Here is a 72,089-nt window from a genome sequence, read left to right on the forward strand (position 1 = left end):
CGGGGAGCCAAACGGCTGTGGCAGAGCAGCGGGAGCAGGCGGGGGAGGAGCGGAGCAGGGCGGTAGCTGAGCAGCGGGATCAAGCAGCGGGGGGGGTGAGTCCCGCGGCCATTCCCGACCCTCCGATGGCCGAGAGTGTCCCCCGGAAGTCGCCCGCCGACCCCCAGCAGGATGCAGGAGACTACGCAGCACTTCCCAGCAAGGCAGTGGAGGAACCGAGTCCTGCTGCCGTTCCGAACCCCGCAGCGTCCGAGAATATTCCCTGGAAGTCACCCGACGAGCCCCAGCAGGATGCAGGAGACCACACAGCATTTCCCAGCAAGGCAGAGAAGGAAGATCCGGACTCGGGAGAAGAGAAGCTGATACTGGGAGAGCTGGCAAGCAGGGCAGCTACATCAGCCCCAGTGACAAGTGCAGCAGCATCATCTGAGAGTTCTGATGGTTTTGAATGGCTTTTGGGTGCCCTTGGGACCTGCCTGCTGATTGTAATGGTGATCGGCATGTTGCCACACACACAGAGTGTGTTCTACCCACGGCCATTTTGTCTGATCCCAAAAGTTAAGCAGAGTCAGGTTTGGGTCTTGTCTAGGGTTAGACAAGGATATAGGAGCACCAGGAGACTGTCCCCAAGGCTGGACAGTCATGAGTGGCAGGGCATGTGGGACAGTATGGCCAGGTATCTGATCCACTGGGCCCCTCCAGTGCTTTGGAAGCATTGGAAGTGGAAGGCAGCTGTATGGAGTCCCCAGCAGCAAGCTGTAAAACTGCTGAAGGGGACAGTGAATGATTTTGAGCCTGGTGGGCCCAGATACTTCAGGCCATCATTCCAGAGATGCAACATAGAGATGTCTCATGATCGAGGGGTGGACTTAAGAGTGATGGTGTATTGAAAATGTGGGATCTGGGCATGACGTGAATGGTATGGAATAAGGGGTGGATAATGTCATGGTTTGAGCATGTTTTGAGGGTGTTTTTTGTTCAAGGTTTTTTCCAGGCAGGTGGAGGAGGGGAGTCCGGGAGGAAGGAGAGACAGGACACCTGACCCAGGCTAGCCAATGAGGTGTTCCATACCATAGCACGTGATGCCCAGGATGCATACTGGGAAAGAGAAGGCTGGAGGTGGGGGGCTCTGGAGGAAAATGGAGGAGGGAGCACATGGTGGTCGGCCAGGCAGGGTGGAGTGAGTTATGGGTCGGTGGCTGGTGGGGTGTTGTATTCTTTTCACTTGCTGTTTGCTGTATCATTATTATCTGTAGTAGTAAATGGCAGTAGGGGTTTTGTGTTACGCCTTAGCAATTAAACCGTTCTTATCTCAATCCATGGGGGCTAGATTCTTTGGATTCTCCTTCCTAACTCTCCGGGAGTTGGGGGACCTGGTTTAAACTACGACACTCTGTTACTTGCAGAAGGAAGTTGTCTTCCACACAATCGAGAAACCTCCTGGATTGCTTGTGACGGGCCATACTGTGCCTCCGATAGATATCAGAGTGGTTGAAGTCCCCCATGAGGACAAGGGCCTGTGAGGATGATGTTGTTCCTATCTGTCTATAGAGCACTTCATCCACAGAGTCCTCTTGATCAGGCTGTTTGTAACAGATCCCCACAATAATTTCCCCCATCGCTGTTCTCCCTTTGACCCAGACCCACAAACTTTCTGTTGACTGATCACCTGTCCCCAGACAGAGTTTCATAGTGTCCAGCCTATCACTGACATAAATAGCAACTCAGCCTCCCTCTCTGCCAGGCCTGTTCTGCTTCCCCTCAGCTTCCCTGACATCTTTCAACCTATTGACATCATTCCGCAGCTCAGCCCCTGCTGCAGGAGGACCTCCACCAGAGAGCACCGGCTGCAGCCCTGCCCATTGTGCACCTTTCCCCCACCAGACCAGGGCAGGCACTCTCTACACTGTGAGCTCTGCGCTGCAGCCTCCCCTCTCATCGGCTCTCTCTGCTGGCGACGATGTCACCGCCAGGGCAGCCAGAGCAGAGCTCCAGGACCGTGCTGTGTCCCTGAGGCGAGCATTTACTGCACCTCTCGCCCTGCCTGCGTGAACTGCCACACCAGTCCGCGTTCACCGCACTCCATGGGGCGGGTGCTACACTCTCGGGGCGGGGCCGTCCCTCCTGGCACTGCCCCCTTTGAGTCCCTGCTCGCCTCGGTGGAGCTGCCGGCTCCTGGGTAAGCCTCAGTGAGTACGCTGTGATTCTACCATCTCCAGTCTTGAAGGCGTCGCTTCTGGAGCTAGTTACCTCAGCAATTCATCAGCCAACGGCTCAATGTCAGTTGGAGACCAGTGGTGTCCCTCAGGGTCGGTATTAGACCACTCTTGTTCAACATCTTGACACGGTCAGTGGGATTGAGTGCACCCTCAGCAACATTGCTGATGACACCAAGCTGTGTGTGATATAAGGAAGAAGGTCTTTATTGTGAGGGTGGTGAGACACCGGAATGGGTTGCCCAAGGAAGCTGTGAATGCTCCATCCCTTGTGGTGTTCAAGGTCAGGCTGGACAGAGCCTTGGGTGACATGGTTTAGTGTGAGGTGTCCCTGCCCGTGGCAGGGGTTTGGAACTAGATGATTTTAAGGACTTTTCCAACCCTAACTATTCTATGATTCTGTGATTCTATGAATTATGTATGTTCATGTTCCTCAGGGAGTCTCAACCTTTATTTTCTCTTACAGTGTGAAGGATTTTGCTCCCCTTGTCCCTGTCTTGAGGTTCATCCACCCAAGATGTGTAAGAGGAGAGGTTGTCAGTGAAGACCCAGGAAAAAGCATTGTAGAGTTTCTCAGCCTTCTCCTCATCTGTTGTTTGCATTTTGCCAGTTGTGTTTGCTGGACGGGTGATACACTTTCCTTGACCTTCCTTTTCTGGCTCACATGCCTACAGAAGCCCTTCTTGTTACTGTTCATACTCAGTCTCAGGAGTTTGCTCTTACACTATGTATCTAAAAATCTTAGGTGCCTAAGTCAGTAAGTTTTGTCCTTGCAAAACTGTCCATGTTGGTAGAAAAATCAGTAAATCACTTTTTGTGTCCACTTGCTGCTCTCTGTTAATGCTGTTAGAGGCTAAAGATTTGGGGCTTCTTTCATACCTAAGAAGAAATTTCCTCAAAAATTAAGGAAATTACTAGCAGCCGCTTACCAGCCAAATTAAGAGACAAAAATGATACCGAAAGAAAGTTTCCAACATATTCCCATCCCTCCCGCTCTGACATTTTTTGCAGAACTGGAATTAGCCAGCAGCAGACTGCTCTTCCCTAGGGCATCCCTGAAGTGCGTCATTGTCCTCAGACAGGTTTCTCACTGCCACCTGTTGTCCTTTAGATGGTGTAGTATCTTCTATGACTGCGGCCCAAGGCTTGCGCTAGGCACTATGAAACAGCCTTGAAGCATCATCAGTCACCATCTCCTTTGAGTTGCCAAGTGCTCTGCGTCTATGCACGCAACGGGCAAAGAGCTGGGAAGTGATCTGCTGCATCTCCCCTGGTCACTTTGCACCTTCACTCACACTTCGAAGTGGTTTAATCCATATTAGCAGGCCATGCAGGCCTGCATGGGCTAAAAACATAAACAAGTTTGAGGGTTACTAGGTTTCATAAGCTGCAATTTTGCCCTGGCATCTGAAGTTAAGGTAGAGTTAAGACAGCATTGTTTCATAACCTGACTCAGGTATTGCTTTGGGGTCCCTTCTACAAGCTCACTGAGAGACTTGAAGCAGAAGGATTTTCCTTCTTCCCCTGTCTTGCTTCAAAACCATGTGAAAGGAGCTAATATTTGCCATGTGTAAATGAAATACCTGTTCAAATCCACCTGCTTTTCCTTTTCCATCTAGGGGTCCAAGTCTGGGTGTTAAATGTGGTTGCATCAACCTGCATACTTGCTATATCAAATGTAAACAAACCTTCACATTGTCATAAATTGATTGTAAGCCTACAAGATCTGTTTGGTGCACCTTTAGGATGAGGGCTTGTCTCTGCATTACCCCTCCTACTGGTGGAGTCTGAAAAAAGGAACAGCTCCTGCTACAGTTTCCTTGGTTTCCTTATAAAACAACTGTAAGGACAGCTCCAAAATTCCCTTCAAAGAAAGAATGGAGAAGCAAGTAAGTGTGAAGAGCTGTGTAGGGTCTGGTATTTTCAGCACAATGGCAAACAGTTGTATGAGTGTGTGAGTTTTGGAGGTATGATGGCTCCAAGTCTTTCAGAATTCCCTTGTTTCCACTTTTATCACTGACCTTTGTTTCAGGTCTCTAGGGTTTTCTTGTTGGCCACTGTCTAGAGGAAGACAATAGAGGCTTGGGAGCTTGTATTTCATGACAGGCCATTCATTTGCTATTGAGTTCTACAGGTACCAGTTGTAGGGGCTGGAAGATGTTATTTGAGTCCTTCTGAAATAATTGCTCATTTCACAATTATTGCATTTGAAGGAGATGATATTTAGTGATCCAGATAATCCTTGGTTTTGTCTTCTGATGTTCCTAGGAGTTCTGTGGAAGTGGATGACTCTGTGTGCCATGAAAAGCATAGATCCTCTTGAAGGATCAAGGCCCAAAGAGGAGGCACTTCCACATAGCCCAAGTAGCACGCTAGCCCCACACTCCTGGGGTTTTCATTATAACTTTAGAAGTAATTTTAGTCTAAGCTTATTGGGAATTTGGGCTATAGCTGTATGCACCATAGGTGTCCCAAGGATGAAAGGTTTTATCATGATGGATATTTTAGTACGGCAAAACTTTTCTGGGCATTCTCTATATGAACTTTCCAAGTGTGTGAGAGTATCAAGTAATAGTTTGTATTCACTGAAGAAGAATCTCTTCACTACTACAATTCAGTGGTTTTATTTTTTCAGTAAATGGAAATTACAGGAAGAAATAATGGTTCTTGCTGTGGTTTCAGGCTGTAGAAATTTTCACATTATAGAAAGAATCCTAATTTGAGCATTTCTGAATACCTCCTAAGGCAGAAGCCCACATGTGGGCATTGTTTTTCATTATGTAACAGTTAACAAGTTTTGTTACCAATGTGTTTATTAACACTCACTGCTCTGAATCAGTCCTCCTCACCTATATGAAACATTGCTGGTGTGACTTTCACAACCTGAATATCTCTATCTAATTTTCTTAATTAATTTGCACTAGTGTCGGATTTATAGCAAGAAACTTTAGTCCTACAAAGATAAACTGAAGGTATGTGATACTGTGTCTGTCTCAGCGTTCTCCAGTTGTATTGATTTACATTTGCAGACATGTGCCATTGATCCTATTTCTTTAGCTCTCTACTGTCAATACTTCTTTCACACTCTTGTCCAAGCAAGTTTATCAGTAAGATCAATTCTTACAGCCAAGTGCTCAGAAGCAATCCTATTTCACAGCTGTTCTGTATGCTCATAAAGTCATGAGAAAATGTTACAGAAAAGAAATAGGTGTCCCAGGCCCAACCCTACAGTATGCTACGGATTTCCAGGAAATAAATAAATGTTTTAATTTGCTGTTGACTGCAGTGGGTGTAGGACTTCTGGCTGCATAGACTCTCATTCAGCTATTGGGGTTTTACAGTGCAACTAAGGGGAATTGTTTTGATTCTGTTTTGATTATTCTTATGTGTAAGTATAATATTCTGTAGAATGTGTTTTAACAAAGGAAATTCTAGCAAAATAAAACTTCATTTCAGTATATTGTGTCAGACATCTCATCATGTATTCTGTTACAGTGTATTGTAAAGTAATAACAGTTTATAACAGACACTAAATTGCAGTATTGACTGACACATACATGCATTTAATGAAAACATTATTTTCCAGTTCTTTTCAAATATGAGGATTGTATTTTGAAATGCAGCATATTTCTTTTTAAGGTGGAATTTGCAAGAGGGTGGAAGTACTCTTTGCCATATAATTCCACTTGAGGTGAAATCCACCAAGGGCTTGGCCCAGGGATTTGCAAAAGTGAGGAAATGACCCTTATTTTCTGCTTTGTGAGTTTTTAGATTTGGGGGGTTATGTTCTACAGAAAAGAAAAAGTGGTCTGGTATTAAGTCAGTCCTATAATGTCTTATGTATCTCTGACTGTAAGTGAAAAGGACATGCAGAATTGATGAACAGCTGACTATTTTACATCAGTTTAAGGCAAGCAGTGACACTGAGAGCTGCAGTCATTCTGGGTTTCTATCAGTAGGATTAAAGGCCAGTTTTATATGAGACAGAGTATTTCACAGGTCACAGCACCTCCTGGTTGTTAATACACTGTATACTTCATATTCCCTTTTCTTTTCTGTAACAGCCTACAGTTCTTCCAACCTCCACCCAGCCTTAGACAAATGTTTCTTCTAATTTCCTATGAGGCAAAATTTCCATTGAATTTTTAGTTACAGATATACTTATTAGAGAGAGTGGGTTCATGTGTGGATTACAGCTGCCTTTTCCTGACTGAGCTACAGACCATGTTTGGAAGCAGCAGCCACGAAAGGCCACCCGTACCCCAGGAAAGGGAGCACCTCTTGTCCATGGGGAGCAAGCTGGGCACTCTGCAAGCCTCCCAAAACCAGCATACAGGCTCCTCTTTCTGCTCTGTCCTCCCTTCCTTCTTTCCTGCCTTCTCTCCTTCAGTCCTTTCCTCTTTCTCTTTCTTCCTCCCTCATTTTTCCTGTTTTTCTTGCCCCCTCTTTCTTCTGCCTGTTTTTCCCATTCTTTCTGTCCCCACTAAGACACTTCCATCCAGTGGTATTGTGTTGTCTGAACACCAGAGCAAAAGGGAGTGCTTCGCCCAAAAACCTCTTGTCTAGTACATTAACATTTCCCTAAGGTTTGATTTCTTTAAAAAATCTCATCAGTTCTTGATATCCTGTATATCAAAAATGTCAACACACTGGGCAGGGCCAGTAGCAGTGGTGGGAGATTTAAACATGATATAACCAAAACTAGCACTCTGTTGCTGAGACAATCTGCTCCGATATTTCCACGACCTGTACTGGAGTGCTGCAGTGCAATGTACTGGGGTGTTCCAGAGTTTGAAGATTCCAGGTTGAGAGACAGATGAGACACAATGGATAAAAAAAATAGTTTATTATCAGAGGGAAAGAGGGCGGGGGAGAGCTAGGGAGGAAAAGGAGGGAGGGTTAAAGAAACAGTGATGGATCTTGTTAGCAAGTGTTTATCTTATCAATTCCAGAGACTATGTGGTGATGCTTAGGAAACCAGCTCTGAGAGACATCATGGCAATATGAGGTGGCAGGCTCAACTGTTGACCTGGGTGGTATGAGGGTCTGCCTCCCCACACTGCATGAGGTTCGGGCTTTTATGCTAGTGAAAGGGCACATTCATTCTGACATGGAGGCCAGCCTACATTGGAAGGAGTGGCCAGTTGTGGCTATTTGCTACCACTGCACAGTTAGTACGAAAGGGTCTCTGTTAGGGGATTTTCAAAGTGGACTGAGGGACTTTGAGGGGATATTCAGGGAGGAGCTACCATGGACCATTATCTCACATGTCCTGCAACTGGTGTAAGACTCCCTTTTGCTAACAGCAGTGTTAACTCCCCTATTTTCAAGGTTATGTTCCCACAACTTGTGCAAACAGTTCTGTTCTATTTTTGTGTGTTTCACCATGTACCTTTATCATCACTGACACATAGGGACTCTCCTGAACCAGGGGAACTCCGAGAAGCTGAGAAACCTACCAGGAGCCCTCATTGCTTGTAACAGCAGATGACAAGACCTGAGCAGGGCCGGGAGCAATGGTAGGCAAGCCCCTCACCTATAAAACAACCCACAGGGCAGCACTAGCAAGCAGGAACACTGCAAGCCGTGCATGTGAATTGAACAGAGCTTGGCAATTTGCGCAGGATGGTTGTAGCTCTTTCGGCTTGGCCAGGGAGCAATGGCTCTATCTGAAGTAGCCTGTATCCCCTCTAAACTCTGCACCCACCACAAATGATGCGTTCTCCCACACAGAGCTCAGTGGGAACATGCTGTCACCTAGATTGCGGGCTGCAGGCTGTGCCCTGCTCCTACACCAGCCAGTGTTGTAGAGCGACTCCTGCTTTGTAACAGAGCTCCAGGAGGAGGGGAGGAGGTTGAGAAGTAGCAGAGAGTCTGAGGAGATTGACTACTTGAACCACACCCCATCATCACTGGGACAGGCCTGTCAGGCAAAAAACGACATGATACAGATATCCGCTCTCCATCCAGCAGAATGCAGTTACTGAAGTGGTAAAGGGCAATTATGGTAAGTTCCTGCCCAGCACAGTAGGTGCATCTCCTCGTGACTGCCTCATCTTCCCAGGTGCCCTGGTAGAAGATGTAAAAGGCTCTGCAAGTGGAACCAAACAATTATGAGGATGATGGTCCATCTAGGTTTGAGGTGTCACAAAGTGGATAACAGATAACCCCTAAGTTGATTGTAACAAGATCTCAACAAAAGATTATTCATATACAGAAAAACCAGCAAGGCAGCTGGCACCATTTAAGAAAATACTATGAAAACTGAAGTGCTTCAAAATCTATATCCAGTAAAGCCTTCAGTCCAGCTATGACCAATACATGAGCTACCTGAGCTCTCCTAAAGAGGTCTAACACAAACCCAAGTTAACTGATTTTCCTGCCCGTCACCAAGAATTTTGTAACAGTTCAAAGAGCAGTGGCTGTCAAATTTGGTGGTCTCCTGGGTTCAGCTGTAGCAGGTTTTTTTCTCTTAGTACCTGGTGCAGTGCTGTGTTCTGAGAACAACGCTAGTAGCACACCGGTGTTTTTAATTGTTCCTAAGTAATGCTTACTCTAATCAAGGACTTTTAGTCTCATGTTCTACCCTTGAGGAGGGTCATTGGAAACTGGGAGGAAGCAGACAGGACACCTGACCCAAACTAGCCAAAGGGACATTCCAAACCACAGCACAGCAAGCCCAGTGTATAAACTGGGGGATTATCCAGAAGGCCCAGACCACTGCTCAGGGCAGCAATTTCTTGTCGTAGGTAAAATTCCAGCTGAAACAGTCTGTTAAGTTCTCAGCTTCCAGTCACTGTTACCTTGGTATGCATTACATAAATGCTTGGGTTTCAGCCTTATTCATGCTGAAGAGCTAGTAAGTAGCAGCAGTGAACAGTTAGGCACTGGCTCTTGCAGTATTGTACCATGTGAGTCATTGTCCAGAACAAAACCCCATTACAGAAAGATCATGCAAGACTTTGCAAAACAAAGGCTTTCATTCCCACCCACAGCCAGAATACTTGCTGTAGCACTGCCCAACAAGCCTTTAGAGCCTTGCTGACCTGTTTTAAGATGCTTTGATGCACTTCATTGTCACAGAGACTAACAAAGACACATTTACCCTTACTAACTCCTATACGTTTCCCTGTGTACCACCAAAACCCACAATTCAGATGCACTTCTGAGCTCTGGATGTATATGGATGTGTAGTACATGAAAAGTGTATTTTAACAGCTTCACCACCACTTGCAGACTGTATCAGAAGGACCAGTTGAAAGCAGAGTGCTTTGTGTGTTTGCTACCTGTAACCAGGGCAGCAGGGAAAAGATCTTTGTTTAGAAACAGCCCAAGTAGATAAAGCATCCAAAAGCATTAACTGTATTGGATTTAAAAATGCAATAAAGTGCTGCCAGGTGCACTCCAGTTTCACACCTGGCTGAAAATTGCATGAGGCACCAGTCCATCAGTTTGGAAATCCCCAGAGGACTTGCTTCTGGATCATGCTACCTACCTTTTACTGTCTACACCCAGCATAGTTAATACTATGTGCATCTCTTTGTGCATCAGCTTATCTCACTGACCTCCCCAGACCGTCTTGGCACCTTCTGTCCAAATTACAGCAGATCCTCAACCCCTTTGTGTTGGGTAGTATGTGTGCTCCAGATGAATGCATTTTCAGGAATCTTACATTTCACTAAAGTAAAATATAAAAGTTGACAGATTTTCTGTATAAGACCATTTATTTTAACAAACAAATGAGTCTTTATGATGAACTGGAAGCTGCAACAGCTGCTCTCTTGGGCTTCGGGGTGGTTCCCTCACGGAATCCATTCCTGCAAGTAGAAATATGGTTACTACATTTTGAAAGGATAATTACTGCTCCAAGGTATTTTCTTACAAACAGTGTTTTGTATCGAGTTCACCAGCTTTTTTTCAGGGATGCACTGAAATCACTGTGGAATTCCTATGTTCATTTTAGTAAGAAACACCTTATTAATAGATGTTTGGAATAAGCAATACATTTTTCACTCCCTTCTGCTGAGGTAAATCTGATTTCTTCAAATAGCAAGATTTCAGTAGCTGAGTGAATACTGCAAGACTACATCAGATACAGCACACCTTACTTCACGTTCCTACTAAGGAACTCAGCAAAAAATTTCATGTTTGTGAAGTGCAAGCCAACTTCTTACCGTAATACTCTATTTCTGCAACCAGGCATTAGGACAGGCATGACAAAAAGCAGCCTCAGCTCTAAGCTCTGTCTTGGATACATTTGTATGTCACTAATGCCCACTGGAATGCAGGCTACAGCTGCACACTGTAACATGCTTTCCAGCTGCTGATGGGCAAGCCTAGGTTCACCAGCACAGATGAACTGATCTCTCAACTACACCCACATCTCAGACTTAAAGGACTCCTACTTTTCACTACTAAAGCCAGTCTACATTTTCACAACAAGACTCTCAAACTGGTGTTTTCCACCCAGCTTTCTAAAGTATTAGGCTGTAAGCTACAGGTCTCAGTTTTATAACATGGAGGTCATACAAAAGAATTTCTCAGTGAACTTAACTGTACAGTATCTATCTCTACCATTACCTCAAAAGTACAACTCAAAGCTTTGTAACAAGTTTCAGAAACCTGTAAATCAGAGCCTGATACTTTAACTACTTCCTTGCTAACTTGAAATAAGAGAGTAATTACTGAAGTTATTTCAGTCCTGAACTTTTTTTGTGGGCAAAAAAGAACTGGAATGCATTTCTGACTTGTGACTTAGGAAACCTCCGCACTTCAGTGCAACCGGCATACTGTCCCACAAACAGAGGTAGTACTATGTAAAACATTTATTTTAAAATGTGGTCATTTAAATACAATAATCTGTGTTCTGTAGTATCTACACTTAATAGAAACATCAGCTTATTATACACTGTATGCCTTAACAGGGAACAAGGTTTTTATCCTCAAAGGAATATGCAATTATATAAAGCATCATTTATTTAATGATAAAGAACACATGATATCAAATGTGCTAATAAAAAATTTTAACGTTGATTAATGACTTTTATCATTATGTGGTATTTATGCAGAATTTCACACCATGAAATGTTGTAATAAAACATCATACCTGAACCGACGGTAGACCTTCTTCAGGTGCCTCATGCGACCAGTACCAGTGGTGTTACGTCTTTTAGCCTTTGCACTCCAGTTATCTAAAACATAGAAGCTACTGTCACTCTTTTGCACCCATTAAGCTGCACATTACATTTGTGTAACACAATTATCCTTATCTGTCAGAAAAAGAGTAATTATAAAGTCAATTTCTGTGCAGTAATACTGCACGTTAACTAAAATACAAGTAATCAGCATTAGTTTAATAAACTCCAAACACTGAGGGATGATACAGTATTCCTCCTGATCAGGAGAAACCCAGACTACTGAGAAAGCCACGTAAGTGCAAATTTCTAAATTAAAGTCAGCGTGCTACTTACACTTTCTCTTACGCTTAGCAGGGTAACCACATTTTCCACAAGTAGATTTCTGCAGATGGTATGCCTTGGACCCACATCGGCGACACAAGGTGTGAGTCTTATTTCGCCGCTTACCAAATGACGATGTACCCTTCGTCTGAAAAGCATTTCAAGACATGGCATGTTGCAAATACCACCAGCAGTCATGCATCTACACAAGCTCTTCTAAAAACCAGAGTGCAATAATCACGTCAGCAGCACACTGAACTCTGAAGCACCAGCTCAGTTTCGCCTATAGGTAGCCTCCATTTCTAGAAATCTCTTCCTTATGCCTCCCGCTGCCATTCATTATGCCCTCCCCTCGGCCGCCCATATTCTGAAGTAACACTGAGCTGTTATTTCCAGCTGCCTTCCTGTCACCCCCAAGCTCATCACTAGCGAGCAAGAAACTGTTTTTCCTTGAAGAACGGCGATCTCCCCCTGCAGACCCGCCGCACACTCACAAGAGGCTCTGCCCACCGAACCCCCTCGTTACGATACCGAGCAGCATGCACCCAGATTCCGCAGGAGACCCCAGCGGCGCTCGGGCGGCTGCAGGGCCCCGCCACCGCCTTCCCGCCCGAATGAGCCGCCCCGCTCCCCAGCAGCAGTGGCACCGCGGCCCGCTGCCAGGCTCTCAGGCCCCGGCTCCGCCAAGCCCGCCCCCTCTCAGCGCTCCGCCGCCAAACCCCGCCGCAGCAAACCGCAAGGGCGGCCCGAACATCAGAGGCCGCCCGCAGCCCCGCGAGGCCCGACAAAGAGGCGATGGCAACGGATGCTCGGCGCCCGCGCCATAACGCTCACCATCTTGCCTGGCCACCAGCACCAAAGAGACCAAACCCCCTTCGCTTCCGCTAGAGTCCGATTACTGCTTCCGGAGGCGGGGCGGTTGCGCGCGGCTGTGTTAGTGTTGCTGCGGCCTGGCTGTGGGCGGGCTTCATCTCCCTGGTACCCGCGTGGGCCTGGCTAGGCCTCATGACGGGGACTGATCCCCGTCACGATCGTTGCACGCCTTAGTGTCGCGGTGAGGCCTGGGCGGCTCGGGAGCGGAAGCTCCTTTGCGGTGTGCGAGGCCATGGGCCTCGTAGTAGTAGCCGAGAGGGTCTGTGTAAATATATATCTGCCTGGTAAAGAGAAGGTCAAATGCACCCAAGCTGCCATACCGGCATATTGTTTTTAAGTAACGCTGCTGCTCTGCCCCGGTGCTGTTCAGACGTGGCTGCTGCTCTGCTTCATTCTGCAGAGTGCTGACACTGGTTACACTCTCAGAGAAAATTATTTTAGTAAATGAAATTCAGGGGCAGAGCGTTTTTCTCTAATAACAGAATTTCAAACTAAGCTGTCTCAGCAGGGATCAGAGGGTTGCAGTACCTCTCCTGTGAGGGAAAGCTGATAGAGCTGGGCTTGTTCAGCCTGGAGAAGGCTAAGGAGACACTTTTTTTTTTTTTGTGGCATTTCAGTTCTTAGAAGAAGCCTTTGAGAAAGTTGAGAGGCTTTTTAGCAGGGCCTGTTACATTAGGATGTGGGATAAGGGTTTTAAACTAAAAAGAGGAGAAATTCCAGCATGATGTGAAGCAAAAAATCCTTATATTGAGAGTGGTGCAATACTGGCACAGGTTGCCTGGAGTGGTGGTGAATGCGCCATTCCTGGAGACACTCCAGGCCAGGCTGGATGTGTTTCTGGGCAACCAGGTGTAGTTGAAGATGTGCCTGCTCATTGCAGGGGGGTTGGACCAGATGGTCTTTGAGGATCCTTTCAACCCAAACTATTCTGTGATTCTACAAAAAACACGCAGTCTTCCTGCACTCTCTGCTTGCCCATGTCCCCCCAGGCTCCCCATGTGCATTGCTGTCTGCCTGCAGTCAAAAGCATCACAGTAATGCAAAGTCTGGATCTACTCAGATTCACCTGTCAAATTCTCACATGCCAGTCTATTGTGCATCATCAGGAGACTGACAATCTATATGCAGTTTTATCTTAGTTTTGGGGAAAATAACACATAGAAAGAGAAATTTAAGAAATCTGTTTTTTGAAGAAAATTGAAGCAACATTTTCTTTTAATCACGAGTTCAACACCTTGTTGTCTCAAAATATCACCAAGTTCAGAAATTGGTGATAAAGCAAATTTATTTACTCCTTGATTATAGAATTAATTTTGTCTAACAGCTCTTGGTAAACATACGTATTTGTCTGGCATGCTAGACCTCACTTCTCACTCCTACTTCCAGTTTACTGACCAAAAATGTAGTTATTACAAAATGCAGCTGTCTGGGCCTGCCACAATGAACAGCGGGCAGTTGAGCCCCTGTAATGTGGTGCTTATTGTCCAGAATAAAGGATCCTGCCATGGCACAAGCGCCAGAGCAGTGAAACTGTTCAGCTGCTGCATTTCCACTCCTGGACAAAGCAGGCTTGTACAGTTCTCTCAGTGTTAATTTATCCTCACTTATTTCCTGAGCGTGGACTCCCACTGCCTTTATATGCTGGGAGGCTTTTGTCCTCTGCTAAGTTTGAAGGATGGGACAAAAAGCCATTTTGACTTTAGCATCATTGTTTCCAGACACATTAAAGTGTGGCCCAGGCTGTTCACTCAGTGGTTTTCTTTTGGTTGGTGATTTCTATCACAGAAATAACACTGAAGGCAGAGGTCTTTGCTCATATTCAGTCTATCGGTTTAGTCCATTCATGGCTGTAGTTAGAGGAGAGAGATAAATGGTTCCAAAGGGTGAATCACCCCTGAATTAGGTGTCTAAAGTAGGCTGGAAAAATTATATCTGAGAGGAACCCTTCTCCTTCCACTAATTCTAACAGGAGCCTAGACAGACCCCTTAGGCTAGGTACATAGATGGCTGAAGTTAGTTAAAATGAGTTTTGCCATGACTGACTGAATGAAAATACTATTACAGCAATTTGGTCTTTCTTGCCAAAATTAGAAGAGAAAACTCGGTGCCTATGAATGAAATGCTATACAGAAAAAAATAAAAAAATCCCAATTAACTCCCAACAGTGTGAATACATCCTACAGGCTGGACTGGAGTCATGTATCTCCCAGCAACTTTGCTGTGTGTCATTTAACTAGTGCCTTCTTTCTTTCTTACTAGATCTCAGAAATCTGGAAGATCCTGTGAAGACATTGGACAGGTGCCATGGCAACAGCTTCCAAAGTAATTGTGTTGGTTTGGCTGCCTGAAAGGATATGCTGCCAGAGGAATTATTCTTGTCCTCAGTGAGATAAAAATAATCCTGTTCATTTACATGTCTTCAAACCAGTTAGGAGAGAAAAGTATTTTGTGTTTTCATGCAGTTGTCTTCAGTGTTCAGGAACACTGCATACTTTTAGTGTAGAAGATGGACAGAGCTGTGGCTGACCCAGTACCATTACAGAAGCTCTTAGTCCCCATGCAGTTCATGAGTGAGGACAGAGTTCATTCCCCATAGTGAAATCCAGCATGCTCAAAACCCACAGACTCATTTCCTGGCACCGCTGAATGCATCAGCCTAAATAAAATCATAAAATCATAGAATACTTAGGGTTGGAAAGAACCTTAAGATCATCTGGTACCAAAACCCCTGCCATGGGCAGGGACACCTCACATTAAACCATATCACCCAGGGCTTCATACAGCCTGGCCTTGAACACTGCCAGGGATGCAGCATTCATAACCTCCCTGGGCAACCCATTCCAGTACCTCACCACCCTAACAGGAAAGAATTTCTTCCTTATATCCAATCTAAACCTCCCCTGTTTAAGTTAACCCGTTACTCCTTGTCCTATCATTACAGTCCCTAATGAATAGTCCCTCACCAGCATCTCTGTAGGCACCCTTCAGATACTGGAAGGCTGCTACAAAGTCTCCATGCATTCTTCTCCAGGCTGAACAGCCCCAACTTTCTCAGCCTGTCTTCATATGGGAGGTGCTCCAGTCCCCTGATCATCCTCGTGGCCTCATCTGGACTTGTTCCAACAGTTCCATGTCCTTTTTATGTTGAGGACACCAGAACTGCACACAGTACTCCAAGTGAGGTCTCATGAGAGCAGAGTAGAGGGGCAGGATCATCTCCTTTGACCTGGTGGTCACGCTTCTTTTGATGCAGCCCAGGATACTGTTGGCTTTCTGGGCTACAAGCACACACTGAAGCTGGCTCATGTTCATTTTCTCATAGACCAACACCCCCAAGTCCTTCTAAGTCATGGAACAGTACTTAAAGATCATCCAGTTCCAATCCCCTTGCCATGGGCAGGGATACTTGACGAGGTTGCTCAAAGCACCATCCAACCTGACCTTAAACACTTCAGGGATGGGGCAGCCACAGCTTCTTGGGCAACCTGTTCCAGTGTCTCACCACCCTGACAGGGAAGAACTTCCTAATAACTAATCTAAAACTCCACTTTTTCAGTTTAAAGCCATACAGGGAAGAACTTCCTAATAACTAATCTAAAACTCCACTTTTTCAGTTTAAAGCCATTTCCCCTTTTCCTGTTGATATACAGTGAGAATAGAATTTGCCATGGTGATAACACTGTCTGCCCTGATGAGCAACATCACTTGGAAAAAACAGAGTTTGTGTAAGGAATACATTCCTTACTAACTGCCTTAACCTCGGAAGCAGAGCTAAAGGACTGATAAAAGGAGAACATCTGGACTAGAAGGAGCCCAAAACAAGTAAGAGAAAATAAGCTGTCAACAATAAATGGCAGTAAGTGAGTGAAAGGCAAAGGTGGCAGGGGGGAGATTGTGACCACTGACTCAATATAGGACCAAAAAAGCTTGTCCCCATCCTCCCTTCATGGAGCAAGTGTGCTGATTTACATTTCAAGCAAGGACAGTTTATCAAATAGAAGTTAAGAATACTGATTAATCATACATTTGGTAACTTTTGACCAATGAAAAGTAATTTCTTTGTACTCTGAAATTTATATATCTGATGTACACAAAACTAAGGTGTGATAGCCTTGTGGAGCTTTCACCTTGCACCCTATTTTGCAAAACAGTTGACAATAAAATACTTTATATATATTCTGTATATGGACATTTTGCACACCAGGTAGCAATCCCACTTTTGGGATAACACTATCATTATATGTCCTTGTAAAAAGTCCCTCTCCAGCATTCTTGTAGGCCCCTTTAGGTATTTGAAGGTCTCCCTGGAGCCTTACCTTTTTTCATGCTGAACAACCCCAAATCTCTCTTTCAGTGTCTTAGTTTTGGTTGTAATAGATCTAATTTTCTTATAGCTGGTGCAGTCCTGTCTTTTGGCTTTAGTCTGAGAAAAATTATGATTACACACTGACTTTTTTACCTAAGTAGTGCTTCCTCTGATCAAGGACTTTTCAGTCTCATGCTCTGCCAGTGAGGAGGGGCACGAGAAGCTGGGAGGAAGCAGAGACAGGACACCTGATCCAAACTAGTAAAAGGGTTATTCCATACCACAGCACGTCATGCTCAGTATATAAACTGGGAGAAATTGGGTGGGAGAGGACGATCACAGCTCAGGGTGGGATGGGAATTGGTCAGTGCATGGTGAGCAATTGCATTGGGTTTCCTGAATTTTGTTCCTCTTTTTCTTATTATTTCTAATATTATATTTCACTTTGTTTAAATTATGAAACTGTTAATCTCTCTACCTGCAGGTTTTACCTTCTTCTGGTTCTCCTCCCCATCCCACTGATGACTGGGGGAGCAACCAGCTGTGTGGTAGTTACTTGCTGGGTGCCTTAAACCAGGACACTCAGCCTGTCTTCACAGGTCACAAGGCTGCAGTACAGCCATGCAGTCCCTGATGTGACCTTGTGGGGTTTGCTCCAAAAGAGAGAAGTTGTACTGGTTCTGCAAAACCTGAACACTGTTGAAAGGACTTGTGTGTGGCAAATGGAAGCCTTACATCCAAGCAAGTTCTGTCTGATGTCATCATATGATATCACATTATTTGTGCTCATATGTGGCGGCCTTTGCACAAGCAGGAATGACTTCAGAGGATAGGAATAGTGAAGATTCAAGCTTCATATACAATAGAAGCCAGCAAGTGTTTGATATCACATTATCTTCAGAGGTGCAAACAAGCTGAAGTCCTTATTTCTAAATGTTATCTTAGATCAAAGGTATACCTTTCACTGTCCTCTTGATGTTGATCACTTTGACCTAGATGACACTGTCTCATGAAGGCTGCAGAACTGAGGAATTCAGGGCAACATTTTCATGAGGTTCAGTTTGGATGCATTTTTTCTGGATATCATCTTGATTTGCAGAGGTAGACATCTTGGTTGGAATTGGTGGGAAAGAAACTACACTGAATATCTGTTGCCAAGCAGCCACAAGAAACGTAAGTTTATTTGTACAGTATCCAGATTCTTCAGTCTGATCATGTGTGAATTTGAACCAGAAACTTTGGTAACCACCAGATGACAGTATAGCTCAACTAAAAAATTTTTCTCCTAAACGACTCAGTAGAAACTCTCCAAACAGTAGCTGTAAATTAGGTAAATAAGTTGAAAACAACATTATCTGTACAGTTCTTACATCTCTATGACAATAATAGATTATATGAGCAAACAGCAGTGCTAATGAAAAAGGCTGTTGCATCCTGCTAAGAAGCGAGTAAATGTAATACAAAAAGCTTTCATTTGTTTAAGATGAAAATGGATAGGAGAAAGTTAAAACAGCTGTCACTAAATTATGACACTGATTGTTAAAATGTAGTGGAAATGATTAAAAAAACCAAAAACCCCAAAACCTCTTTGTATAACAAAGCTTATACAGTGAGTATAAAATGCAGTTGATACTGTTGCCTTCTGTTTCTAGTCCTGGAATGGGAAGAGCCCCTTTATTACAACTGTGTACTCTTTCCAGGCTTTCAGACTCTTCCATAAAACCAGCACAAATTATGACCCTTCACAAAGCAAGCAAAAATCAGTGCCAGAATTTAATAACCAATTATTCAAATTAATACTAAAGAAAGTCTCCAAGTGTTTTTCTTAGTACTGAATTAGAAATTTTCATAGTTATTGTTTCAATTTATGACAGCATGAGCATGTTTATACTGATGATCATAAAAACAGCTCTTCTACAGTGCTCATGAGCAGTGTTCATATAGGTAAGTTACATTCAAAGAGCAATTTTTCACTGCTTCTCCTTCACACCAAGCAGAGAGACCAGATAGTAGTCTTCATAACATGGGCAAATGCTCTAAGGGTGGAATTAAGACATGACAGATAACAGTAGAATGGATCAGCAACCAACACAAGCAAGCCCTCCCCACTCATTTCTTTACCTGACTTTAACCTTTACATTAGAATAGCTGGAGAGGTGAGGATCCTGTGTCCTTCTCCACCAGAAACCCCCCTAGAATTTCTTTGTTTCTCCATCTAGCTAGGGGAGCAGGGGCAGCATAGCTCTGCAGAAGAGGTATGCTTGTTACACACTACAACAGCATAAATGAGAATTTAAAAATTTTCCTAGATTTTTGGTTTGTTTTTTAAATGCTTAAACATAGGTACATTGCAAGGTTGTCGTGCATTGTTGCATCAAAGCAGTAAGTCTCAGAGGGGATTTCACTGACTAGCCTCAGGCTTGCAGAGGTAGTTGTATGGCAGTTTAAGCTGAACACCAGAGGGGGTGCCTAGGAGAAAGCTACAAGTTCCTTTACAAAGTGGCAGCCATTTTCTTTTCAGTTGTGTAACAACTAGATATTCTTGTGCTGCTAGTATTATTTTGATAAAACAACCTATATTTCATCTTGTTTTGTTTGATACTGTTGTCTTAAATGTTTCTTGTATTATTTATACACAAATGTATGCACATACAAGCCTAGAACAAAATTTTCACTGGACATGCACAAAAAGCATTTAATAGAATCACAGAATTATAGACTGCTTTGGGTTAGAAGGGACCTTAAAGTTCATCTAATTCCAACCCCCTGCCATGGGCAGGGACACCTTCCACTAGAGCAGGTTGCTCAAGATTTCTTTCAGTCCCTTTAAGTACTGGAAGGTGCTCAGGTCTTTCCCGACCCTTCTCCAGGCTGAACAAGCCCAGCTCTCTCAGCCTGTCTCCATAGCAGAGGTGCTCCAGCCCTCTGATCATCTCTGTGGCCTTCTATGGATTCAGTCCAACACACCCACATCCTTCTTACATTGGGCCATCCTTCCTCTGTTGGGCCACCACATTTCAGCCACTGCAGCTGGGAATTGTAGTCTGTATTATGGAAAAACCCAGCTTCTAATCATACTTAGCAGTATTAGCAGTATGTTCTTTCCTTTTTTTCTTTTTGTTTTACTAAAAAAAATATTAAAAGCTTGTCTAATTCACAGCTATACACAGCCTTTGTCTAAGCCCAGACATTATTGCTGGAATTTGCTAACTTGAAAGCCGAGTGTCTAAACAGAACTTACAATATCAACTCTTTTATAATTCAGAATGTTCTGGTATGAATGATACATGGGCATACATTTTCTAAAAGAAACAGAATTTCAACTGGCTTGAAAAAAAGAAACCCTAACAACTTTTCTTGCGGAAATGTTGAAGTAAAAGTCTGCCAGAAGCTCAGGAAAGAAAGCTATCATAAATTTATATTCAAACAGTTGGCTATCTTACCCTCTCAGTTTTCTCACTTTTTATGTGGAATTAATCAGTTGCCTAGATATATCTCTGTCATCGTGTTCCCTCCATGTGTTACTCAGCTGTGCTTTAACTGCTTATGTGAATGATTTTATCTTTAGTAAAAGTATGTGAATGATTTTACTTCTCACCAGCCATTCCTTAAAACATGATTTGATGTTCTCCTCCCGGAATAGTTTTGGGTAGCTGGAGAAACACACACACATGGTTTATAGTGCTTTCTCTCTCCAAAGGTAAGCGGATAGTTCAATTTTACAAGACACATCGAGATTTGGCACCTGTTAGTGCTAAAAGCACTGGTACAGAATGTACATGGTAAGTGGTGCATGATATGTTATTACGTACCACATACCATGTACATGTGTGTTGCAATTCAAAGTATCCAGTTATGTGAATAAATACAAAGCTGTGTACAAAACATGCATTAGCTAAGTATGTCTGTTTTTCTTTCAGCATATGTACTTACTTCTCAGAAATATTTATTGTTTATACATTTCAAGTTTTCCTTTGGCCTAACATTCAGGGAAAAAAATACAGATGCCTGTAATAAAGTGGGAGTTAAGAAGAGAAAACACTGGAGAAAACTGGGGCATTCAGGATTAATCTGAATAAAATAAACCCAATACATTATTTGTTATTTATTTATTTCATCTCACATCTCACTTCAGGCATCTCAACTATGGGACTCAATGATGAGACTATCATAAATGGCTGATTTCCCTGGTCACTCTCTCCCTTCTCTAGAAATAAAAATAAAAGCCCACTTTAAAGTAGAAAAACCTGTCACTTGGACAGCACTCTTTATCCTGTATGGAACTGTGGGGTTTACCTTTAGTTTTTGGATGTGAGACACTAACTGTAAGAAAAAAGAAGGCTTTACAGTGGGCTGAAGTGGAGAAATGCAAGTTCCATATATATTAAAGATAAAGCCTGTTTCCCCAAGAAAAATAAATTCACCTTCATCAAAATCACTGATGCATTTCATTATTTTCACCATCTGAGAATCTTCCCTAAGTACGAATGCTTTGCTAACAAAGGTCAGCTCAACTCTGCAGTTACAAATGTTATCTTCTGTTTACTCTGGAATATGTTTTCCCTGTATCAGGCATTTTCAGCTTTGCATTTACTGGAACTGAGGCATACTAGCTCCATCTGGGAATTCCCCTAACACTGATGTGCAATTTCCCTCTTACACTATTTCACTTTAATAAAAATTGAGAACAAAACAGTGCTTGGCCTTGATAGTGCGTGCCAAGAAAACACAGAAAGAAATGGAGCTTTTTGATTTTTCGTCTTATCACAATATGGAGCTCACAATCATGTGGCTGCAAGATACAGGTTATACTGCCACACGCATCGCAGCCAGTCTTCTGGAGGGGAAGCCTGTGCACCTTCAGGACACAGTGAGGTGCTGTTATTGGTCTGCCTGCCAAGGCAGCTGGTACACAGAAAAGTTTTCCACAATGCCTGGTTAAGTAGCTCTCATTATTATGACTCCAGCTACACATTAGCACCTTTCTGTCTCTGAAAGGCTGCCTTTGGACGGAGCAGGGCAAGCTCCTCTTTGACAGCACTTATGCAGATGGTGAAGATCTTGCCAGTATTTACAGTTTTAAATTTAGTTTATCACCTTAGTCAGTACTTGTTAATTAATTAGAGTAAATCATAGGTGTTTTTCAGTTGTGCTTGATCATGTGGTAGGGAGAGATGTAGCCTGAAAAATGTCTGCTTGAGAATGAAAAAATGCCTGAGGGTATGTTGTATTGTAAAAAGGTCACAAAACTGTGACAAGTCCAAGCCTACTTTGTCTTACTGTGTTTTAACAGTGGAATAAAATGTTGTAACCTTCAAAGCAGCTATATTGGTAATTGACTTTTTCTGCTGAGTCTTTCAACCATTTTACAAGTTTGTTATTGACTTCAGTCAAAACTGATCATCAGCTTTTTTCAAGGTACCTTTCTCATGGCTGATACATTTTTTTTATGTGGCAGTATTTCCCTGCCCTAACTTCATTACTGGCTCAGGAGACATAATGTATAGTCAACAATAAGCAGGCAGAAGTGTGCACCACTCTTGCTATGAGTCCGTGCTTCAGCGCTGCTGCTTTGAACTGAATCGCAAGTACAGAGGAAAGCCAGAATAATGCAGCCTGTCCTCTGAGATAATGTCTCCTTCACAGGTTGACCACCCAAGGAGGAGGAAAAAGATGTGTAATTGTCAAACACTTGTATTATATACCTCCCAAAGTGTAGAGGTGGGTGTTCAGACTCGGAACACAAGCCAGATCAGTTTCATGATCAATGATTCTATTGTATTACAAGTCATTACCATAAAGTTCAATGAAACAAGAACCTTAGCCCAAGGCCCCCAGACGATAAACACTAACACTGCAAATACCAGCTGTGAGGTATGACAGGCTGAAACTGTGAGATCAAGAGTAACAACTTTGAGAGCCAATAAATCAGCATTGTGATGAGTGACTATTAATCCAAAACAATAGATGCTTATCACAAATACACTGATCACAAATCACAAAGACACACTCTGGTCAGGTCTGTCATTATCTCAACTCTTTGTGACCTACATTGGACACCAAAAAGAACTGTCAAGGTTTAAACTCAGTCAGCCACTCAGTCTCTTTCTCATTCCCTCCCCTTTCTCCCCCCCACTCCCAGAGGGATGGGGAGGAGAATCGAAAGAATATAACTCCCATGGGTTGAGATAGGAACAGTCCAGTAACTAAGGTGTAACACAAACCAGTGCTGCTACCACCAACTCGCCAACTCGCTGCTCACCACTCGCCAACCGACACCCAGCCCGACCAAGCAGTGATCTAACCCTTCCAGGTAGCTCCCCCAGTTCATACAGTGGCCATGACGTGCTGTGGTATGGAATACCTCTTTGGCTAGTTTGGGTCAGGTGCCCTGTCTCTGCTTCTTGCTGGCTTCCCTTCCTCCCTGGCAGAGGATAAGACTCAGAAAGTCCTTGGACAGACTAAACATGACTTAGCAAGAACTAAAAACATTGCTGTTATCAGCACTATTCCCAGGCCCAAAGTAAAAAACACAGCACTGCACCAGCTACTAAGAAGGAGAAAAATGACTGCTACTGCTGAACCCAGGACAATGGCTCATAAATTTTAGAAGAAATAATAAATGTTGAGCACACCTAAGTTTCTCTGGAGCTCAGTTGAATCTCTGTGATTACAATGTTATTACCGGTAGGTTTTTTCATTTATTGCAGTGTGATGGTTGTATTCAAAGCCAGACCAGATTTAGGGAGGACAAAAGTCAATGCTATATAATTCTGTATTTTCATTTCTGTATTTCTGTATTTTCATTTCCATTTCTACACAGTGCTCGGCATCTCCGTTGTCTCTGTGCAAGTTTGCAAAATCTTACTTTATTTGTTGAACTTTGGTTCCAGCTGGAAGGTATCTACAAAAGCTCATTCCAGAAAGTTTCACAATAGCAGTTAGGGTTAGTTACTGAATTCTTGAGTAAGCTGACAAAATTTTTACTGCATTTCAGATTGTCCTAAAAATGTTGTAGTTCAAAAAGACATCCTAATAAGATCTGTTTCTTTGAAGTCCTACCTTAATTTTCTTCCCTAACTCTCCTTTTAGGATAGGACTCTGCTTATTGAATCTATCCTTTTTTTTTTTTTTTTTACGGTTTAATTTCAAGATACCTGAGACATTTTCAGATGGAGATTGGTGGACTTTGATGAACAATTTTTCTTCAAAGTTTGCTGCTTGGAGCATTTTAGATTTCCAACTATTTACAATAATAATTCTAAAATATATAATGCACATATATTACTGATTCACAAAGAACCAGAAATATAAAAGCATGGCCAAGGTTGCTAATGGATGATGTTTGACATTCTATTCACTCTAAAAGAACAATCATAAAGAGATGGTATTTTGAAAAGCACCAAGACATCAAGCATAAAGAGAAATTCTGGATCAGTAACTCAAGATACTGCTGTCTCTGGCAGTCATATAAAGCTGATTTTTAAACTTTATAAAGTAGATCAGTAGTTGATATAGAAAAATATAAGATAAAATCAACAAAAATTTAATTCATTGGATACACGTGAAAAATTGACCTTGTCTGACCCTGAGGGTTAATTGCTTGCAAAGGGGCCTGCAGTCCTCCATATGTTTTAATTTCTGATTAATCCCTCTAAACACTATGTGGTGTTTTGTGTCAATATTAACACAAATGCAGTAATACTTCCACTTCAGCCTGTTTCATGTGACTTTTCAGTGTTTAAAGTTAATTTAATTCACCTGTTTTATGTATGTGTGAGGCTCTCTGTTGCTGGGCAGCCATGTGAGAGCATATGGATCTATGGTAGATACTCTGCTCTTGCACATAGCTGGCAGGTGATCTCTCAGAAGAGCTTGTGCAGAAGCCCTGACACCTGTGAGCTCTGTGGACATGCTTTTCAAGGAGTACCTGACTGATGAAGGTCATTGGAAATCTCACTCATATTTACTGTCCATACTTCGGTTGCAACTATCCATACTTTGGTTGCAATTATCTTCAAAGACAGATAGATGGTCATAGCAGTTTTTTTCATGCTGAAAGTGGGATGTCTCAGGGAGGCAAGTATCAGTAATGGTAGAAATGAAAAATATGTATTCAGCTTCTATCACAACCTAAGCCAGGTCTGTCAGGCAACTGATCAGTAGCTAGGATAGTGAACTGTGAATTTTGATGCCACCATTCTGTCCAGAAGAGTGAGCAGGGGTGGTCTAAATCTGCTACTGCAGGATGAGCAGCAACCAGAAGAATTTGTGTACAGTGGTGATTCACTGGCAGTTGAGGAGATGCAGTGGCTGGCTGCATCTGCAAGCAGAGGTGTTTCCTGTTGCCCTCCCTCCTCTCACACTTCCCACTTCTTTTCTCCCCTCTCTCTCCTTCATGGTTGTATGTTTTTAGCCCTTTCCTGAGTCTGTTGCCCACTAGACCTTCCTGAGAGATGATTTGACTCATTAAACCAGCACAAAACCACAAGATTTTTTGCTAAAGTAATTGTCTGTCATTGTAATAAATTAAACTGGCTCACAGAGAGGACCGAATTGTGCCAAAGACAGCACCCAGATGTGCAGAAGGAACACATAGTGGGGATTGGAAGCGAAAGCAGGAGAAAATGTGGAAAAAAACAGAATAGTAACTCACCATTTTGTGAAGTTTCAAGCTACTGAATTTGTTCACCTTGTCTTGTGTCCTAAGATCAGAACCTAATCCTAAAGAACAATAATTATTTGTTTGCCCACAGTTGTGTGCACACAGGCCGAAATGTCTGTGCTCTAAACAAGTCTGACTTATTACGTATACACTACTAAAGCTCTCTGAATTTTGAATTAAAATAACATGAGCTCTTTTCTTCCAACCCAGTTCATTCTGAACTCTCACAGCCCTTTTTGTGTAGTTTCTGCAGCATATGGATTTTAGTATCTAAGGCAGTATACTTCTACAAGGTCCCCTGAGAGAGAATCATTTGCATTACAGTTAGCACAGCAGTAATCCTATCTGACATATTTCATAGAGACACATCCCAAGGCATTGTCATTAATCCTTGAAATGTGACAAATACATTAAAAGCAAAATAGGCAATTAAAATGCTTTAAAAAAAATTGAGATGTCATTAGCAAACAGAAACAAATCCAGAAACTCTCCAAGTCAGTTTCACAATTTAAAACCATAATGACAAGATGTTCTTTCTCTACTCAGTTGTCACTGGATCCTTGGCATTTGCAGCAGTCACAGAGCGCAGGCTGTCTTTAGTGCCTTAATACATAATGAACTTGGACAATGAAGACACAGGACTATTTAAAGCTTCGTAAACTATACAGTAACCCTAGCATCAATCCTATAAAAATGCTGGAAGTCTACAAGGAAATATTGCTGATATAATTATATTCTGGCTGACCTTAGTGCAAAGTAGAATTTAGACAATGCCATTTCATGTTGTTTCCAGACCAGGCAGGATATCATTAGCCCAGCAAGTGAAGTATTGCATTAATCATTCTTGTGCTAGAATTATCATTTGGTGCAGGATCAGAAATGCCTTGCCTTATGGCTAACCCTTTGTGTCTGTCAAACTACTCCTCTTTTATCCCCCTAAACCACTGGTTTTAAGCCTGAAGGCAGTTTATTTCTAAATAAAGCATAGAAATGTTTAGCAAGAACTTAAAGTTACTATGATAAAAACACATTTTTAATGGCAAAATGGGTAGTAGATTGTTGCCCTTTTTACTACAGGAAAATCAGCCCTGTCTTTCCTGTAAACTACACTCTGTACCTCAGTACCATGCAGTCAGATCCTTCTATCAGGCCTTTTCTTATCATTTCTGTTATTGTAGAAGTGCGTATCAGTCAGACTGGGTTTGTGCTAGGGGCTGCATAGTCTCTCATCACAAAATTGCAGTGTAAGTAGATTATCATGCAACTGAGCATAGTCTTAAGTATCAAAATTACATGAAAGAGGGAAACTATCTAATGGTCCAGAGTCTAAATGCTAAGTAGAAAAAAGTTACTATAAGTATCCTATGAAATGAAAGAAGAATGAATCATTCACAGTGCCACTGTTGTAGAGGAGACTGAATGAACATCCATACACTGCAAACCAGTAAAGTGTCTTGGGGCCTGTGGAGTTTCAGCCCTAGGAGTGACACAACTCCAGCCCTAACCTCCCTCTGTTTTGCACCTTGTCAATTCAGTCTCTTTGTTTTTGTTACTACTGAAGCCAGGTTCAATAAAAAAGCAAGATCCTGATTCAAATGGAAAAAGTGTTTGAGCTGAGGTGCCTGAAAATATGCACTAAAAGAACTGTTGTGAAGCATCTACTAACACAACATATTTATTTTGCTGAAATGCTTCTTGGAAGAAGACATTCCATCTGTATAAACTCACTGGAATATGATATCTAGTATTACCAATGATTTTACTACCTATTAGTGAAGGGCAGATTCCCCCCATACTTTCTTCTCTAGCTGTATTTGTCTTTTCAGGTTTATTTGTATGTTTTGTTTGTAAGCAAATTACAGTATATATTTATTGTGAGAGTTATTATAGCTAATGATGTACTTACAGAAAATGAAATTGCTATCTAAGCCATTAAAACAGCTAACTGCAGGATCAAGACAAATGTCTAGACAGATAAAATATTTTCAGAGTTCCCATATTCTAGGACAGGTATTAAAGGGCTTAACTCAATTTTAATCATTTCCTTCATAGCAAATGACCACCAACAATCTTACACAAACTGGTCACATAAAATTTTAAAAGCACATGAGGATTTTGATCAAAAGCAATAAATGTACAGAAATAATGAAAAGTGTATGAATTACATTAACAAAGAGATTCATAGTTACTTAACCTGGAAAGTCCCCTAAACAGGCTTTGGCTTAGCTAAGTTGTCTCTGGGGTTCCCAGCTTCTGAGGAGTGGACATAGACATAGGCATCCCTCATGTGGATGGGGTAATGTGACCCAAGATCTGGGCATCTTCTTAAGGAAAGCAGACCATGCCAAAAGAGAGTAGGGTTAAACAGTTACCATGTAGTAATGCTTTGACATGAAGCATTTAGTTTCCTGAGGACTTTTTTGGTTAGGGATGTTAAAGATAACAGGAAAGGATTTTATAGGTATGTAGCGGCTAAGAAACAGACTAGGGACAACATAGGCCCCCTCCAGAAGCTATCGAGAGCACTGGCTACCCTGGACTGGGAGAAGGCTGAGGTTCTGAATGACTTCTTTGCCTTGGTCTTCACTGGCAAAGGCTCTGACCGCACCACCCAAGTCTTGGAAGGCGGACGCAGGGACTGTGAGAACGATGACCTTGGACCCACTGTACGAGAGGATCTGGTCTGAGACCATCTTAAGAACCTGAATGTACACAAGTCCATGGGACCTGATGAAATCCATTGGTGGGTCCTGAAGGAGCTGGCGAATGAAGTTGCTAAGCCACTGTCCATCATATTTGAAAAATCATGGCAGTCAGGTGAAGTAACTGACAACTGGAAAAAGGGAAATATAACACCCATTTTGAAGAAGGGGAAAATGGATGACACAGGGAATTACAGACCAGTCAGTCTCACCTCTGTGCCTGGCAAAATCTTGGAGCAGATTCTCCTGGAAGGCATGCTAAGGCACATGAAAAACAACAAGGTGCTTGGTGACAACCAGCATGGCTTTACTAGGGGGAAATCCTGCCTGACCAATTTGGTGGCCTTCCATTGACAGGGCTATGGAAATGGTGGACATGGGTGGTGCAGTTGATGTCATCTACCTGGACTTGTGCAAACCATTTGACACTGTCCCACATGACATCCTTGTCTCTAAATTGGAGAGACATCAGTTTGATAGGTGGACCACTCGGTGAATAAAGAACTGGCTGGATGGCTGCACACAAAGAGTTGTGGTCAGCTGCTCAGTGTCCAGCTGGAGACCAGTAATGAGTGGTGTCCCTCAGGGATCGGTGTTGGGACCGGTCTTGTTTAACATATTTGTCAGTGACATGAACAGTGGGATTGGGTATGCCCTCAGCAAGTTTGCCAATGACACCAAGCTGTGTGGTTCAGTTGATACGCTGGAGGGAAGGAATGTCATCCAGAGGGACCTTGACATGCTTGTGAGATGGGCTGATGCCAACCTCATGAAGTTTAACCATGACAAGTACAAGGTCCTACACCTGGGTTGGAGCAATCCCAGGCACAGCTACAGTTTGGGCAAAAAGGAAATTCAGTGCAGCCCTGTGGAGAAGGACTTGGAGGTGTTGGTTGATGAGAAAACGAACATGAGCCGGCTTCAGTGTGTGCTTGTAGCCCAGAATGCCAACCGTATTCTGGGCTGCGTCAAAAAAAATGTGACATGGAACTGCTGGAACAAGTTCAGAGGAGGGCCACGAGGATGATCAGGGGACTGGAGCACCTCCCATACGAAGACAGGCTGAGAAAGTTGGGGCTGTTCAGCCTGGAGAAGAGAAGGCTTCGTGGAGACCTCATAGCAGCCTTTCAGTATCTGAAGGGGGCCTACAGGGATGCAGGTGAGGGACTATTCATTAGGGATTGTAGTGATAGAACAAGGGGTAATGGGTTAAAACTTAAACAGGGGAGGTTTAGATTGGATATAAGGAAGAAATTCTTTAGTGTTAGGGTGGTGAGGTAGTGGAATGTGTTGCCCAGGGAGGTTGTGAATGCTCCATCCCTGGCAGTGTTTAAGGCAAGGTTGGACAAAGCCTTAGGTGATGTGGTTTGGTGTGAGGTGTCCCTGCCCATGGTAGGGGGGTTGGAACTAGATGATCTGAAGGTCCTTTCCAGCCCTAACTATTCTATGATTCTATGATTCTATGACTGTTAAACTGTACAAAATAGATGTAGTATCTGAGATGTAGCATATGAAGAGTTTTCAGAGGGGCGCTACTTCTCCATGAGGGCATCATCCAGGCTCCATTAGGATAAATTCATGTACATTTTCTCAACAGTGGCATTTTTTTGCTGTTCCTGTAATGGACCAACTCTGGAAAGTGAAAAAAAAAAAGTCAAAAGAAAAAATAAGAGCACATATCAGGGTGAGGAAAGAGAAAATGGAGTGCTCTTACACTTCAGGGGCATCCCCACATAAAGCCAGCTGTTGATGCGTCACTAGAGCTAGGGGTTGTATATGATCTTAAGAAGTCTTTCACAGGCAGTACCGTCAGGCAGAATTTGCCTAAATTTGTCTTCGGACCCATAAGCTGATTTCACAGATACACACAAAAATCAGAAACTGCAGAAGTGGAGACAGAAGACTGCATGATCAAAATTAAAATGTAACAATAGCTGCATTCCTACTTCCTACTGAAGCTGCAGGCTCAGCTGTGGTGCAGAGTATGTGACCAGAACTGGCCTGGAATCTCTGAAAAGGCTTGTTCATAGGAAAGAAACCGTGAGAGGCAAGATAAGGAAATGATTATTGTTCTTCCAGTAAGCACTTTTCAGAACTTTGTGCCAGCACCACTCAGTACACCAGGCCTTGATTTATACGTCTTAAAAACCCTAAGCAACTCCCAAAGCAGGCTGTGTCTCTGGAGAGGACTAGATGAGTTAAGATTAAAAGTCCTTGGCAATATTCAGCCTTTTTAGGGAAAGAAGAGCAGAAAAGCAAGGCAGAGTGAGAAGAGACATACAGTAGCAGACAGACTGACTGACTCCTTTGGCTGCTGAATTGAGTGGAAGTGCATTTTCCCTGGTAATTGCTAGATATCCAAGTATTTCATCTAACATGAAGGTAAGACAATTGCTTACTTAATTCATACTGATGAAGTGAATATGATAAGTGCAATGAAATATTAATTTATATGGAGAAATACTAAGCTGAAAATGCAATTGGGTAGTATTGCGAGAAAGAAGAGAAATAAAAAAACAACAGCTTCCACAACAAAGCTGAAGAAAATAAGCATTACACTTTCCATTATTTCTTAAGCTGATGAGTGTAAAGATTGCAGAAAGTCAGAAAAACTGCATGAGCTAATGGAAAAAGCAGAAAGTAAGTTTGCTTTTACTCCTCTTTTTTCAGGTGATGGGAATTTTTCTGTTGCTGGAAGTTTCAGGCTTCTTTTCCGCTTTTTCCAGGTGAATATTTCTTTAGTAAATTACATGCTAAAGACTAAGCATGTGTAATTTAACAAAAAACTTCTGGTGTCTGACATGGGTCTTCAAATACATTTCCTGAGAGAAAAGACACTGCTTGGTGTCAGGACTGCCACTGCCATCAGTGGTGACAAGAGTGAGATGTTATGGTGTCCCTCAGTTCTTCCCAGATGAGTCAGCAACGCATCAGGAAAAGAGCACACAGCAGTGGTATGAGCCACAGCAGTGCACGTGTGTGAAACAGCACAGATTGCCCCAAGCAGCCCGGATCCCAGGGGCAGGTTGCACCCTCAGTGCCTCCTGCTGGCAAACTTGGCTGTGTGAGAGCTGCTGTGGGAAGGTCTGTTGCATGCCACGGCAGACACAGTCCCTGGCAGCTCCCTCCCATTCCCAGATGTGGTCTGTCTGCTCCCTGCTTTGCAGCGTGAAGCTGGTCTTTGAAGCTTGTATTATGGTTGCACAAAGTCCTTGCTGATCTTGAGGCAAGGTAAATGTGCCTACTTTCTTCTTTTCAGTGACTGGAAAGCCCAGGCTGGATCTGATTGCACTCATACAAAATTGAAAAAAATTGGTTTTAAAGGGAGCCTGATCATACTGCTAATTGTTACTGTAGTCCCATGTTGCTGTTTAGGGATGTTTTGCACTAATGCTTAGGGATGGAAATCCCTGATAATATTTTTCTCTCTCTCTTTTTTTTTTTTTTTATAAATAAAAAAATACTCCTGGAGCAGCCCTTCCCCTCCAGTCCACTGCCGCTGGAATTCTTTTGGCCCTTGGTCTGAGTGCAATGGCTGTACTAAAAACCAGGTATAGATGGACACTTCTATTCTGTATTCATTACTTCATAAGCATATACTTTTTTCCCAATAATTAAGGAGCCTTGTGTCTTTAAAACCCCAAATCTGGTGTCAAGCAAAAGCCCCAGCAGAACAAGAAGGCTGAAGAACAAAAAACGCATAAGGGAAATCCTCCAGTCTGTCCCAAATCTATTACTGTTCAAAACTATGATATTCATGTTGTAAAATAATTTGTGCACTTTTTATTTTAGTGATAGTTCCAAAAAGCTTGACTCAATTGTTCAGTTAACAGAGATATTCCACTACTGATGCTGGTTTGTACCAATTCTGCTGATTTTTCATTAGTGGTGTCACATCTCAAGGAAAGAATAGTTGTTTGCAGAGTATTATAATCAATGAAAACAAAATGATTGTTTTTACAATGCAACTGCCTTGATGTGCAAGATGCTTGCTTTTGATTTTTCTCATTTACTTTGATGTTGCAGCAGTTAGGGAGGAATTAATCAAAATTAGAGCTGTGCCATGAGACAGTGCTTCCTCTTTTTAGAATCAATAGCTCACTTGTTTAGCATCTTCTTTAATTACACAGTTTACTTTGAAGAACTTTGGCAAATTCATATCAGGCATGATTAGTCCTATTAAAAATGTAAAACAAAACTGAGATTTGTCAGCAGCTTTCTCTTGGTTTCAGTTACTTATTAGATTTTTTGAACAAAAAAGCCAAGCTTGTGCATCAGTCTAAAGACCTTGTAGGTATAATAGTTGTCATTCTATTAACTTGTTAACCATATTGTGGTAATAGCAAGTGTGAGTGTTAGAAAAAACAGTGAATGTCTAATTTCCTTACAGCAGTAGAGTGGTAGCATTGTCTTGACACTAGTAGACTGTTCCTGCTTTGCATTTAGATTTCTGAGTTCTCCCTTGATTTGCATTCAGACTCGGAGACGGACAGTAGCAGTTTATGGCCAGTATGGGGGAAATCCCTGCTCTGGGGATGCATTTGAAACAAGACCATGCGTCACCACAAGGGGATGCCCAACAGAGGATGGCTGCGGTGATCGTTTCAGGTGTTACTCGGGTACCATCCAAGATCTTTTTCACCATTTTCGGGACATAAAGTTAAGAAGATAACCTTATTATCTTTGAACTTTAGTAAATGGGCAATGGCTTTGCAGAACCCTCAACCTATACATAAATTTGATTTAGGAGGGTGTTTCCTTAATTCCATCCTACACTATGCATGTTTTTAATTCATCTGAGGTGTTGCAGAGCTTTGCAGGTAATATGCTGCAGCTCTGGTAGCCTCTGTAAGTCATTCTGCTTTACTTGTTTGACCCAGAGACCTTACAAGAAGGTAATTAAGGAATGCAACCTTAGATATGATTGTTTAAAGCTAGGTTGTATACAAGCATCTTGGAAATCACCTGGGTTGTGGAAACTGGTGCTTCCTAGAATAGTCCTAGAATAGCAGCTTCCATTACCTTCACAAAAAAGTGCATTGTCTCAGTTAGTAGACATTTATCAAAGAGGAACATGGTAAACATGTTTTGGTGCTACCAGAGAGATAAACATATTTAATCACAAGTAATGGGATCAAAGGATGAAAGCTCAGGAAATAAATCTAGAAGTCAATTGTTTTATTAATATATCATAAGCCCCAAATTGCTGTGGTTCCCTCAAGTGTACTCTACACCATTTCTTTATGTCTACAATTACTGTTGTTTCACAAGCCCTCCTGGGCACAGAATGTTCACCACGAGTGTGAACAAGCTAATTAGTGTAATAGATAAGTGGGACTTTTGCTTTGATTTAGGTGATTTATTTTTAAATGAACAAACACTTCTTTCCCTCTGCATTTTTGTTATGATTTAGGTCAGTGCATTAGCAGATCTCTTGTATGCAATGGAGATCAGGATTGTGAGGAGGATGGTGCAGATGAAGATCGATGTGAAGAGAAGAAGACTGTATGTGATATTGATAAAACTCCTCCAAATTCAGAACTTACAGGAACAGGGTAATGTTCTGTGCTAGGATCTGTAGTGCTGGCACCAAGTGCATTTACATTTCTGTAGTATTTACAAGCTCTGGCTGTACAAATAGGCTTCCTGGGCTTACGGTAAAATGTTCAATATGCCGAAGTGTTCAGTACAATGGCTTCCATCATGCTAACAGCTCAGTGCAGACAGAATGTGCAGACCCTTTGATCTGAAGCACAGAATAAAGCTTTTTATTTTTCACTCCTGCTGTTGAAAAACATCCTTTAAGACATGAAATGAAATGTCAACCCATACCACATGATCATCACCACGGAAAAAATGAGCTAGTAATGCTCATTATTCTTCTTCCTTGCTGTTGCATTTAGTACTGTGGATCCATATGGATTTCTGTTTATACATCCCATTTACAACCTAGCAAAATAATTATCTGCAGTTTCTTTAGGGTAGTTGTGTCACTTGTCATGTAATATAATTCAGGTATAATAACAAAAACCTTATTTTTGAATGGAAGCCTTGTTGTTTATGTGTGGTGTTGCTTAAATAAACTTAATAAAATTAGTTATGGTACATATGAATATCTTAATATTAACAGATATGTGTTCATTTTTGTTGACAAAAAAAGAGTAAAATTTTGTTTTCTGTACTGTAACATGTTCTGCATATTGCAGTTCTGCAGGTATAGAAGTCCATCAGTTGATAGCCCCTTTTTTGGGGTAAATCAACTTGTGATCTTTATCTGAAAACACAGCATTCAGTTATAATGGCTTTGTAATTTTTGCTTCCTGTAAAATAATTTGTTACCTCTTTGTCTTAGTGACTTTCATATTTTTCTTCACATAGTTTTGATGCCGTTACTGGTGATACAAGAGGAAGAGTCATTCATACAAAAAGCTTCGCAGGACAGTGCAGAAAGGTCTTCAGTGGTGACAGGAGAGAATACTACAGGCTGAGTGAAAGCATTCTTGCTTATACTTTTCAGGTATGTTTCCTTTAAACACAGCTTTGTATTCAGAGTCATGCTTAAAACAAGGAGAGTGACGCAAAGCTTGTAGGGTCTTTTGGTAGGCAGGTTTCCTAAATTCAGCTGAATGACACCTGTTTCTTTTCTGCAGTCACTTAATATTTTGAAATACAAACTGATGTATATCTTGCTAAAATGAGAGGGGAAAAAATGTTATTGGATGGTATATATTGTTGGATGGGAATTTCTATATGTGCACAAGGCTTTGTGGAAATCTTCCGGAGAGATACTTTGAAGTCCCAGAGACTTGGGTCACTTCACATTTATCAAAAGCATGCTAAGCAGTCCTTAGGGTACTTTATAACGTAAATACTTAGTATATGAATATATACACGTAATGCTTTTCCAGTAGTGTTCACTACTTTTCATGAAATCTGAAATGGATTCAGCCTGAAAAACACATCAGATTATTTGCATCAGGAAGGACTTGCTTTACCTATAAATTATCATTTTTAACATCCTTCATGAAGCCCTTTATACAGAATTCTGTCTTTCATATTCTAGGTTAAAATTCAGAATGATTTCAGTTACGAGTTTTTCAACAGCAGCTGGGCTTACATGAAACACACAGAGAGGTATGAAAACTCAAACCGTGGGCACAGTTATTCACAGAATAAAATTCTGCAACACAGTCAAAAGGTATGTATATAGTATGTATATGTTGTCACTGTGGCTTAGTAATTTTCATAAATATTTTCATATCCTTTCATGTAATTTTATATTTCTGACACAAAGTGCATAACAATAAAAATCCCGTAAAAACTTTACAAAGAGATCACTGGTTTGGTTATCAATTAAGAAGTGTTGGCTGCTGGTTTTATTTTCTCCATTTTACCTCTCTATTAGTAGTTTATTTACTTACTATCTGTTTTTGTCCCTATTTGAGGAAGAAAAATATTGACAACTTCTTATAATTAATTAATCTTTTGCATTTTTGTTTAATGAGTTACTCCTTTTTTTCCCCTATTACCTCTATCAGCACCTGTGATTAAAGTGAATTTGTTTTATAATTCATTTTCCACTAATAGAAACCCATTAAGATTTCTGTTTTAAACATCCAGAAGGTTACAGTGCTTATGCTTTTGACTTATCTAAAAAGGAGTATTAAATAAATAATTTGAGAGTAACTATCAATTGTGAAGTATAATCTCTTATTTACAGCAAATAAAATCAAGTAATAAATTCATATATTTTATGTCCCCAAAGCTGACAGAAGAAAAGCTCATTTTACTGCACTAACAATAATATATTTTGAGACTTACTCTAACAAAGTTCAAAAGCAACTTTGAGAAGCTCAGGTAAAGAAGATGGGATAGGCAGATAGGAGTTTATAATTCAGCTAGAGCTGCTTTCAAAGAAAGACTTTGTCAGACAAAGCACTGTACAAAGAAGACCTCTCTACTGCTTATAATTTGCTTTCAGACAAGGCTTGTTAACTTGCTACTGCCAGGCTGCTGATGTTGCAAACCACCATTAGCTTTGCAGAATGATACTTTGCATTCTTGTCTGTCCCTATGCTAGCTTTCCAGCACATAGGAGAAAAATAAAGATGTTGCAACAATTATAAACAAAGGTTCAAAAGATATTTCCTATTTTCAGAGTGGCTTTTTTTTCTTGCATCATCAAGTTGCTTAGATACATCTAACAGCTCTGTATAAGCTGTTGATTGGTGGCCAATATAACGTGCATGTCATCTGGATAGTAGGAACCATCTTGATAGTAACATGGGGCATGACTGACATCTTTTCCTTTCCCCAGAGTAAGCAGCTGATGGTTGTTGAGAACAGTGTAGAAGTTGCCCAGTTTATTAACAACCACCCAGAATTTCTTACTCTTGCGGAGTCCTTCTGGAGGGAACTGGCCAACCTTCCAGTCGTCTATGAGTACAATGTCTACCGAAGACTTATTGAACAGTTTGGGACTCATTTCTTACACTCTGGATCTCTAGGAGGACATTACAAAGTTATTTTTTATATGGATACTGACAAAATGAAAGCAGAAGGTACAGTACTAGAGTATTGGTCACAAGAATCTAAGTGAATATACAGGAATAAAAATTTATTTGTATGCTCTGCCAGCTAGTGTCTAAAATCAGGTAAGAGACATGTTAGTCACCACATTATCTTCACAGGCAAAAGAAAGAAGATTAGAAAATGTGCTCAAACCACAGTATTAAGTTCTAGATCCACATCTGTGAACTGCTGTGCTCAGAATAGCAAAGATTTGATAGTTGGTTCAGGACTTCCTCAGGCTAAATCTGAATTCTAGTGCCAGTCTAAATCTCAAATAATGTTACATTTTAAGAGCTACTTGGACATGAAGGTTGGATAAAACTGCGTAAAGCAGAATAAATTACAAACAGAGCAAAAACCAGAGTGACAGGTATGATGGTACTCAGTTTGGAATGGTGCTGTAGAATTAGGGACTGCTGAGAAATGAGATAGAATAAAAAATAAGCATTTTCCAGATACACCTCCTATATCTCTAGTAGGATGTGCCAGTTGGTTGTCTTCTAATTTAGGCATAATTCTTCATGACCTCTCAAGTCAATGGGAAACTTAGAAATTGATCCAACACTTTTTCTGTGTACAGTATTGTTTAAAGCATCAATTATCTGCAGGTATGACCATAACAGACATGTATGACTGCACCACATCAGGCTGGAATGCATTCATTGTGAAAAAGAGGAAAGTAAAGTGCTCCAAACTGGATGAACTGCTACAGACTTCTTTAGGTAAGTGTTCAACAGTGACTTGTGTAGTTATTATGTCTCCATCTTCCATCTCCTCCTAAGTAGCTGTCAAAATCTGGAGCAGGTGTTGATAGCTTTGTTGAACTGTTTGCCTTAACAGACTGAACCCAGACATCAAGTGCATGGCTCTCCAGTTCTCATCAATCATTGCTAATGCTTTTCCAGTAATTGGCACTTTTCAAGAAACCCTAAGTCAGAGCTGCCAAGACACCTACAAAACAACATACTTCTTACATATTATCAATGTAGGAGCTCTTGTTCCAGGCACAGGTGGTTGATATGCACTAATGAGTACTTTCTCTACTTGCTAGCATAGTTTTTTGCATACATTGTTTCTATTTCCATTTGTGAATATAGCAATGCTGGTATTTTTCTGTATTTTTCATCCTGAATCTACAGGAAGCAGTGGTAGTAAGATTAAAGGAGACCCCTACATAGAAGGAGGAAGCCCAGGTGCTGTTGCTGGCCTTAATTATCTAGAGCTTAATGATCCTGCTGGCAATAGTCAGAGATATTCCTTTTGGGCTGGATCAGTGACAGACTATCCCAGAGTAATTAAACAAAAGGTAAGGCTATTTTCCTGAAGATGAGCAGTTGGGATCACCTCAAGGGGAGAAATTATTAAGCTATGATTAATCAAGCTGTAGTCTGCAATCATGTTGTTTTCAGATCACTTCATAAGAAAGAAAAGCTCACAGGAGGAGCATTCCATGAGGTTAACATAATTAGCTCCAACACAAATCCAAGTCATTTAGCAGATCAATCTTACCAGCCTTCTGTGATGACAGGGGAGTTCTGCTTAAGAACTGAGGGTCACAATAGCATTGGAGAACACCCAGATTTCAGATAGTCCATTCCCTGAAATACATATGGGCACTTCAGTGTAGCTTCCACTCAGCTTGCTAACTTCTTTGTATCATTTTTATCCTCCTCCTTCTCTCTTCATCCAGAAGTTCAGCATAATGAGAGTCTGGAAGCTAGGCACTTCAAAGTTGGGCATGGCCATATTCACTGCTGCCTTGTCTATGTCCCTTTTGGGAACTGACCGTGTACTGCAGAATAGTATAAACCCAAAAGATTTCTGACAAGAAGTTTTCAATTAAATGTAAAAGCACAGAATATCATAAAATAGGCAAGAGGAACACATTGTTCACATTGTTTCACTTACTGTTACCTTCAGTCACTGCTCAATGAAATATAATTGATTGCTTAAATGTCCAGCTTCTTGGGCTAGATGGATGAGATTTCAGGTTACTGTGCACTGGTGGTCTGTGTTACACTTTTATCTCAACTATAATATCATAGCTCAAATATGTTTAAACATGATTAATCCAGCGTTAGCTTTAAGGGGTGCTGTTAAGCAGGTCTGACATTTCAGGAAAAGGCTGGTATGAAATATTAACAGAAGATTTTAGCTAACTAGATAGCAAATTAGAGCATCTGTCAGCCCCTATGAGCAGCAGCATACATCACAAATTATTTTGCATGATGAAATATGCTTAGAAACTCTTATTATTCAGATTATCACTATTTAATATAAATGTTTCTCTACTGTGTGTAGCTAACACCATTATATGAGCTGGTAAAGGAGGTGCCCTGCTCCTCAGTCAAAAAGCATTACTTAAAACAAGCCATTGAAGAATATATGGCTGAAAATGATCCCTGCAAATGTCAGCCTTGCCAGAATGGTGGTGAGGCAGCTGTGGAAGGAACTCAATGCATGTGTTACTGCAAGCCTTACACCTTTGGAGCAGCTTGTGAGCTGGGAACTCTTGTGCAAGATCAGCCAGGTTAGAACTCTTTAAACCTGTGAGAGTTTTGAAATGGCAAATTATGCTCTCCTACGTCAGAGGTCTGTTTGTCTCACTGCACAGACTGAATGAGTAGCTGCTGTGCAGTGTCTGCTTGGGCCAGATATCACTGCAGACATACAGCATGGGTAGAGAGTGTCATGCTAAGCCTGAGTCTTAGCCTGTCCAAACAGTACTTAACAAAGAATTGGGTTTTTTATTGTTAAATGCAGTGGACAATACTAACTGCTCAAAATGTAGCCTTCTAGAAATAACTATGTATACTAAATGAGTATCAGTAACTTCAAACGTTTTTGCTTTTAAACTTTGTAATTAATTGCAGCTAATAGCTATTTTTATTTTCTCTAAGACTCTGATTCAAACAAACAGCCTCTGTAGAATTATACTCACATAAAATGCAAGCTGGAGAAATATGTGAGATTAGATCATTGCAACCTGGAATTTTTTGCAAGGGCCCAGTTTGGACTATCATTAGATTTGAATAGCCTGTGCCTTTAAACCACCTACGGAGAGGATTAATGTGAAATATTCCCAAACGTTGCATAGGTGTTGATGGGCGCTGGAGCTGCTGGTCTTCCTGGAGTCCTTGTTCAGGGGGAAGGAAATCAAGAAGTCGGAGCTGCAACAATCCATCCCCCCGTGGCAATGGGAAGGCCTGCATAGGAGAGCAGCATGAAAGCAGATCATGTGAAGATGAAGAGTTGCAGCATTTTCGGTGAGCAGAAAAACAAAACCATTTGGAACACAGCTGCAAGAAGGTTTAAAAATCTATTTCAGGAGGGTGCATAAGCAATTGAACTCAGGATGGAGATCACTTACTGAGCTTTTGTATTTAAGTTGAAACAATAAAATTCAGCAGCTGTGATTCTGATATAAGGTAAGAGAAGAAAATTGAGTAAAAGCTGGTAAACTTGACTCCATTCTATTTGGCATTCTCCCAGATAACCTGTCAGTTCCCAGTTTAAGTATAATTGTGATGTAAATGCAATGCATAATAGTCTTGGGCTTCAATGAAAAGTGTAGAATTTTGAAAGGAAGGGAGACTGAATTCAAACTAAATTGTACTTTTGCTTGATTCATAGCTTGATTGAGCCACACTGTTTTGATGTATCCATAACTCCTACAGAGTTCTGTTCACCTCCTCCTCTCTTGGAAAATGGATTTGTTCAAGTAAGTTATTTCTATTACTCTGTTATCTGTTCTATCCCTACTTGCAGTGTCTCTGTTGAAGTTCATACAGATTTTCACTTGTAAATTTGTATTTATCTTGGTAAGTTTAGTATCAGAGCTATTGTATAGCAGCTCCCTCAGCATTTCTCCCTGTCTGAAGTTTACATAACATTTTCAAAGTTTACATAACATTGGCCAAGACTTCCCACTAAAAATAAAACAAGAAAGTGAGATCTAAGTTAAGAAAAGACTTGCATCTTCAAGTCCAGCTCTTTTGAGTGACAATATCACATTAGCCTTTGGGAAGCTTATAACACGCCATCCTAAGAATTAGCAAAGCCGTATACTCTCCCCTGGAAGACTGTTCAAGAGCTTATGTTCCCCTTGTAATACTTGACACCAGCCATATTTGCAGTCAGTTCATAAAATGGCAGGATAGCACTGTTCCATCACTGACACACCACTGCCAGAACCCTGTCACAGGGTATTTTCAACTCTAACCCTTCCTTCACTAAGGGAGATAGCCCAAATACACTGTATTCTACCAATCACCAGTATCATCTCTATTTTTACCACATGTATTGGCTATTGATAACCAGAATTGCCCATAGTATTCCAGGTATTCTTATCAATGCATTGCAGAATGGCATTAATACGTCTTGCTGTCCTCAGCCACTGCATTCCAGAATCAAAGGAAGTTCAATGCTGCTGGTTGTTTTTTGATAGTGTATCCAAAATTTCACCTGTTCCTTTTCTTTCAGAATGCTGAAAACTTATACCCTGTTGGGAAAAGTATTGTTTATGCTTGCAGACATGGATATTCTCTTGTTGGTGACCCTGTTGCTAAGTGTGGCAGTAATTTACAGTGGCAAGTTGGAGACAGATATTGCCAGGGTATGTTTAACTGATTTTTGATCTGAAATACAACTCCATTCCTGTATTCCAGTGAAACATCTCTGAACATCTGTTTTCCAACAATAATGGGGGGAAGAATACACATCTCATTTCCCAATTCTTTAGACATAATCAGGTCTCAATTGAATTATTTTAAATCCAGATATTGTAATACTGAAATAGAAACATGACAGAAAGTCTGGTTTTAAGGAAGGCTGGAAGTGAGGGAGACTAAATTTCAGTCCAGGAATTACTTCCTGTGGAAACAAACTTGTTACTTAATTCAGTCCTGTGGTTTGATTGACTGATATATCCAAGATCCATGGAAATGAGTCTATATTTAAAGCCACCTGAGGAAAAGGTTCAGGAGGCAGCACTGGGCAACCACAAAGTTCTCAAATAACCACCTTGTCATAAGAACACAACTCCAACGATCAGTTTGTATCTTGGATGATGTTCTCACTTCACTCTTTTCCTCTAACCTGGTCAGTAACCATTCGGGTTTCTTTTTCCCCTGAGTACTTTATTTGTGAGTCAACTCTGAGTGGGATCATATAGACCTGGGAATTTTCAGACCTGCAGTTCAACACCATTCTTTCCTCCTTCCAGTCAGGACTGACTGCCTGTAAATGCTAGTCCACAGTGTTTAAATGCCACCTCTTTGCATATCACTGCACAGTTTCCTAGAGACCTGTAAATGACCTCTGTCTACTAGGCGTTACTTTCTAATACGAACACTCAACAGAATCATGGGTCCCAAGGAGTAGATGTCCCAAGGCAGTAGGAGATGTTGTCAGTCTGTCGCTTGTGTTGCACCTTTGCCTGCTATGATGAGTTAGTATACTGTGCTAACATGATTGATATATTTCTACAGGAATATCAGCTAATCTTGCAATTTAATTTGTTAGGAAATTTAGGAGAAGATAAATTATGTGACTGCTTTCTGCAATCCACTGATTCACTGTGGCTATCTCAAATCCTTCAATCCTTAGAAACTGCTTGTCTTCCTCCCGTCCTTGAGGGGGGCTTGCAAGGAGAGCTATGGAAACCTGTGTATGAGATCGGTGAGAGAATAATTCTGTCTTGTCCACATGGAATGCACTTAGAAGGGGCACACTCCATTTTGTGCGAGCCCAGTCTCAAGTGGTCTCCTGCCTTGAAGACTATCCAGTGCAAGAGACCAGGTAAGACACTTCAGTCCTTCAAGTGCAATGCAGGAGTTTCTTTCCTGGACAGACTGTGTCTTATGTAGATAAGATATAGACAGAGCTATAGCTGATATAGTGATAGAGAAGCTATACTTATATCACCAACTGGAAGCACAGAAAATGTGAATGTGTGTTTCCTGTGGGCTGTTCAAAAAAGGTGCCATAAGACATTTATTGTGAGGTTTCCTTACAGCTTTTAGCTTACCACTCCCCTGTTGCTATTAAGTATTGTCTCTGACAGCATTTTGAGAGATTGCCTGGCACGTATGCTGCCTATTCTGCTTTTCAAGTATCCTTTACCCTCCACCTATGTTGTTTAACACCACTACAATGTAAGCTGCACCTTAGAGATATGGGTTTTCTATCTGGAAGCTGATCTGTGCACAACAGCATTTCATGGCAGATAACGACAGGGCTGGATGACTCCTTTTGCTCATATGACATTCACACAGCTGATATGGATTAAATCTCCAGGAACATCCTTGTCTCTAAATTGGAGAGACATCAATTTGATAGGTGGACACTTGGTGGATAAAGAACTGGCTGGATGGCTGCACGCAAAGAGCTGTGGCCAATGGCTCAGTGACCAGCTGGAAACCAGTAACGAGTGGTGTCCCTCAGGGATCGGTGTTGGGACTGGTCTTGTTCAACATCTTCGTCAGTGACATGGACAGTGGGATTGAGTGCGCCCTCAGCAAGTCTGCTGATCACACCAAGCTCTGTGGTTTGATTGATATGCTGGAGGGAAGGAATGCCATCCAGAGGGACCTTGACACACTTGTGAGGTGGGCTGATGCCAACCTTATGAAGTTTAACCATGACAAGTGCAAGTTCCTACACCTGAGTCAGAGCAATCCCAGGTACAGCTACAGGGTGGGCAGAGAAGAGATTCAGAGCAGCCCTGTGAAGAAGGACTTGGGGGTGCTGGGCAATGAGAAACTTAACATGAGCCAGCAATGTGTGCTTGCAGCCCAGAAAGCCAACCATGTTCTGGCCTGCATCAAAAATAGTGTGACCAGCAGGTCGAAGGTGATCCTGCTCCTCTGCTCTGCTCTTGTCAGACCTCACTTGGAGTATTGTGTGCAGTTCTGGTGTCCTCAACATAAAAAGGACATGGAACTGTTGGAACAAGTCCAGAGCAGGGCCATGAGGATGACAGGGGACTGCAGCACCTCCCATGTGAAGACAGGCTGAGAGAACTGGGACTGTTCAGCCTGGAGAAGAGAAGGCTGCGTTGAGACCTCATAGCAGCCTTTCAGTATCTGAAGGGGGCCTACAGGGATGCTGGTGGGGGACTATTCATTAGGGACTGTAGTGATAGGACAAGGGGTAACGGGTTAACTTAAACAGGGGAGGTTTAGATTGGATATAAGGAAGAAATTCTTAATTTTAGGGTGGTGAGGTACTGCCCAGGGAGGTTGTGAATGCTCCATCCCTGGCAGTGTTCAAGGCAAGGTTGGACAAAGCCTTAGGTGATGTGGTTTGGTGTGAGGTGTCCCTGCTCATGGCAGGGGGATTGGAACTAGATGATCTGAAGGTTCTTTCCAACCCTAACTATTCTATGATTCTATGTTCAGCCTGGAGAAGAAAAGGCTGTGTGGAGACCTCAGAACAGTATCTGAAGGACGCCTATAAGGATGCTGGGGAGGGACTCTTTGTTAGGTACTGTACTGATAGGACAAGGGGTAATGGGTTCACACTTAAAGCAGGGGAAGTTTAGGTTGGATATATGGAAGAAATTCTTTTCTGTAAGCGTGGTGAGGCAGTGGAATGGGTTGCCCAGGGAAACTGTGAATGTTCCATCCCTGGCAGTGTTCAAGGCCAGGCTGGACGAAGCCTTGGGTGACATGATTTAGTGTGAGGTGTCCCTGCCCATGGCAAGGGGATTGGAACTAGATGATCTTAAGGTCCTTTCCAACCCTTACTCTTCTGTGATTCTATGTTTCTAATTGGAAGCAATGGGAAAATGCTGCTTCAAGTTCATGATAACAGCTGTTTAAGATTTGGGTTGATACTGGCAAGCATTGGCAGAGAGGTAAGTGGACTGTATACCACACAGCAGCTCTAAGTCATCTTTTCCAGCTGTCAAAGGCAGACAAGGCTTTCTCTAGAGTACTCCTATGATGCTAATCTGTGATATACCAGCATCCAAGCAGCTTGCTGTTTCAAGCTAATCACATCTTCACCCAAGGTCTCAGGTTTTCTCATACTTCCGTGGGGACCCCTGCCTGTAGAAAACGCACACTGCTGTAGAACACTGTGTCCTATATTTCATGTCCATCTTCTTAACAGCCAGCGCACCTAAGGTAAGAGGCAGGTGACAGTCAGACTTAGACCTCAAAAGGCAGAGACCCTGTGAGATTTCCAGTGTAAGTCATCTGCCACTGTGTCATATCCATGGGAAGTGTAAAGGATTTCATAAGGAATAACATGTCTGTACTTAAATAGCTCGCTGCTGCTGTAGCGGTAAAGTACCAGCAGGGAAGTACTGTTGCCAATTACTCCTTAGGCTTAGCCCTGGTGAGTGATTTTTCATATTTTTTTGTTACATCCTGTATTCAAATTCCAGTTATTAATTAAAAACACTTTCAAATGCTTCAATCTTTAGAAACAGCTTATGTCTGGTTGTATGGGAATATTACATTAGCACGAAAGGGTTGTGTTTTTTTGTTTGTTTTGTTGGTTTTTTTTTTAGAAAAATAAGGACAACAATTAGATTAGAACAACAGTTAAAACCCTAAAGAAAAATGAGCTAAAAAGGGTAAAAGTTAAGCAGATGTGTATACACAGATGCAGTGGCACACATATATTTGGATAAGAATATTTAGTCAGCGGTAGTGTCAGTAACAGTCAGCTACACAACCAACAGCCAGTGATGGAGATACTGCGGCGACTTTTGGAGGAAATTTCCCTTCTGCATAAACACAGGGTTATGCCTGCTGTCTGCATTGCAGTCATGTCAGTTTTGCTTAGCAAGTCTTAATCCATAAGAGAGATGTTTATTTGTTTTTGTTTTGTTTTTTTTTTTTAATAGAACACAATGTTCAGGAGTATTAAATTTTCGTGTTAAAGTAGAAAGCTGCAGACACGTGACCTAAACACAAATCAGGATAAAACTTTCTCAGAAAATGTATCTCTACAGATTTAGCAAGGTCTTGCAATTAGTTCCTACATAAATCTTCAGAAGAATGTTTAGGAAAGGCTGATTTAATTTTCAAGCTTGAAATATAACTCAGCACTCAAAAATAGTACATGTGCAGTAATTAAAGTTCCTCAAGAATCAGTATTGCTTTTGTTTTCGAAGTTTGTGCAGATTGAGGATGAATGATGGAACTTGTAGTTTTTGTTAAGTGAAGCCAGTAACTCTGAAACCTAATAGTAAAGCTGTTACCAGCTGTGATTCAGCACTGCTAAGTTCAACAGTTTAACCAGCTGCTGCAGAAATTAGGTGGATATTTAAGCTTGAACACAGTATCTGTTTCCTTCCATCTGACTCATGACCTGTGGATAAATTACCGAACCATAACTTTGCAAAGTAAATTGTATCTTTTTAATAGTGTTGATTCTTCCCATGCAGTAGATACTTACAATGAACATGCAGGATGTGACTGTATGTTATGGTTGTATAATTCAGTGCCTTTTAAGCTCAACTGATAGAATAATTTCAGAGAAGACCTTTAACAGCCCGTGTTTTCTGACCCTTAATAGCACTGTCTGTGTTCTACCTCAGAGCCTAGCATGAAACCAGAAGTGACAGAGCCTAAATGTCAACCGTGGGAGAAAATACATCAGTCGCAATGTGTGTGCAAAATGCCCTATGAGTGTGGGTAAGTACAAAATGATTTTGGCAATCACTTTCTCACTTTATTCAAGTCCAATTAAATTCCTTCAGTCTTCAGTTCATGACAGATGAGAAAGCTTTACTCATATGAGGAGGCATTGTATTTTGTTTGCTTTACCACTCAATGTCCTGTTCATCACTTACCTGTCTTGTCAGAGCTGTCAGTGAGTCTTAGCAGTGATGGAATTTGGTTGAATGAGAGAAGGAGAAGGCATAATTTCAGCTCCACTTGATCTATGAAACAGATGGGAAAAGATAAAATGATATTTTTAAGATTTAGAAGATTGAGAAGAAGTTAGAAGAGAGTCCCCTGGGACATAAATCATCAAAGCAGTAAGGTAGTGAAATAAAACAGATTTCTTTCCTCTGCTGCGAGAATGGAGAGTTATAAAAGGCATAATAATCTAATCTTCAATTTATACAGCAGCATGCACAGACCAGTCACATCACCTTTCTGACCTCATAACTTGCAGACCAGTGTCTGCAATCCTGTTTAAGTCTGTATTCTGCGATAAACAATGAAGGAGAAACGTAAGGTAATGAGTAGCTCTCAGTTCTTTGCTAAACACAGAGGTAACAAGACTCCTGAGACCACCTGGTGCTGATGGCCAGACATGTCAAAGAGTTCAGCACCTTTGGTCTGGCTTGCATAGGCTGGATGAAGTCCCCTATAAAGTAATCACAGTGGGTGTGAGTTCTAGATATGAAATCTGGCCAGGTTTATTTCATAGCAGGAGCTGAGGAGTTTGGAAACTCCAAACAAGTGATTATTGATATCCAAGGATAACAGATCAAATTTTCTTATCCTTGCATGGTAGAAGTAAGAAATTTTGCAGTCTTCTCAAGTGACTCAAGGTAGCAGGACTTCCTAGTAGAGGATATATACTTTCCATCAGCCACATAACTCAGGAGTGCCCTGCATGGTGACTGGTTCTAAGCCCAAATTAGCATAATTCAGACGTTTTAGAATTAAAGTTGGTGGGCTTATTTCAAGTTTTGTAGATCCACTGGGCACTTGCCCAGGGTCTGAGGCCATTGTCCTGCATGAAAGATCATAGAATCATAGAATACTTAGGGTTGGAAGGGACCTAAGATCATCTAATTGCAATCCCCTTGCCATGGGCAGGGACACCTCACTCTAAACCATGTCACCCAAGGCTCTGTCCAACCTGACCTTAAACACCGCCAGGGATGGAGCATTCAGGGGCTCAAGACAGTTGGTTAGCACTCAAGGACCACTTCTTCCAAGCTCAGGATTGGAGTGTTCCCATGGGTAGGAAATCAAGTAAGGGAGCTAGGAGACCAGTGTGGTTAAACAAGGAACTGCTGGGCAAACTCATGTGGAAAAAGAGAATCTATGAATTACGGAAGGAGGGGCTGACCACCTGGGAGGAATATAGGACAGTTGTTAGAGGATGTAGGGAGGCAATTAGGACAGCTAAGGCCTCCTTGGAACTTAATCTTGCTAGTTGGGTTAAGGACAATAGAAAAGGGCTTCTTCAAATACATACCGAATAAAACTAACACAAGAGGCAATATAGGCCCACTGCTGAACGAGGTGGGTGCCCTGGAGACAGAGGATATAAGGAAGGCAGAGGTACTGAACACCTTCTTTGCCACGGTCTTTACTCCTGCAGACTCTCCCGAGGAGCCCCAGATTCCTATAGCCCCAGGAGTCAGAACAAAGGAGGAGTTTGCTTTGGTAGATGAGGATTGGGTTAGGGATCAGCTATGCAATCTGGACATCTATAAATCGATGGGTCCAGATGGAATACACCCACAGGGTGCTGAGGGAGCTGGCGGAGGTCATTGCTAGGCCACTCTCCATCATCTTTGGTAAGTCGTGGGAAACGGGAGAGGTGCCTGAGGATTGCAGGATGGCAAATGTCACGCCAGTCTATAAGAAGGGCAAGAAGGAGGACGCGGGTAATTATAGACTGGTCAGCCTTACCTCCATCCCTGGAAAGGTGATGGAACAACTTATTCTTCACACCATCTCTACACATATCAAGGATGAGGGGGTCATCAAGAACAGCCAGCATAGTTTTGCCAGGGGGAATTCATGTTTGACCAACCTTACAGCCTTCTATGAGGAAGTAACCAGGTGGAGGGATGATGGTAGAGCGGTAGATGTGGGTTTTCTTGATTTCAGTTCAAGAAGAACAGGGAATTGCTTGAAAGAGCCCAGCACAGAGCCACAAAGATGATTAAAGGAGTGGAACACCTCCCTTATGAAGAGAGGCTGAGGGAGCTGGTCTCTTTAGCTTGGAGGAGATTGCTGGGTGACCTCATCAGTGTTTACAAATATGTAAAGGGTGGGTGTCAGGATGATGGAGCTAGGCTTTTTTCAGTGATATCCAGTGATAGGACAAGAGGCAGTGGGTGTAAACTGGAGCATAGGAAGTTCCACGTTGACATCAGGAAGAACTTCTTTACTGTGAGAGTGACAGAGCACTGGAACAGGTTGCCCAGGGGGGTTGTGGAGTCTCCTACGTTGGAGATATTCAAGGCCCACCTGGACAAGTTCCTGTGTGATGTACTCTAGGTTCCCTGCTCTTGCAGGGGGTTGGACTAGATGATCTTTTGAGGTTCCTTCCAACCCTTGGGATTCTGCGATTCACAACTTCCTTAGGAAACCCCAATCCAGTACCTCACCACCCTCACAGTAAAGAACTTCTTCCTTATACCCAATCTAAGCTTCCCCTGTTTAAGTTTAACCCATTATCCCTTGTCCTATGGGACAAAGAGCTTGGTGTCATCAGCAAACTTGCTGAGGGCGCACTCGATCCCACTGTCCATGTCACTGACAAAGATGTTAAACAAGATCAGTTTCCAACACCGATCCCTGAGGGACTCCACTCGTTACTGGTTTCCAGCTGGACACTGAGCCATTGACCACATCTCTCTGAGTGCACCCATTCAGCCAGTTCTCATCCACCATATGGTCCCCCTATCAATTGATGACACTCCAATTTAGAGACAAGGATGTTGTGTGGGACAGTGTCAAATGCTTTGCACAAGTCCAGGTAGATGACGTCAACTGCTCCACCCCTGTCATCAGTTCCATAGCCCCATCATACAAGGCCACCAGACTATTCAGGCAGGATATCCCCCTAGTGAAGCCATGCTGGCTGTCACCAAGCACCTTGTTGTTTTTCATGTGCCTTAGCATGCCTTCCAGGAGAGTCTGCTCCAAGATTTTGACAGGCACGGAGGTGAGACTGACTGGTCTGTAATTCCCTGCATCATCCATTTTCCCCTTCTTGAAAATGGGGGTTATATTTCCCTTTTCCAGTCACTAGGAACTTCACCTGACTGCCATGTTTTTTCAAGTATGATGGGCAATGCCTTATCAACTTCAATTGCCAGCTCCTTCAGGACTTGCAGATGCATTTCATCATGTCCCATGGACTTGTGCACATTCATGTTCTTAAAGATGGTCTTGAGCCAGATCCTGTTTCAGTGTGCCTAAGTTCTTCATTCTCACAGTCCCTGCATCTGCTTTCCAAGACTTGGGTGATGTGATCAGAGCATTTGCCAGTAAAGACTGAGGCAAAGAAGTCATTAAGGACCTCAGCGTTCTCCAAATCCAGGGTAGCCAGTTCTTCTGATAGCTTCTGGAGAGGGCCCATGTTGTCCCTGCTCTGTCTTATTATTTGCTACGTACCACTAGAATCCCTTCCTGTTGTCTTTCATATCGCTGGGCCTTAGGTTTCCTAACCTGGTCCCTAGCTTCCCCGACAATACCCCTGTATTCTTCCCAGGCCTCCTGCCCTTGCTTCCACCTTTTATAAGCCTCTTTTTCCTTTCAAAGTTTTCCTCATTTGATCCTTTTTTATCTAAGGAGGTCTCCTGGCCTCCTGCCACAGTTCCTTCCAGGTGGACCACAACATTCCTGAGCTTGCAGTAGGTGATCCTTGAATATCAACCAACAGTCTTGGGCCTCCCTGCACTCTAGGGCTATATCCCATGGAACCTTTCTAAGCAGGTTTTTGAAGAGGCCAAAGTTCCTGCTCTCTTGAAGTCCAGGGCAGTGAGCTTGCTGCACTCTCTACTCACTGTCCTGAGGATCTCGAACTTGGCCATCTCAGGATCGCTACAACCAAGAGTGCCCTGGAGTGTCACATTTCCAACCAGCCCTTCCCTGTTGGTGAGCATGAGGTCAAGCATGACACCTCCCCTTGTTGGTTCCTCTGTTACTTGCAGAAGGAAGTTGTCTTCCACACCATCGAGGAACCTCCTGGATTGCTTTGTGACGGGCCATACTGTGCCTCCGATAGATATCAGAGTGGTTGAAGTCCCCCATGAGGACAAGGGCCTGTGAGGATGATGCTATTCCTATCTGTCTATAGAGCACTTCATCCACAGAGTCCTCTTGATCAGGCTGTTTGTAACAGATCCCCACAATAATTTCCCCCATCGCTGTTCTCCCTTTGACCCGGACCCCACAAACTTTCTGTTGACTGATCACCTGTCCCCCAGACAGAGTTTCATAGTGTCCAGCCTATCACTGACATAAATAGCAACTCAGCCTCCCTCTCTGCCAGGCCTGGCTTTTCTAAAGAGCCTGTAACCTTCCATTCTAACATTCCAGTCATAGAAGCCATCCCACCATGTTTCTGTGATACCTATTATACCATATTCTGGTAGACAGACACACATCTCTAATTCCTCATTTATTCCTCATACCACAGGCGTTTGTAGAAAGGCATCTGAGCCAAGCTCCAAATGAAGCCGACTCATTAGCTGGAGCAGCTGAAATACCTCTGCATCGTTCCAAGCATTTATTATAGGTGCTGGCAACTGAGTGGGAGTGTTGGAATTGAATGAAGGCCCCCTCCCCCAACACATCTAGTTTAAAGCTTTCTTGACAAGCTTGGCAAGCCTTCTACCAAAACAACTCTTCCCCTTTCTCAGACCAGCTCCACCAGCCTTCAGTAGACCTGGCCTCCCAGACTGAGTCTCATGTTCTAAATACCCAAACCCCTGATTATGGCACCACAATTCTAACCATTTATTAACCTGTCCAATCCTCCTAGCCTTGTTAAGTTCCTCTCCTTTATCCTGGAGAATTGACTAAAAGACAATCTGAGCTCCAGAGCCCCTAACCATCTCTCCCAGGGCTCTGTAGTCCTTCTTTGTGTTCTCTGGGCTACTACTATCAGTAATACCCACATGGATGACTAAAAGTCAGTAATAGTGGGACTGACTAGACCAGGCAGCCTCTCTGCAAACATCTGTTATCTGAGCCCCTGGTAGGCAACACACCTCCCTTGAGACTGGATCAGGCCAACAGATGGTGCCTCTCTGCCTGGCAGAGTCCCCTACTACTATGACCCACCACTTTTTCCTGGCATCACCAGTAGCGATTTGTACCAGTGCATCAGCCAGTTTTTTCATGGTTGCAAGTGTGTTTCCTTGTTAGCCCCCCTGCAAAACAGCACAGTGGTGCTGGGTGGGGACAACAGATTAAGGAGGAAGCCCTTGCATTTAATTGTCCTCTTCCTCCTTTTGTTTTTTTTTGAGTGGTTTTTTTGTTGTTGTTGTTGTTTTTGTTGTTGTTGTTGTTCCCCAGCTTCCTGGGTTAACTGTCTCCTTTCCTCCATGAGCTACAGTGGACGTTTTGAGGCCCTGGAGCAAGCTGTGCTGCTTCCTCTCAGCTTCCCTGACATCTTTTATCCTATTGACATCATTCCACAGCTCAGCCCCTGCTGCAGGAGGACCTCCACCAGAGAGCACCGGCTGCAGCCCTGCCCATTGTGCACCCTCCCCTCACCAGACCAGGGCAGTCACTCTCTACACTGTGAGCTCTGCGCTGCAGGCCTCCCCTCTCATCGGCTCTGTCTGGGTGCCTACGCTGGCCACTGCCTGGGCAGCCAGAGCAGAACTCCCAGACCGGGCCCTGGTCATAAAACGCATGCTCACCATCCCGCTCGTCTGACCCGCACGAACTGCCGCACCGCTCCCTGGGGCAGGTTTGTACCCAGTCAGAGCTGGTGCCGCTCCTCCTGGGCTCTGCCCCCTGTGAGTCCCTGCTCCCGCCAGCTGAGCTGCCGGCTCCTGGGCAAGGCCTCTCGAGGAGTTGAGGCTCCCTCGGTGGCTCTCGCCGCTCTGAGTTGAGGCTCCTGGATGTGGAGCTTCTTCCCTCTGCTGAGGTGTTGAAGGCGGCCTCTCTTGAGCTACTCACCTCAACAATAATATTGGAGTTTCCAGTACAAACTCAGATAAGCTTGTAAGAACTCTGCTAGGACTATTCCTATGCTTAAACAAACAGCTAAATATTTTAAATAATCTGATCCTACTCTTTTTGTTTCAAAACTCATTAAAGTGAGGAACAACCCCTTCTCTAGTTCATGAGTGTGATGAGATTAGTTACATAGAAGATGAGAGAAGTCCACGGTGCTAGGGAAAGCCTTGGGCAGAGTCACAATAACCTTGGAAGTTGGATGAATTACATTCAGTTATGCATTCAGGCTTCAGTTATAATTAATCTACTCTTGCTTGTTTCTATTTTTTATAATTATGTTCAGAATGGCAAGAAGATAGATAACAGTCATTTCTGTTACCCAATGCTGTCTATTTAACTCTGTATTGAAATAACACATCTAATAATAGAAGGATAAAACATCAGCTGTCAAAGCAAACCAGTTTGCCAGACTGTAAGGCTGTAGGAATAAGGCATGGAAGCAGATCTTGGTCCTTCCTCAGAGACCAGGAGTAACTTGGCTTGCGTTGCTGTGGCAGTGACTTTCAGCAGCTGCCTCTGCTCAGAAGAGTGCTGGAAACAAAGAGTTCATGAGGAAATTTGGGAATCAGACCCGTCATAAATCCTTTCAGTTTCAAGACACTAGCAACTGAGACTTCCAGGGACAGCACAAGAACCCCAGTAGGCTGGTGAGGTGAAACTTGTTTGCTGATGGTGTAGTGCCTTAGGCTATATCTATCCTCATCAGTTAGAGAAAGAGAATGATTCTGGCTACCAGAGCTGCTAAACTGCTAAAGTAGTCCCTGGTAAAGATTTTGGGCCAACTCCTTGATAATTCCCAGGCACAGCACAGGAGTTACTAAGGTCAGGACCATTCCAGTCTGATGCAGTCCTCATCTTTTAGGCACAAAGAGAATTTAGCAGTCCAGGCACCAACTATTCTGTGTAAATTTACCCTTGTGAAAGGAGGAGGTCAGGGCACAGTTAGTGTGTTAATACAGATCTCTGGTAAGCTAAAGACTATCTCCACAGTGAAACGTGAGATTTAATAATTTTTAAGTATTAGCCCTTCTTTTTTACTTTGTGTAGCACCTATGTCTTCCTAAGAGTTCTTGGGCTGCTTTTATATTAAAACTTAGGTTCTTGAGTACAATTTCAGAAGTTAAAATGATTTCCAGGATTCTGAATTTTTTCACTGTTTAGTTTCACAGAGTAACCTGCCTCTCATTGTAGGTGAAAGGGGAGAAAAAATATTTGCTGTATTATTCATGCTATTCCTTTCTCACAATATGTGCTTTAGTAAAAGCTTGTTCTTGTCCAAGCCTTCTTTTTCGGGTAAAAGGTATTGAATTTCTCATGTTCACTTTACATGAAGACTCTTTCTTACTTCTAATAATTTTTCTGGGACTCTCGAGATGCTCCCGGCCCTGTAATAGATGCAAATTTCTCTTATGGGTACAGATTCTCCCTCATTTTCTTATGCACCTAAACCTGTTGATTTCCACTGGCTTTCTGCCAGCTGCCCCAGCTGTAGCAAACACAGGAAGCACTTTCAAGACAGTTTGAGAGATTATACTGTAGCGAGAAATTGGCAACATGGACCATAGCTCCTGGGTTTAACCTTTGGAAGCTAGTTGAATCAGCCTCCTTCCCCTCTTTTGGGTGTTGGTAATGTGCAAAGCAGATTAGCGCACTTGTATCTGGCCTAATCTTTTCAGTAAATTACTCAGCCTTGTGTACAAGATTTTGACCTTAAGACTCAGATACTGAGAGTTATTACTCAGGCAAATAAAGGCCTCTGAATAGCTTACAGTAAACAACTTAATTACAGATTAGATGTTTTCACTGGATCACACTCGTTCATCCAAACTGAAGGTGATAGTTAAAGATGTAGGTTTTCTTATACTTGTCTCTAAGGACAACTTTCACATTAGAAATCGGTGCAGTCATGGCCTGTGCAACCAAACGAGGTAAACAGTATAATGCAGAACAAATGCACAGGCATTTTTCAGATGCTAAGTGCTGCATATTGGCTGGGGTAGAGTTAATTTTCTTCACAGTATATGAGGGGCTATGTTTTGGATTTGTGGTGGAAACAGCGTTTGATAATATAGGCATGTATGTTTTAGTTACTGCTGAGCAGTCTTACACAGAGTCAAGGCCTTTTTCTGCTCCTCACCCCACCTCACCAGAAAGGAGGCTGGGGGTGCACCAGGAATTGGAAGGAGACACAAGCCTCAACTGAGCCAAGGGATATCGCACACACCATACGATGTCATGCTCAGCATATAAAGGAGAAGAAAGTAGGGGGCATTCAGAATGATGGTGTTTGTCTTCTCAAGTAACCATTATGTGATGGAGCCCTGCTGTCCTGGGGATAACTGAACATCTGCTTGGCTTTGAGATGTAGTGAATTAATTCCTTGGTTTGCTCTTCTGTAAAGTTAGCTCTTCTGAGAGTCTTCAGAACCATCTCTCAAAGGAACATTCCCAAAGCTTGTAGCAGGCACTTTTCCTCAGTGGCCTATTTATAGATCAAAAACCCACCTTCCTAAGTCCCAGGGGAACAAACCAACTGACAAACAAAACCCCTAAACACTTGGCAACAAATGAGCAAGGTTTGAGTCAGGACTTTCTTATGAGACTTCCTTCTTCCAAATCTGTCTTCTATACTTCGGCAATCCATTTTCACAGGGAGTTATCCTTCCCTTCAGGCAGCCTCTGAAGCTCATTAAGGACATTTGCCTGCTCCTCATCAGCCTCTCCTCACCATCAAACACCTGTTTAGCTGAGGTTCACCCTCAGAACTGTCCCATTAGACACTTAAAGTTTCTGTGGGAGTGTTTGTGAGCTCAAAAGGAGGAGCTGTGCTGAAAATAAGCCTTTGGGGCTGTATTTCAATGCCCTCCATCCCTTTGGAGCTTGTCCTCTCATCTCTCCTACACAGCACCTTACCTGTGGCTGTAATGTGCATCCAGGAGATGCTAGACATGCCTTGCTCCAGAGAGACGCTTTTTGTTGTTCACATCACACAGATGCAACTGATTACATTGAGGACAAGTGGAGAGGCTTTGGATTTGACATTAAAGTCCAGAAATAACGAAATGGTTGTTTCCTCCCCTCCTACACTGAAGCATGAAAAACAAATGATGACAGCTTCCTGGAACTGTCCCCAGAGCAAACACTGCTTAAGGTTTAGCTTTTGCAGGTGTTAGAACAATATCTGAATGTTAAAAAATAGACAAACAAATTACCTGGATAAATTGAGCAGATTTTTCATATTTTTTTGTGGAGATGTATGAGGATTTCCAGAAGTATCTTTGGTCTCTGGTGTTGGATCATAATATTTTATTCAGTAAAAGATGAGGCTTTTAAAGAACAGCAGAGAAAAAGCCTTTAAGTATACTCTAATGTCTTGCAATTAAGAAACAGTTACAAAATATTTTAATATATGTGCCTGTGTGTATATATCATTATATGTCTATGAAATGTTTTCTGTATCTGCTTAGGCGTGTGCATATATAGTATATTAGAGAATAATGGAGATCTGAACTCTTTTTAACTGAAGTCTTGCTCTCCTTGCTACTGAGGTCAATGACAAATACCAAGTAGTATTCCTGTCCTTTTGAGGGGACAGATCCTGATTCTCCTGACATGTAGTGTCCTGTGGAAAAGAAAGGAGTCTGAATTACTCATGTCTATGTTTCAAGTTCTCTTGCTGCACTGTTAGGACATACTTCAGTGAACAGGGAAATTGGAAGTGGATCCTAAATATTTTCCACTCCCTCAGGTCTTTTCAAGAGGTACCAAGATAAAGCACATGTAAATAACTCAATCCCTGCTTCTGTTTCCAGTCCTTCCCTGGACACCTGTGCTACAGATCAAAGAACCAAGAAAAACACACATTTAACTGTTTGCAAGATGCATGCCTTGGAGTGCATGGGCAGAAAATACTCTCTTACTGATGCAGAAAACTGCAAAGTACCTCAGGCAGCCAAGATATTGTGTGGATTGTGCCGTCCATGGGAAAAATGTGATGGTAAGAGATTCTTTGCAATTATAAGCAAAAATTGTTTATATGACCAAAATGAAATCTTTTTCCCCAGTTACATATTAGCTGTAGGTCTATCCAAGCTAGACATCTCCAATTCTTCCCAGAAGCATCGGCATGGCTAAGTTGGTTCAAACCATCAGCTCAATGTTTGGTGCCCAGTCATTTCAGGAAGCTCCAACCATGGAAAATAAAACCCTGCAAGATATTGTAACAAAATGCACTATCTACACAAAAATCTTATTCTTAGTCCCTGTAAGCAAGTTACCTTGTCGATACTCTGAAAGCCTGGGGTGAAACCCTTACCTACCTCTTTCCTCACTGTATCCACTTGTTTTAAATCCCTTAACACAGCAATTATGGGAGTCCTGACTGCCCACAGGAATCCTTTCGTCAAGCTGAGTAGTCCCCCAGCAGTATCATGTGACAAGGAATTGAATGTCTTATTCTACACTAGCTAGGACAGCCACTTACTTTTGTTTGTACTTTGCTGCCTATCTCCAGTTTTCTCGTATTATGATCAAACATGAATATCTCTTCCCTCAGAAGAAATAGGCCTAGTCTTTTGCAATCTGTCTGCTATGGAAGTTTTCAGATTCTCTGATCTAATTTCCCTGAGTGTCCTACACTACCTTACATTTAATGCAGGGTTGCCAGAAATAGGAAGATAAAGAAGTAAATTAGGTTTTCAGAAGTGCTCAGATAAAGTTAGCTATTGTCAAATTTTGAAAATAAAAATGATTACTTAATAGGGAGTTCACCTATTTTGTGTAACAGGGTTGAATAGAGAAAAATATTAAAAAAAGGATTATAAAAACTGACTGGAGCTTCAGCAGAGACAAATACAGGCAAAAAAAAAAAAACTAAACCACCCCCAAAAAGTACAATACCAGAACAAAGACACAGTTATGAAAAACAAATCTCAGATGGGACCTTCTTCTTATCTGATTATTTATCTGTTGTCACTGATACAATTACACATATTTATTTGTAGTACTAGATCTTTTGCTCTTAGTGAAACTGCCTGTATGTAAATAAAGATACCACTTGTAAGTGCTGGAATGATCAGTTTGTCGCAGTCCAAAGACAGATCACTCATCTTACGTGTTCTCTGGACTCTGGAACAATAACTACATGAACTGGTTCAAGCAGTAACATCAGAGAATACTTTGAGAGCAACATCTCAGGAACCTTGAGCAAGCTTTTCCCATAAGTTCAATCAGCCTCTTGAAGCAGAGGAAGCCCCAGCAGTGCACCACGTGTTTCCACTTCTAGTTTTTCCACTGAACCTGAATATCAGCTAATATTACTTCTGGTTAGGAAAAGAAATATGGAATCATAGAATTGTTTGTGTTGCAAAGGACCTGTAAAGGATTCCACTCCCCTGCACTGAGCAGTGACAGGTTGCTCAGAGCTCTGTCCAAACCTGACCTTGAATGTTTTCAGGGATGGATCTCTGGGCAACCTTCTTTTTTGACAACATGCCCCAGTGTTTCACCACCCTCATCATAAAAAAATTCTTCCTTATATCTAGTCTAAATCTAACTCTTTTTTGGTTTTACACCATTACCCCTTGTGCTACTGCAAAAAAAGTCTGTCTCTATCTTTCTTAAAAGCTCACTTTAAGAACTGAAGCGCCACAATACATTATTTCTGGAGCTTTCTCTTCTTCAGGCTGAGCAACCCCAACTCTCTCATCTTACTGGTCTTCTGGTATGCCTTCTTGGTTTTTATTCCTTTAATCATAGACTTATAGAATCATAAAAACTTACAACAGTTTGGGTTGCGAGTGACCTTCAAAGACATCTGGTCCACTCCCTCTGTGCAATGATCAGGGACATAGAATCATAGAATCATAAAATAGTTAGAGTTGGAAAAGACCTTGAGATCATCTGGTTCCAAACCCCCTGATATGGGCAGGGACACCTCACACTAAACCATGTCACCCAAGGCTCTCTCCAACCTGGCCTTGAGCACTGCCAGGGATGGAGCATTCACAATTTCCCTGGGCAACCCATTCCAGTGCCTCACCACCCTTACAGTAAAGAACTTCCTCTTTATATCCAATCTAAACTTCCCCTATTTTAAGTTTTAACCTGTTACCCCTTGTCCTGTCACTGCGGTCCCTAACAAAGGGACTGCTGCCTCTGACCCAGCTGTACGACCTTGCACTTGGCATAGTTAAACTTCATAAGGCTGGCATCAGCCCACCTCACAAGTGTGTCAAGGTCCTTCTGGATGGCATTCCCATCTTCAATTAGATCACATTTCTCAGAGCCTTGCCCAACCTTACCTGAATGTCTCCATAGATGGAGAATCTGCCACCTTCCTGGGAAACCTGTTCTAGTGTTTCTCCACACTCATCATAAAAAGTATATCTAGTCTGAATCAAATGGATTTTAGTTTAAAACCATTACCCCTTGTCCTGTCACTACAGGCCATACTAAGAGGTCTGTTCTTTCTTACGTCTTTTTATAAGGATTTCTTTAACTATTAAAAGGCCACAATAAGGTCCCCCCTGAGCCTCTTCTTCTCCAAACTGAACAGCCCCAGCTCTCTCAGCAGGACCTCAGAAAGGAGGTACTCAAGCTCTCTGATCATTTCTGTGGCCCTCCTCTGGACCCACTCCAACAGGGCCATGTCTTGTACTTTTTGAACCCTCCAGAAAATTGCTGTGACTCCTGCAGTTTTGCTGCTAATATTTTAGTCTGCTTTTTATTGAATCGGCTGCCATCCTGAGTGTTTTTCCTATGTGCTTTTGCTTAGCACAATCCAACAGCTGTGTCTGTGACAGAGATGGGCCGTGCGAGGAAGGAGGCATCCAGATCTGTGCTGAAGTGAATGGCTCTGCTGCCCATCGGACCATGACCGAGTGTGAGGCTGGGAAGCTCAGATGCCAGGGGGAGACTGTCACTCTTGTCAGCATAAGGCCCTTGTGAGGTACAAAGCAAATAAGATATGTTATGGTTCATTTTGCTTGTTGCCATGGGATATGTCAAAATGTGTCAACTCATGGGCAGGACGTACTTTAAAACTTTGCTCTATCAAATGTAAGCTCTACTGTGCAGCCCTCTGCAGCTGATGAGAGTGTGCATTGCTTCTGGTGGGCTCTGAATCAGGGCCCAAGGCTTTTCATTAGGCAGAAACTGCATTCACCACTACTGCTCATGACAGGGCTCTTGCTTAGGCCCAGACTGAGCACTGCAAGCTTAGTTCATGTTTTCATCATAACTAAAAAATATTGCTGAAATGTAACACCAAAGCAGCATTTATAGCGATGGGTTACAGTGTTTAACACTGTAAATACATTTTTCTTGAAGTCACACAAATGTATGCATGCATGGAGTAGATTTAGATTAAAAAAAAAAAGGAAAAGCTATACAGAATAAGACATATAATTCTTCTCTTTTAATAAAGTATCTTCTTCCTACTGTGTCTTATTCAGCGGAATGAACACTATGAACAGTATTGAACCTGTTGTTGAGCCTGAAGCTCTTAAAGGTCAACACATTGTGCATTAATAGTAAAGCCAGCTTTAAGTAATGAGAAGACTTCTTTGCTTGCAGTTTCTTGTACACTGACTATTGAATCATGTAATGAAAATTACCATTCTACATTGTCATCTATATCATCTTGAGCTACATCTGTAAGTGCAGGTATCTCAGTTGCATTTGTGCATGTGCCAAAACCAGTCTGCTTACAGACCATTGCACACAGAAGCCTTCCACCACACAAAACTTTCTCAAAGGCAGCTATCAGGGAAAGTGTATCTTCACAGAAGCAGAGACACTCCATATTCAGTTCTCCCTGGAGGTATCTTTGGACAATCTCCTATAACTGTTCCTACAACCCCTTCCTTAGACACTACACAGCTAGGCATGCGATCTAGTGTAGTCAGCCAGTGACATCTTTGCTCACATGGTGTACCCTGCAAATCTGTTCAGGTACTTGTCCTGGCAGTCTGATCCCTTCTGACTATTTTCAGATGCAAACAAAGGCAAAGGGCTGGATAGCAAGTAGGTGATCAAGAAAGTGCAGAGTACTATCAGCAGGAAGCCTGTGTGCTTTTTGAGTGACAGATTCTATTTCTCACTATCAATAAATACCTACCAGATAAATCATCTCTCTTGGTTATCATGTTTGTCCTTGTAGCTTCCCCACATAATCTCTATGATGAGCTGGAACAGCTTTGCTTTCCATACTGTTGGCAATGAGGATTAAGACAGAGCAGGAGCTGCATGCTTTGCCTTAAGATTCCTTCTCCTTGGGCAAGCTATACTGGGGATAGTTGACACTATGCTAATAGAAAAGACATCCTAACCTTTATGCCACCTGGAACTTAACGACCTTTTTTAGGTTTTTGAGCAAATTATGAATATTTGTGAATATTTTATAGATGTAAACAAGTAGAATAAAAGCCAAATTAATTTGATCAGTTTTCTCTATATTAGTTGCTCAGGAGTATCATGTCTGCACCTTGGTTACTATGAACTTTTTGTCCACAATTTCTAGCCTTTTTCTTGAGGCAACTGGCACAGCATGTGATTGGACCATAATCCCACCGGGTATGAATACCTTCTGTATCTGCTAGAGGCAGAGAGAACCACCTGGAAATTTCCTGATAGATAACACATAAAAATAGTGACTTAGTGATTCATGTCTTCAACAAAGGGAAGTGCAAAAATCCAGCACAAGCCTTTAAGAAATGTTGAGAATTCCTGCTTAAGAAACAGTTCAAAACCCAATAAGGTTACCTGATAATCATCTTGATACATCAGCAGGAACAGATCTCTGCATCCATAAATTAGTCAGAGATAATACAGACAAAATATTAATGAAGGCTGCATTTCAAATACTTCAGTCCCCGACTTCTCTGTTCATCTGACCCATTAGAATCTACTTCTACATGAACCAGACAACAAAAAATACACAGAACACTGTCTGCTCTCAACACACACTCACACGCACAGGGAAGGGATCCCACAAGCTCACTTCACAGAATTACAATGTTTGAAACACAAAATCCAGACAATCATTACCCCCACTACACGGCCCCATGTTCATAATGCGGCTCAAAGACTCTGTGAAGACCTTCAGGAAACCAGCTCTGAGAAGCATCATCACAGTGCGAGGTGGCAGGCTCAACCTTAGCAGGTGTCCCTGCAGAGGCAACGTTGACACTGGGTGATATTAGGTTCTGCCCCCCCCACAATGCATGAGGCTCAGGCTTTTATACAGACCGAAATGCACACTCACTCCAAAGCGTGGTCCAGCCTACATCTGAGAAAGTGGTTAGCCATATCTAGAAAGGTCTCCAAAGGTCAACAGAAACATGGATGTGTTTGTATTTGCCAACTTCTAGTAATTAGTATCACAGAGAGACTTTATCAAATGTGACATACATGGGGCCCCGAGTCCATGGTCTGCCACCATTTGCCTGAAATCTTTGATAAGAGACCTTCTCACTGCAGGTCATGATCTGGCACATACTCCACAGGGAAAGCACACAATCTATCTGCATCCCCTGCCCATCTCACTTCTCCCTTTAAAGCTGCCCATTTGTCATAAGGATCTGGGAGATATAAATCAGGCTCCTTTTCTGGATCCACAGGCCCCAGGTCAAAAGGACCATCCAGGTCAGCATCAGAATTATCAGTGGCAGAACCACAGGAGCAACAACAGCGGACTGACCTTTGATCTCACGGCAGAGTCCAGCACAGAGGGCGGTGGTGAAAGAGCCAAAGGTGCCACTTCTGCCCCCTGTTCTTTTGAGCCAGCACGAAGTTTTAAAGTTGCAGGAATAACTCGCCATGGGCTCAATAAAGTGGCAGCAACTTCATTATTGTTGGTAGCACAGTCACATAAATTAACACCAATTTTGCCCCAAATCTCCAGGGTATAAATATTAGTGGAATTAATAGATGGATTGACTTTTGGTGCCCAGAGAAGGATATGTTTCAATTCTTCCTTGTCAATTTTTTTCCTATACTGCTTAAGAATCCTAGCAAAAACTTCTAAAACATTTCCCTGCTCTTTTGTTAAAGCAGACCCCGTAATTCTCAGCTGCTTACCCCTGTCCTGCTAGAGGCAATCTGTACAGTTTGAATTTGCTTCCTTTCAGCATACACCTTTTGCTCACACTCAGCAAGCAGTTTGGCTGAGCCATACCACTGGATCGACAGCTAGTCGGTTTTTATGCTTCATGTGGTGGGCACTGGTTGTGGCATTTCACAACACGGACTCAAGTTGATGCAGAGACTCAAATCCTCATTTATTACCACCAAGCCTTTTTTATCCCCTTGTTCAGTACTTTCCCAATGTGAACATACATACAACGTTCAATCTCATTGGTCCCTGTAAAACTCTCCAGGTAAATAGTCCAATCACAATGTTGCAGACCCTCTCACAACTCCCACATTCTTTGGATTCCAACTGAGATTCCTGCCATAACTACATCCTGGCCCATTCTCCCAAGGCTTGCTCTTCGACCTTCCCTATCCTTCAACAGTCCAACTCATCGCTCCAGGGCCTGTCAAGCACCAGGGCCTCAGAGCTCATTCCCAAACTCTTTTTCATGCAAATCTTATCACCTTCACTTCCCACAACTCACTCCATCTTTTCCCCTCCTGCTTCTTAGCCCAGTCAGCTCCTTTCCTGTAGATCATAAGCCCTTTTCCTCTCACTGCCTGCCTGCAGGTGTCCAGCAAGGATCTGCTTCCCTTCCTGCTGTGGAACCGCAGTCTTTTCTCTGCCTGACTTCTGCCACGTACTGTCTTCAGTATGTATTTTCCCAGGTCAGGAAGCACTTCAGTTACATCATCTTTCCTGGAAATCTGAGGATATCTGACAGCATTTTAGAACTGACATGATTCCTTTTCTTTTCTCTTTCTTTAAACAACCAGCTGATTGTCCAATGCTGCTTGAGCAGAAGGAAGAAGTAAGGTGAGTAGGTAGAAGTTTTCTCCAAAGCAGTATGACTGTTTAAAGAGGGAAAACCAGGTTCATGTAGGACCAGTGGCTGGAATGACAATCTGTCCAATCATTTGTTCATCTCTATACTCTGTACATCTGCTCACCATAATTTGGCCCTTTCATTATAGAAGTATCCCCTGTCACTGTTGTCCACCTCATCACCATACTGTTCTTAAACGAAAAAAGAACTGCAGGACCTTTTTTTCTTAGTGATAAAGCAAAGTCAGATGAATTATCACTAAGAAGAACAGAGCAAAGGGGGGGCATTGTTCCATAGAGTCAATCAGCTTAGCAAAAATTACATGGGAGGGACTGGTGAACCTCTTTGTTTTACCTGAATGAAATGACCACATGCTTCTTTTGGGTGAGCCATATCACCATGTGTCAGGATACTTGGGAGGAATTAGATATTAGATGACCTGAGCTTTGGGGAGCTGAACTGTGAAGAGCAGAAATAGAATGCTGGAGAATACTTCTGTGGCAGACAACAGGCTTTTATGGGAACTGGGCTTTTTTTAGCTACTGAGAGCCTTGCTTTCGCATTTCTCAGTCAATGATACCAGATCCAGTGAGACCTGCAATGCGTATATGTCCCAGGAGGGAGCATCTTAATGTTCATTCAGTATCTGCCACTGTTATCAGTGAGAAGAGATACTCCCAGGGATGTGTGGAGGGACCAACAGTTTTATGTATTATGTGAAGAGAGAAGGAAAAAGAATGGAGAAAACTCACAGCAAGCTGGTTTTTGCAAATTGCATTCAACTAAAAAAAATATTACCCTGTAAGTAGCTGCTGAGAGACAGAAACCAACTGGGAAATTAAGTGCTGCTGTGATGCTGTGACAGATTAAATTTCACTCAGATCTAGGTAAGGTACACTTGTTTTCCAGACTGAAAAAACAGACCCCTGGGATCATCTGTGGCTAGTGTCTTGGAAGATACCATCATAAACTGCTCAGTGAAAAGGCTTATCTGATGTAGAACAGCAGGTACAAGGACAGTAATGCTGGAAAAATTCCTCCTAGTTAACACTATTGGGTAAACAGAACCAGCATGCGGAGTGACATTCAGCCTTTGTTTCTTCCTTGCAAAAATGTGGTCTCCTAAGCAGCAGCACTATCAAGACCTGTTTTTCTATTAATTTATTTCTTTTATAGAGTCTCTAATTAATAAGAACAAGTCTTCACTGCATCCTTTCCCTTGGGGAAGACACAAGATAGATTTTCCTCTACTCAGCTTCCCATATTCATGAGAGATAATAACTAATACCTTTGGGATGTCTAGCCTTCACTTGCATGTTAAAAGGTAGACAACAGGTTCAAATACCGTTGAAGGGACAGCACAGGTAGATAGACTTCTTCTTAAATGAGCCTGTAGCAGGCTCCCTTTCAGAAAAATGTCAAGCTGGAAAAGGAGAATGGAGATAATCCAGAAGAAAAAGTGGAAAGGATACAGTGGGACTGGCACAAAGCAGTAGCAGCCCCAGGTTAATAGTAAGACATGGAATAATCTGGGAGCAGCAAATTAACACCTTAAGAATAATGAACACTTTGTCTTTCTATACATGGGAGAAACTTCTCAACTTGCTCCCACTTGGGAGCCTGCTTGCTTGGAAAAGTTTTGGAATCAATATATATCTGCAGACTAACTGAAGGACAAATAATGTCCACCAAACTGCTGTTGTTAAACTAACAACAGTAGGACTAATTGTATGAGCTACCATTTGCAAATCTCTTTCACTGGAGGACTATCCCTGGTGTGCTTCTCTTGGTTCTTTGAGCTCACACCCTGGCACCCATAGGTATCCTCCACCTTTCTATGGTAGAGACACATGGAGCAGGAGGCTGTGGTTTCTGAAGCACTTCCTGATCTGCAGCCTGGGCAGGAACATCCCTGTGTAAATGGATCAGCAGTTTAGTGCCCTGCCTAAAGCAAAACATTACTAACTAAACCAAAAATGTTCTCAAGAAAGATGTAACTTGAAAACATTAAAAAGATGGTGTAAATAACATTACCAGCATATATTATTCCCTGCCTCTGAGAAGTTGTTTTTATTTCTTGTTCTGTTACTGTCTTCTTTAGCCAGCTTTGGCCAAGCACACTTCTTCTGTCGCATACCTGTTCTTGTTTGGATTAATTTGCTGTTTTTCCTCACTTGCTAGTTCATAACCTGATGAAATGCATTTGCAGTTTCTCTGGGAACAGATCTTTATACCTGACGACTTTGCCAGTTCCTCTCAACCTGAGAGCCGTTGCATTCTGCTTTGTGCATTCTCTTTCCATCCCCAGTAGAAACTTAGTCAGTAAACTCCTGCCCTGGTCTTGTCACCATCTAAAGCCTTTGCATCACCATATTCATAACATTACTACAGACCAGCTTCACCACACTGTGGGTCTGCCATACTGCTCACTGTGATGAGCCACCACTGTAAATAATAGCAGAGTCATTACTGCATATGACAGGAAACACAGGAATATAAACGGCTATTAATTTATGTCTCTCTCTCTTTCAAAACACCAAAGAGTTGTCTCTGACCAGCAGAAAGGATGGTGCTGGCACCTTGGATCTTCTGGCCAAACTCAGGAGACATGTTAACTGCTCAGGGCTCAGCACATGTTCCTCAGGCAGCTGTTTTCATTTCTTGGTCAGGGGCCAGAGTCCTGCCTCACAGCAGGCAATGGAAGACCATCAACTCACCTTAGCACTTTGCCAAATGTATTTTTAGTATAGTCAAGAACTGTATTAAATGTGAATATACAAAATAAAACTAAGCAAGAGGGAAGCAGTGACAAACAGCCTGCAAATGGTGCTTTTGAGCACTGTTTTTTAGCCAGACTAGATCATTAGTTTTCTGGTAAAGCAAAGTCATGATTTTATATCTTACTGCTGACAGCAATTATGCTGACTTCCATGGTGACTGTAGTATTCGCTTCCAGAATAATTGCACAATGTATAATGCTAACTGAACATGCTTGTACTACAAGACCTTACTGATCTAAAGGCAATTGACATACTCAAGCAATGTTCTTGTATTTTGAGAACTGTTGCTCAGGCGATCAAATCTTATGATGAGGAGAGCTATGTAAGTACTGTCACATGCATAAAGCAGGTTATAGCATTCTACTTGTGCTATTAGTCTAGGCACATGTAGCAGCAAAGGCTGCTGTAAATCTTCTCCAAATAGAAAAAAAAAAACCATCAAGGCTGGAATTTTTTGAGTGAGAATGGATTTATTTGTATCACCTCCTGGGACATGTATATGTTGCTATCTCCCTGAAAACAGGATTGCCATCTTTGTTTCAGTGCATACCACTGTTCTCAGTACACAAAACTGGGTATTGTCTTTCTGCATGAAGCTGCCACCAAGATGCAGTCAGACTGCTTCTAATCCTTGGAACGCTGGCTGAAGTAAGAGGAATAGGTGTTGTGACTCTCAGTGGGAAAATCTGGGGGGCATCTACAGAATAATTGAAGTTTTATTATTTTTCTCCTCTCTACTTTACCTGATTTTATGGAAGCTCACCAATAAGATGCCTTTCCAAGAAGGCCAAATCCCCATAAATCAGAAAGATGGCCCTTAGGCTATGCATATCTACTCTTTAAGCTGTCTGGACACTGATACCCTGATCTGGGGGCCATGTAACTGCACTAGGATAATACAGTGGTTGAGCTAATAAGCCTGTGGGGAGATCAGAATGGATTAACTTGAGCACAGGGCTGTGCTTTGAAACTTCAGCCAGCTTTCAGTATGAGAAGAAGTGGCACAAATACAGAGCCAGGGCCAGCAGTGCCAGCCACAAATGCATCCAGCAAGGACTGGCTGCTTGTGCTGTTTTGCTGCTGCACTCGAGATGCTTCTCAGTATTTGCAAGTCCTGTTGATTTTAAAAAGAGAGGACATGTACCATAAGGTTAAATTGTAAGCAGAAGTCCTGACACTGAGCTTGTACTTCTGGGGGCACAAATTATTAAGCCTTTGGTGAAATCTCTTTGTTGTGCATGCTTGTATATGCGAGCTAGCTAGAGCCTAAATGGGGACTGCAGCATACATGGCAATATCAGTGATGGGAGCATGTGGTGGTGTTGGCCAGTGCTAAAGCATTTTCAGTCCCTCCAGTAAATGTGTGTTTTTGCACATGTTCACACACACATAGCTGCATACTGCCCCAAGCACGTCCATTGAGCCAGTAAGGAATGCAGCCACTACCCAGCATTTTCTTGGCAGGGCTCTGCACATTGTGTCAGCCAAGAAAAATTTCACATTTACAGGAAAACCCACAGCTGTTCTCACCCTGCTACACAGTAAATAAAAGTGTCATACAGCAAATGTTGACACAGTAACTCACAGAGGAACTTCACAGACAAAACAACCATGTATGGGCAGATGCTAACAAAGTAACCAGGGATTTCACATGCACTTAGCAAGAAATTATTGCCTTGCAAATTAAACCAAGGATATGACATGATTATCATGAATCACCTGGTACCACCAGGTATTGTCCTATTCAGGTTTAATTTAAGAGAGCTTGAAGGAACATACAGGGTTTTGCTTGAGGTTTTAGCCAATAGTGATAAAATATCTCAGTTTCTTAAAATTTCCCATCCCCATTTAGACATCCCAAATGATTGAAACACTACTGCCAAGTTTCGTTTACACTTCAAAAGAACATTTTTCTGGCCCTGAACAGTGACCCTCTTGAATGTTGTGTCCCTGGTGCATGCTAGAGAGTTTCAAAACAGATACAGGAATAAGAATAAAGTAAATCAAGTCTATGAATTCCTGGAAAAGAGAAAATAATCAGTGCTTATAACAGTAAATAGAACTGGACAGACCTCATCTTACAGTCCCAGAGGCAAAGGGATATGGGTCAATTCACATGCAGCCAGCTAAACCCCTGCCACCAAAAATTATTGTCTTGCTGGAGACGGTCCTTGTCCCATGTGAGTGGTGAAAATGGGCCCAAATGCTCTCCTGGGGGAGGACTAGCTAGCACTGACCACAGCCATGTTCAATAATTCAGCAGGGAGGATAATCATGTGCCCCCTCCTGAAGACAATGACCTGGGCCTCTTTAATTTAAGCAACACAGACACAACCAGACTGCTCAACAAGGGACAGAAATGCTGGCAGTTTTACAGTGACCCCACTCTGTTGCTTCTAGGGAGTGAGGAGTAAAAATGCTGCACTCACAATATATTCTGAACTTACAGAGACAATAAAATCTTAAGTACAATTTCTTTATAAAGCGACAATTCTAATACAATTCCAGGTAATTAGCCCATTGTTAAGGCTCAACTCTAAAGTGCTATTCATTTGTTAGATTAGTTTAATTTCTTGAGTGACCACTGTTAATAACAGTAGCTCCCAGAATGGTTTCATGAGACAAGTACTTACTTGCCAGACTCATCTCTACCTTTCAAACCTCTGCAAATGAAATCAGCAAGTCATTATATGCAGTACAAAGCTTTGTAAAGAACAGTCACAAAACTTTTGTGAGTCCAAGGACTGACCATCAAATTTAGCTTTCAAAATGTGAGACCTAAATTAAGGCATTCGAAAATTATACTTAATGCATTTTCTAGTGTTAGCAGGTGTCATACCTGCAGGGCTATTTCCTTTCATTCCTCACTGAAGACTTTATCTTTTCAATAGCCCAATTCATGTCAATGTCATGATTACAGAGAACAGGACACAGAAGTCTAGACATCTTCAACCAAATACTGGCAATGTGACTTCATCCTCTTCCATTCTGTAGCTTTGACAAGGACACAAATGTCTCCAGAAACTGTCATTAGCAAAAGAGAAAAACTTGAAGTTAAGCAGAGAAAATCCTTAGTTCCCAAACTTCACAAAAGGCTAGTTCACTTCTGCCTCCTGAAATCTAAAGCATGCTTTTTTAATCTGGCAGCCTGACTGGTACATGACATAGTTCTTCGTCCCTGCTCCTGTTGCAGCACTTGGATGCATCTTTTTCTGGATGGACATTTTTTGCTGGTGCATGGCCCTAGTCAACCAAGTCCACCATTTTTCTGTAATACAATCTAGCACTATGTAGCATATGTTCATGTTTGAAATCATATCACACTGGCTGTAAGCATGGTTCACTTTTAATGGGTTATCTAGAACAGTTGTTTCATGGCTTCAGACAATTTTGAGCAACAATCTCAGGGAACGAAAACACCAAACTTCCCCACATGTTGTTATCCACAGTCACTGACAGCTGCAGTTGTACGGATGCGTTGGGATCCAACCTGCCTTGTCCAAAGGCAATTACAATTATTCCTTGAGCTCTCCTGAAAGGCAGCAGGAGGTGGCAGGCAGCAATCATCACACTCCTAGGGAGAGCATCAATGGGTTTAAAGGCAGCCAGGGCCATCCACAGTCTTGCACACCCCCTGAAGAATGACTGGCAGAACATTCAGTGACTCATTTCTGGAGAGACACTGTGGCAATGGCACCTATACCACCTGCATATATAACCTGCATTACCCTGATTACATGTGAATCATAAACAGTAATTGTGGAAATCAGAGGAAAAAAAGTCTCAAATGTTTTCAACCATTTATATTTTATTCTGCTATAAATTTAAATTGTTTCTAGCCAAGCTGATTTTCAGGAACAGATCTAATTTCTGCTCTGCTGTTAATTGCAGCTCTCTCTCTAGACTGGTAATCTGAAGCTATGGATTGGATGCTTTGCAGTGCTGTGTCAGAAAGCCATAATGAGAGGCAAGTGAACAGCCATTGTGCTGAGGAAACATCAGATAATCGGCTTTATTTTCTCCCTGAGTGGGTTTTAACACACAGGTCACATTGACTGGAACATGAAGCCTCTGAGATAGCATTTGACAAGACTTTCTTCTTCATTAGAGACTTGAAATTCCCATTTGGTGCCTAGTTATGTGTGATCACTTGCGTGTGACAACTTTTGTTGAGTTGTCTAAAAAATAAGATATCACCACAGGAAAACTAAGGGTCTCCTATCATCTGCTCTATTTACACTATGCCTGCAGAAAGATCTAATAAAAGAAGAAGACTGTCTTTATTTCAGCAAGATCTCAGCAGCAGAAAGCAGCAGAGACAGAAAGTCCCTGGAGACAGAGGTTTATACCCAGTAAAGACAATATCATCAGAAGTTTGTACTTGCTGACACGTTTATGATTTCAAGCTAAATGTGCACTTCTTTGCCTTCCTGGCAGGGTGCCACAAGGGCCGGGGCTCCCTGGTGACTCCCAGGGTTAAAAGTAGCAATAGGCAGTCTAAATATGTTCCCCCATACATGCAGGGAGCGGGGCAGCCCAGGCCCTGTGGATGGAGACAAGCCAAGGCCAGGCTGGGACATTGCCCCATGGGCAGTGATCCCAATCAAATAGGTCCATGGCCAGGCAGGGAAAGTTCTGATGGCCTCAGGGGGCTGAAATGGTGTCCTGGTCCATGAGCAGGGTGGGGGAGCCTCATGGGAAGCCAGTCTGGGCTTTCTGCCCTTAGGTCCTGATGCTTGAAATACCTTGTGTGCTCTAGTTGAATGAGTTCATGACATAAGGATGATGCTGGGTGAAAGGTTGTGATACCCTGCAAATTAGGGAAGTAACAGCTTCCAGAAACAAAATGGGAACATTAGCATACCTCTCTACAGTACTTTCTTGTCTTCCTTTAAGCTCATTTGTGTCAGGCAGAAGACCCCTTGACTCTCAATTTAGAATAGAAGGGGACTCTAGAGAGGATTTACTAAAATCAAAAAAATAATTGGGCTTCATCTAAAAAGCAACATTAAAATAAAAAGCAATGTTAAAATAAAGCCCCTTCTGCTCTGGGTTTGGTTATTGCCGGTTTTGGAACAACTGGGTCCCAAACTCCATTGGGTAATGAGTAGAGCACAATGCACTAAAGTCATCCCATCTGCATTTTGCCAGTGGCTGGCTGTGTCTCATATAGATAGGCTCATCTCTTCCACTCACATGTGAATAATGCTCAATGGTTTCTGGTTCACAGAGTATGCAATAGAAAGAAGCACAGACACTTTATTTGGTGTTCAGCACAACTGTGGGAGACAGTCTCTAACCCTGAGTTATCTAGGTGCCAAGCCCCACAACAACTTTCACCCTCTGTGGATGAAGCCAGTTATTCCTGAAAAGCAGTGATATAAATGGCACTGATCTGGAAGACAAATTGCAGTATATATATTTAAATATTTAAAATATATGCATTCATTTTTAACAATAGAAGAGGTAAGATTAATCCAGTTTTAGACATCTTTAGCTTAAATATTTGCATAAAGGATAGTCACTGCCTAGTTCCTTTCACAGTCAACAGAGGAAGGTAGGCACCTTAAGTGCATGACACACCAAGCCTGTTATTAGATGTCCACTTAAGAAGACATAAAGCCTTTTTCTTTCATAGAAAGGACTG

The 72,089-nt window shown here is 42.3% G+C and overlaps 2 protein-coding genes across 2 annotated transcripts; one reads left to right on the forward strand and one right to left on the reverse strand.

Moving 5' to 3' along the window:
* Window positions 1-9,921: 9,921 nt before the first annotated feature.
* Window positions 9,922-12,592, reverse strand: RPL37 (ribosomal protein L37). Its single transcript, XM_005151978.3, has 4 exons — window positions 12,509-12,592; window positions 11,687-11,822; window positions 11,323-11,407; window positions 9,922-10,033 (listed from the first exon to the last, which is right to left on the reverse strand). The coding sequence occupies exons 1-4, from the start codon at window positions 12,509-12,511 to the stop codon at window positions 9,964-9,966; spliced, it is 294 nt and encodes a 97-aa protein (XP_005152035.2). The 5' UTR covers window positions 12,512-12,592; the 3' UTR covers window positions 9,922-9,963.
* An 18,301-nt stretch (window positions 12,593-30,893) lies between these two features.
* C7 (complement C7) lies at window positions 30,894-60,047 on the forward strand. Its single transcript, XM_034072983.1, has 17 exons — window positions 30,894-30,946; window positions 31,696-31,771; window positions 32,698-32,839; window positions 33,634-33,775; window positions 34,599-34,737; window positions 35,284-35,418; window positions 36,538-36,781; window positions 37,400-37,513; window positions 37,931-38,097; window positions 39,093-39,321; window positions 39,889-40,057; window positions 40,425-40,512; window positions 41,274-41,406; window positions 42,399-42,590; window positions 46,345-46,441; window positions 56,514-56,698; window positions 59,477-60,047. Exons 1-17 carry the CDS (start codon window positions 30,894-30,896, stop codon window positions 59,647-59,649), a joined length of 2,478 nt encoding a protein of 825 aa, XP_033928874.1. The 3' UTR covers window positions 59,650-60,047.
* The last annotated feature ends 12,042 nt before the right edge of the window (window positions 60,048-72,089 follow it).

The sequence above is a fragment of the Melopsittacus undulatus genome, chromosome Z, assembly GCF_012275295.1.
Source record: "Melopsittacus undulatus isolate bMelUnd1 chromosome Z, bMelUnd1.mat.Z, whole genome shotgun sequence".
Classification (NCBI taxonomy): domain Eukaryota; kingdom Metazoa; phylum Chordata; class Aves; order Psittaciformes; family Psittaculidae; genus Melopsittacus; species Melopsittacus undulatus.

What these genes read in the sequence shown, in the direction of transcription:
- RPL37 (XM_005151978.3), bottom strand. An exon ending in TGCTAAGCGTAAGAGAAAGT is followed by an intron (nt 11,408 to 11,686) that starts GTAAGTAGCACG and finishes TCTATGTTTTAG; the next exon opens with ATAACTGGAGTGCAAAGGCT. An exon ending in AAGGTCTACCGTCGGTTCAG is followed by an intron (nt 10,034 to 11,322) that starts GTATGATGTTTT and finishes TTCTACTTGCAG; the next exon opens with GAATGGATTCCGTGAGGGAA.
- C7 (XM_034072983.1), top strand. Translation starts at nt 30,894, where the DNA reads ATGGGAATTTTTCTGTTGCTGGAAGTTTCAGGCTTCTTTTCCGCTTTT. An exon ending in TGACAAAATGAAAGCAGAAG is followed by an intron (nt 36,782 to 37,399) that starts GTACAGTACTAG and finishes AATTATCTGCAG; the next exon opens with GTATGACCATAACAGACATG. An exon ending in TGGAGACAGATATTGCCAGG is followed by an intron (nt 41,407 to 42,398) that starts GTATGTTTAACT and finishes TTCAATCCTTAG; the next exon opens with AAACTGCTTGTCTTCCTCCC.